Below are 66,267 nucleotides of genomic sequence, written 5' to 3'. Positions count from 1 at the left end.
TCTTTGTTCTGCTGGCTGTTGACTCTTGCTTTGCTTACACAAGAGCATTTTTGCAGCAAATAAGCTGTGTTCACCAGTGACCTTAACGGCTGAATGTTTTTCGCAGAAATCTGCCTTGCAGCCAGCTTAGACAAGTGGGTTTTTTTTCCCCCAGTGCTCCACGATGTTTTGCAAGGCCAGCATGATATTGCAGAGCTCTCACAGCCATGCCCAGAACTTTGATGCATGCAAGGTCATATTTGTTCACATTTTATGTATCTGCCCAATCTACTTTGCCCATGCATGATGTCCTACCTACAGTGGTGTGAAAAACTATTTGCCCCCTTCCTGATTTCTTATTCTTTTGCATGTTTGTCACACAAAATGTTTTCTGATCATCAAACACATTTAACCATCAGTCAAATATAACACAAGTAAACACAAAATGCAGTTTTAAATGATGGTTTTTATTTTTTAGGGAGAAAAAAAATCCAAACCTACATGGCCCTGTGTGAAAAAGTAATTGCCCCCTTTTTAAAAAATAACCTAACTGTGGTGTATCACACCTGAGTTCAATTTCTGTATCCACCCCCAGGCCTGATTACTGCCACACCTGTTTCAATCAAGAAATCACTTCAATAGGAGCTGCCTGACACAGAGAAGTAGACCAAAAGCACCTCAAAAGCTAGACATCATGCCAAGATCCAAAGAAATTCAGGAACAAATGAGAACAGAAGTAATTGAGATCTATCAGTCTGGTAAAGGTTATAAAGCCATTTCTAAAGCTTTGGGACTCCAGCGAACCACAGTGAGAGCCATTATCCACAAATGGCAAAAACATGTAACAGTGGTGAACCTTCCCAGGAGTGGCCGACCGACCAAAATTACCCCAAGAGCGCAGAGCCGACTCATCCGAGAGGTCACAAAAGACCCCAGGACAACGTCTAAAGAACTGCAGGCCTCACTTGCCTCAATTAAGGTCAGTGTTCACGACTCCACCATAAGAAAGAGACTGGGCAAAAACGGCCTGCATGGCAGATTTCCAAGACGCAAACCACTGTTAAGCAAAAAGAACATTAGGGCTCGTCTCAATTTTGCAAAGAAACATCTCAATGATTGCCAAGACTTTTGGGAAAATACCTTGTGGACTGATGAGACAAAAGTTAAACTTTTTGGAAGGCAAATGTCCCGTTACATCTGGCGTAAAAGGAACACAGCATTTCAGAAAAAGAACATCATACCAACAGTAAAATATGGTGGTGGTAGTGTGATGGTCTGGGGTTGTTTTGCTGCTTCAGGACCTGGAAGGCTTGCTGTGATAGATGGAACCATGAATTCTACTGTCTACCAAAAAATCCTGAAGGAGAATGTCCAGCCATCTGTTCGTCAACTCAAGCTGAAGCGATCTTGAGTGCTGCAACAGGACAATGACCCAAAACACACCAGCAAATCCACCTCTGAATGGCTGAAGAAAAACAAAATGAAGACTTTGGAGTGGCCTAGTCAAAGTCCTGACCTGAATCCAATTGAGATGCTATGGCATGACCTTAAAAAGGCGGTTCATGCTAGAAAACCCTCAAATAAAGCTGAATTACAACAATTCTGCAAAGATGAGTGGGCCAAAATTCCTCCAGAGCGCTGTAAAAGACTCATTGCGAGTTATCGCAAACGCTTGATTGAAGTTATTGCTGCTAAGGGTGACCCAACCAGTTATTAGGTTCAGGGGGGCAATTACTTTTTCACACAGGGCCATGTAGGTTTGGATTTTTTTCTCCCTAAATAATAAAAACCATCATTTAAAAACTGCATTTTGTGTTTACTTGTGTTATATTTGACTAATGGTTAAATGTGTTTGATGATCAGAAATATTTTGTGTGACAAACATGCAAAAGAATAAGAAATCAGGAAGGGGGCAAATAGTTTTTCACACCACTGTACTTAGTAATTAGTATTTTCTCCACATGCGTTTAAAAAAACAACTTGCAATATTTTAGTTTAAGGGGTACATTAGTTGGCCATAATGAGAATATTATGAGTATTGCTGGCAAATATACAGCACTCAATCCTGTGCGCTCGTTCATTTGCAGGCACACCATGTGGCTAGATTCATATGCTGGCCGAATACATGCACAATTAGCCATGCTGCACATTGATGTTTAAAAAAAAACCTCAGTGGAGTCAGAAAACACATGAGACCCTGTGAAATAATGATAGAGAAATATTTCTTATTGACTTCAAGCAATTTCAAACAACAAGCCAGTCCCATGCCATCATTTTGTGCCCTGAAGACTGAAACTCTGTGTTTGCTGTCTTTATTGTTCAGTCTGCATGTTTGGCTGTGTGCGGCACTGTGGTGCCATGGGTAGCACCGCTAACTCACAGCTCAGGTCACATTTTTGGAGCTGATAGTCAGTCCAGCATATTTAGCCCTTAGGGACACTTAAATGACCATTGTACCATCATAATCACTCCAAACTAGTTCTTCTTTCCCCACTGATGTCAATGCATTTCTCTCAATTCAGCAAAGTTCCCAAACATTTCCACGGTTTCACCAAAATCATGGCAAAGCAAACACCATCACTACTGACTCACTATCCTTCTCATCACCCAGTCCGCATTGTTTTGCCAAAATCTTTGGCTTGTCATTGTTCACCTGGTAGTATACAGTGCCACTGAAGTAATTTAAACAACACCACATGTATACACATACACAGTATAAAATTCTATAGGCACAATCTGGGCAAGTAACACAAACTGAAAATAAATACTGAATGGGCCCAATTATGCAGGTCTTTCATTCCTGGCTCACCCATTTACCCACGCATAAGGAAGCCTTAATCTGTAGAAGACAGTCTCCTACATATTGTTATAGCATATATAATAAAGTAGCTGATAAATGTCTGCATTCATTTACCCATGTGTACATATAGCTCTTGCGCCTCACAAAAGGAAGGGTTATAAATTAAGAACATTAAAAGAGGACAAGCAAAAGCTGTTCTTAAGAGCAGAGTACTTCTCCCATTCACCCATCAATACAAGCACACTTTCCTGACCTCTGTAGTGGGGCAACTGATAAGGCAGAGTGAGTTTCGAAATAGTTGAGGTGTCCACTAGGACAAATCCCATTTTAATTCAAAACAAAAAAAGAACTTAATGGTGCTACAATAAACAATCGGCTAACAGCCTCTTATTACCCTCTAGTGGAATTCCTAAAAAGGGCTGGACTGGAGTCATCCCTGACAGTCATGCTCTCAGGTCCTAATGAGATGCCACCTTCCTGGGATGTCTCCCCTTTATCTCAGCCTGACCAGAAGTTAGCTGGGGTTCACCTGCTCTGTTGCTCTCAATGGGCAGCTTTTCAGCACTGTGAGGGACGAAGGAGACAAGACTGTTAGTAGCAGCAGCCCCACTGGAATCACATACCTTACGAGAACCTGAAAGGCGACCTTCTGACGTGACATGTGTGACACCTCTTTGATCTTACTTTTGCATTTCCCAAAGCAATCCAGCCAGGGTCGCTCATAACTAACATGAGATGTGTGTCTGTTCCTTTGTGCAAATCAGTGTAAACTGCACATGGCCAGGCTTGTATTCTCAAAAGCAAGAGAACCCTCTTCACTGCCACTCCCTTCACAGCCAAAAAACATGTCAGCTATAGAGAAAGTCCAGAAGCAAATTACTGGGCTGATTCCATCACTGCAAGGCATAGATTTCAGGAAAGGTTGAAAGATATGAATCTTTTTAGTTTAAATGAAGAAATGATGGAAGTGTTTCAAATTCTGAAGGGTAATAGATAAAGGGAGTGGTCAAATGTGACTTTAAAAACACAGGGACACAGATGGAAGTTTGTTAAGGGTAAACCTCTTACTAATTTCAGGGACTATTTCTTCACAGGGTAACCTGAAATAATTTACCAAGGAGTGTGGTAGGAAGAACTTTTGAGACTTTTCAAATATAAAATTGATGATATTTTGCAGAAGTTATTGGAAGTTGGTGGGCTGGTTTGGGTTGAATAGCCTGTTCTTTATATCCCATATCCCAACTAGGAAATGCAGTTTAAGGGACTGACACCCAGAGCTTGATCGCACTTAAGCCATTTGGTCAAGTGAATTAAATAAGTACATTTAGATGGCAATCAGTTCACCACAGAACTGTGTTTTCCATCCAGATTTGGGCTACATTTGGCCTAATGTGTGCTTTGTTATTATATTTTACCTAACCTGTCAAGTGAGATTTACAGCACTAGAAAGTTCCATGTTGGTCAAGTATGCAAATAAGAATTTCATTGTGCTCCATACACATAACAATAAATGTGAACTGAATTGATGTTTACATTACATTTTTTTGTTAAATCCGAACCTTAGATTTCTCAACAAGCCAATACCATTGGTCACATGAATTAAGGTCACAATACAAAAACAACACTTAATGCTATGCGCTGCCTGTGGTGTGACATGTACAATTATGGAAACTAAAAGACATGCAGATTATGCAATGTAGCTAGCCCTCAAAGAAACAGAATGAAGAACAACAAACCAGTTACTTTTTTTTAATAAGGTGTCCTGCGTTGCTCTTGTTGGGAATATGGGAAAGGGAACTAAGGGTGTTTGAGTGAATAAAGGTAATTAGTACATTTCACAGTTTCATGTTGGTAGACATTTATTCAAGTCCATAATATGGAAGAGGCAAGTGTGCTTTTAGGCTCTGATGACAATATAGAGATAAGATTCTTAGCAATTGTAAATCAAATTGAATGATTTTTTGAACATTAGCAAATATTGTACTGTTCTCAAGCTTCCAGCACTGATTCTTTACATTTATATCAATTTATTTAGCAAATGCTTTTGTCCCAAGCGAATTAGAGATGAAGTCAACAAAATCGAGTTACCATCATTTAAGGGTGTGTTTTGAAGTAAGTTTTGTAAGACTAGCGTACAAAAATAGATCAAAACAAGTACAGAGTGCTCTGAACATTACAGGTAGGCAGCCATTAAGACAATTCAAGTACAGAACCTGTTAACCTTACCTTAGCTGTGAAAGACCGTCACATCAAGATCGCCAGTAATTATGGAGTAGGAGCAATCTCTGTGTCTACACCTACACTGCAGGCACTTTCAGTAATCCACCTACAACACTGCCCCATCACAACATTCATAAATTATGGTTCTTTTCTTTCTCGGTGTGTAACTTTCATCAATACATCTATTTTTGGAACCAGCTTGATGAAGCACATTGTGAGAAAGGGAAAGGCATTTCATCACAGACCATAATGCTGTATTACATTGCATGTATGTGGAGGAAATCTCACTTAACATGGGAGCAATGTGGTAATGCAGACAAGCCAGAGAGTTTTCATACATTTCTAAAGGATGAGAGATGAAATAATTGAATAAAAAAGAGCACAGAATTGCTGCAGAAGATTGTTCAACTTCTTGAAAGTGGAGAACATTAAAACAGAAAAAACAGAAAACAAGTTTGAGTGTGTGTGTGGGGACGTGGAAAGTTCCATTTTAAATCACTAACGAAAACAAAGTTATTAAGTTACTCCTATCGCAATAGATACTTTGTGATAAGTATTTTTTCCATCAGTATAATCTTACTGCTACTACTGTAATCCTTTAACACTGCTCTACCAAATACATTCCTTAGTCAATCTTTTATACTGAGTGAATAGTTTTCAAAACATTCAGTTATTAGTAAGTAATTCACAGTGGCGTAGCTAGGGGCAGGCAGAGGGGGCAGTCCACCCCAGGTGGCACATTTTTGGGGGCAGCATTATTGGCCAAAAGGCTCAGTACAATTCGTGTGTAAGCAGCAGGGTTTCGGAAAAATATCACTCATGAATAAAATGAAAAGGCACCTACAGCCTAGCTGCGATCAACAGAAACAGTCTCACCGGCCTACATACTCAGACCAACGCTTAGAAGCAGAAACATCTACATCATGCCAGACCAACCAGCACAAGCAAGATGCCTTAGAACAACAAAGACAATATATGACAAACCACAGAGCGACATTACCTGAAGATCAGCAGCAGCAAGTCTTATACCTAGACAGTAAATGAAAAACAAATTACACACACAACCTTTCTGAAGAGCAGAGGCAAGCTGCCAGACAGCAAGAAAAAGTTACAACGGAAAAACTACAGGGATTCCATAACACTGACAACAAGAAACAAGATATTCCCATTATATTACGGTGTAGGCAATTCACTGTTTGTTTAGCATATCACCAAGTCACAGTGACATACGTTTAATAACGTCTGAGTTTATTTGCCAGGCCCTGTTTTTACCCATGGCCAGTTGTACACTACATTTTCCACAGTTATATCGAAAATGGTTAAACGGTTAAATGTACAGGTACTTGCGGGTTACACACAGTGGAATATTTTTGCTGACAATAATGTAATTGCGTTTTCCAACAATTATTATAGACGTCGGTATACTGCATTATTTGACGGCCACACTTCCCAAATACTGACTTACATGTGCCCTGCACTTCCCTTCTTCCCTTTTTTTAAACTGTTCATGTTACACTTTGTATTGTAAATATTCATGAATTTGTAAATGACTATAATAACATCCCATACTAATCATGTGACTATTGTAATACAGAGTCCTCTCACAAGTCACTACTTATTAAGACAATCTCCTTTCTTACTGAAACATGTGATGTTCTTCTCTCGCTCATCATCATTTTATTAACGCTTTTATTCTTGCGAAATTTTCACAAGCTCGATTTGCTAGTAAGATAATGACATCATACATAATGATCTTATCTCACAGGCTCTAAAATTCTAAGAATGATGAGCACTGTGCTGCTCTGACAGCTTTAAAAAAGCAGAAGAAAAAATCTGCCAGGTTATTTACTACATAGTCAAGAGCCTGGTAAGTTCCCTTCATATGCTATATATAAACTCATATTTTCTATAATATATATATATATATATATATATATATATATATATATATATATATATATATATAGAGAGAGAGAGAGAGAGAGAGAGAGAGAGAGATGTGTGTACATGTATATTTATATAGAGATTATGAAAGCTTTCTATACAGTCTCAGTGCAGTGATTGGAGTGGAGTTCAGCTATGTAATAAAGAAAATATTGCACTCTATTTTTGTAAGAATTCTGAAATAGTACCGTGATAAAATTTGCATGTCATTATACTATGTATAACTAATGCACATGAACTTGACATCTTGACATTGATGGTAAAGCTGCAGTTAACCATAGAGGTTTACCCAAGGCAGTAATAAACATTCACCAATATGGCATCAAACATTTACAGTGAGCAATGTTAAATTAGTTTTGTTCTTAAACCCTGCAATAAATTAATGCAAAATTATTTCATCATTTTGTATATTATATATCTGCATTTTTAATTTATATTTATATATATTTTTTTTTTTAGACTATATTGGTAATAGATATCTCTATTTTTTAATCCTAAAACGACGCTGCGTGGGGGCTTGTTTTGCTTTGGACGTGCTCTGTCTCTGGGTATGTCAGAGGACTTGGACTGTGTGAAGTGTGTTCTAGCCTCACTTGGGGAGGCAAAAAGGGAGAGTGGGGGTTAAGGGGGGGAGAGAAAGAGAGCAGGCTTGATCTATACCTAATCTATCCTCCTAATCGAAAGACAACCAAACTGTGATTGCATTCACTACACTTTTGGCACGCAGACTTATTCTGATAAACTGAAAGAACCCAAACTCTCCTCTTTTAAGTCAGTGGGAAACTGATGTGTTATACTATTTGAAATTGGAAAAAATCAAATACTCAGTTAGAGGTTCCATACAGACTTTTTTCAAAACATGGCAGGATCTAATCAGTAATATTTTAAAATAAGCTCATAAAGTACAGAGAATTTATTAATTTAGGTATGTTTACCGGTCTTAAATTTCATGCCGTTTGGCTTACTCTCTCTCTCAGGGGTGGGGATCGATTTGTTCTTAACTCAATTTTTCTTTTTTGTAAAAACTTGATTGATTTGTATAGATTGCAATAAAATTAATAAAAAGAAAAAAGAAAAAAAAAAAGCATGTAGTGCACACAGATCCTGTGCTCTCAACACATATAAAGCGTATAAGGACAATACGGAGAATAGACACCCAAAGGCACTGGAGTGAAAAAAAAGGCAGATAAGAGATTATGAAACCAGTAAAATTCGAAAGTATTGCAGCGTCCCAGCCAGGTTGCGGCCATTTTGGTTTTAAGTGACTCTTCGGTCCAATTGAGGGAGGGCAGAGTACAGCACGGAAGACTGATAGCGGGGTATTGATTGATGTGGTAAAGGAGGGCGAGACGCGGAGGATGAGGGATTGGAGAGGGTGCTAGAAAGTTGTGTTTGGGTTTACGAAGTCAGTGATTGTTCAAGTAAAACTTTTGTGACACTTTATCATGTCAGTCGCTACAGTATCAAAGAAAAGATTGCATTTGCACCGCAAAATAAAAGGTGATTAATCATCAGAACAAGGTGTAATTGAAAAAAGAGCACAACAAATCGAGGTCAGAAATAAAAGGCAAAGAGTAGACAACAAAGTCTTTTCGCATTTGCATCGTTCTTATGCACAAAACGTGGATTTACACAATAATAGACCATACGCTATGAGAATCTGTGGTGCCCCAACAGTTAAAGCAACGATAAGTTGAATTTCAAAGAATACACAATTCAGTGAGGTGTATATTTATGATCATGGAGAAGCGATGAAAATTTTAACATCCAAAAAGAAAGGTAATGTATATATTCTGTGAATAACATTACACACCAAAGAAGATCGTGATAAAATAAATCACAGCGACAAACATTAGAAAAAGTCAGATTATTTATTAGGGAAACAGAAACAATATTCACTCACGGGCAGTTATACGTTGTGTTGTCACAATGTGTCTCCAAAAATATTGTTTTTAATGAAGCTTTAAAGTAAAAGTGCCAATAATGAAATTGTAACAATTCCAAAGAAAAAAAAATAAAAATTGTATATCCAATTTACTAACCACAGGGGTTGGCGAGCAGGGGGCAAAGCCCCCTAGTCTGCAAAATAAAATTGCTGTATTTCAACATATCCATGTTGCATTTATCAATTCATGCACGTATTTAAAATTTTAAGTGTACCAAGGCCATTGCCCTTTAATCAGAATTAAGACGGCTTTCTAAGGAGTAATAGTATAAAAGGAGTCCTTTCTTAATAGTACGTTTGCTACTGGTGTCATGAAAAGTGAGTCCAAAAGCTGCGATGTACTCGCAGACCTGCGGCATTAGAAGTGGGCTGTTAGACATAAATATATCTAAATCATCTAGAATTTCAACCACCCATTGTTTAGATATTAAGTGAAATTACTCGTTCGGACAGTGTTATGTTTGTATTAGATTATAAGACGGTCAAGTCAGGAAAGATTTGCATATTAAGGAGCAAATGTGCATAAAGAAGCCTTTTGCGGTGAAACAGAAGGACAGTCAGACATAGCCTGGGTCAGTAATGTGAAGACGCAATAACCGAAAAAGGACTACAGCCAAAATTCAAACTAGAAGTCACAATTCAAACATCCACCTTAATAAAAAGACAAGTGTCTCTGTATCTGTGTGCCCATCCAGTTTCCAGTGTTATGAAGAAAAATGTAGAAATTGGCAAAACATGTAGAAGGAGGGTAAAAAAAATCAAAAATGATAACAAAGATACCAAAGAAGGGTTTGAAAAAAAGAAAATGTATTCTTATTGGCTTATTCTGTTGTCCAATGTTATACACCAGCAACAGCAGCGTCGTATACACTTTCTTGCCCCTGTTTGGGCCACATGAGTGAAACTTATAGTTGTAATGCCCATGACTAGTGACTTTGCATGGTGGGCAATGAATGAATGAGAATAACCATAAATCAATGCGCACATCGGGAAACCAAAGCCTCAACACGACTACCAGGCCAATGCAGTAGCAACCATAGCCACATTTTCCCAGCAAATTGCCATGACCATAAGAGGGGTCAGCTTGACAAGCTACAGCGAGAAGAAGAGGTGAAAACAGACGAGGGAGGAAAAGGCTGCCATGGGGGAAAGGGATTGGGTGTGTATTATTATACCAAACCGAATGGATAGCCCATGTATCAAATACAAAACATTAGGTCTTGGTTGATTTCTTAGATTTCAGCTTGTCTTAGATGTGTAGCACAGCTAGTAAAAAGATATTCTGCTTGAGAGTAAAATAAATGAGAAAAAAACAAAAAAAGGTATCAGGAGAATGAATGTGTTCAAAAATATAAAACAGGACAGATCAAAAAGACTGAGATATCAAGTCAAAACATTAAGAAAAATTGCAACCAAATCTCAGGAGTAAACAGATCTACAGCCAGAAATACAACGGAAAAAAGTCAATTCAGATTGGTTAACTTATAGCCATAGTCTTGGACAACCAAGAAATACACAATGCTGACCTTAACAACAAAGCAGTAGTAACATCACGTGTCACACAATTCTGCTTATCCCCACATGGCAACATGTAGCAACCATAAAACATTTTCCCACAAAATAACGACAGCCATAGAAAATAAAATGATGCAACAAGAAAGCATGAAAATAAATAAACTCCTTCAACACAAAAACAAACGTAAAAAAACAGTGATACAAAAAATATATTCTGCAACCTAAGCTCATAAAAAGAAATAACAAAAATTGAGAAAAAAAAACTGAAACAAAATGAGATCATAACACAATAGTTTTAAACCATGATTAACTTCTCTAAGCAAGTTTATTTAATTGGAGTCCTTAAAGTTTGGACACTTGCATGATGTGAGTGACCATCTCATGTCATGGCCAGCATGCTTTCACGGGTCACATAGTATGCCTAAGAGCCCTGCAGCTGTACCACAAGAGGAGGGAAAAAACTAGTAGTGGTTTGAAATGGTGTAGTTATTTAAACAGGCAAAAGTCTGAGCGAAAATACGTTAATCAAACCAAAAATCAGTTGAAAATGCCAAGAAGAAAATTTTGTCTAGCAAGCAACCAAACCCTAGATAAACAAAGTGCTAAGTGTTTGAAAAATCATCAGTCTCGGATTAGGAAGGGTTAATGTGGATGGCCTTATATCCTGTTGCTTTAATAACATCATGTGCCACACAACTCTGGTGTCAGGGTCTCTTATTTTAAATATCATTTGCTTCTGTTGGGGGATTTTATGCCCCAAGTTACCCATATTGATCATTTGTTTTGGAAATATAATTAAAGTTTTACTTTAGATTTCTACCATTATATTGCTGCCATTCAGATGATGCTATTGTTAATTCCTTTTGCTAGAACTGTCCTGGAGCGGGCATGTCCTTCGAGGCCATGGCCTGTCAATTGTGATTTACAATCAAGTCAAACTTAACAAAACTAAATTCAGTTCAACCTCCCCAATGAGAAAGGCCAACAGCCAGAGTAAAACTTTGAGAGTAGTAAAGAGAAAAAGAAGTCTTTTTCTTCAATATAAATGCTTATTCTAAAATGTTATTGATCAGGTTCTGTCAGGTTTTAAAAAAGTTTTGAACAGATCCTCTAAGTGAGAATTTGATTTTTTCCACCTTCGAATAGTATAAAACATCAGTTACCCACTGATTTAACAGAGGTGCTTAGTGGATTAGGAGGGATTGTGACACCAAGGCTATTCATCTTGATAGTGTTAATTCTCTTTGCTAATGTAAGATGGAGAGTAGACCATCTATGCATGTCTTCTTTCAGTTTTTACATGCAGACAGCAAAATTTTGTTGGAGAAGAGCTTTATATTTACTTGTGACTTTTACCCCTAGATATTTAAAGTGATCTGCAATGATTAAAAGGGAAGGTGTCCAATCTACTGCTGTTTGCTAGAGAATTCACTGGAAAAAGCACATTTTTGTTCAAATTCATAAATTCATTTTGAGCCCAGATATCTTTTGAAATTATACTTGTGCCGTTAGGGCTGCAGTCACAGAATTTTGTGGGTCTGATATATATATATATATATATATATATATATATATATATATATATATATATATATATGTATATATATATATGTACTGTATGTGTATATATATGTGCTGTATGTATATATATATATGTACTGTATGTATATATATGTAATGTATATATATATATATATATATATATATATATATATATATATATATATATATATATATATATATATATAGTTCCATATCATCTGCATATAATGACATTTTCTGATGATGTCCTTCTCTGAATATCATACTTCACGAATTCATGATCCCAATTTTTCAAACCTTCTACTTGACCCAACATAAAAGGAAACCATGCAATCTTCCTCAGGGAGTCAGAGTCTGGAGGGAAAGAAGGCAACACTGACTGTATTTGTGTTGGCTGTGCTGAGGGTTTGGGGCTTGGTGGCACCACCCCGCAAACCCCTCCCAACCCCGATTATGTTAAATACACTAATAATTTCTTGGTGCCAATCCTGAGCCCTAGAATCATCTGATAGAAGAATCCTCCATCAGATTGGGCAGCCCAGAACTAGGCTGCATTGTATTCCTGAGGTGGCAAAGATAGATTGGCCGTCTAGCTCTTTAAAGTTCTGTTTTGTGTATTTTATTTACCCCATTTCTGACACCCATTGCACACCCAAACTACCTAGAAAGGTGTCTCTCTCTGAGATGTCTTTCCCAAGAGTTCTTCCATTTTTTCCCCTATAAAGGTAGTTTTTGTTAGGGAGTTTATTTCTTGTCTTCTTAGGTAGACAAGGCTGGGGTGTGTCAAAACACAGGGCCTGTTAAAGCCCATTGCGGTACCCGTTGTGTGATTTTGGCCTATACAAGAAATAAATTGTTGTTGTTGCTGCTGCTACATGAGATAAGGTTAAACAAGTGACCACACAATACACTGTCTAGAAAAAGATGATGGATTTAGAGCTTCTGTAATCATACTTTCACTGTAAATCCAGAGCTCCGGAGGTGTAAGTAACTCTTGGATCTCTTGAAGACTTTCTTAACTTGAAGTACTGTATGTGAATGTCAGGCAACCCCTGAGTGCAGAAATATGGTATTCCCCTTTGATATCACTGTTATGAAATCAGGAAATATCCAGTTCTGACATTCTCTCACTTAGACTCCAGGGGGTCTCACACATGACTCTTATTGTCTGGTGGATTACTAATGCAGCCGCGTACCTTGGTGAAAGATTGTGCACTCATTAGAGTGTGCAAATGATTTTGAAAGGCATTAAAGGAGTTGGGGTAGCACAAATGGTAAAAAGTAACATTTAAAAAATGTTGAAATCCCGCTACTTTACTTGTCCAGCAATTAAAATCCTTGAATATGAAGACAATGCTAAAATGAGATCTGAGCACACAATTGAGGTGTATCAGATCCAGATCAGTCCAATATGGTGTCAAAGATGGCACTGTACATGTCATAATTTAGCCTTTGATATACAGTACTTCAATTAAAAAGAAATGGCTACTTACTACTTATTTTTCATCTATCTATCTATCTATCTATCTATCTATCTATCTATCTATCTATCTATCTATCTATCTATCTATCTATCTTAACCAGTCTCAGTTTTGTTTCTTTCTTTTTCTTGTGTGTCTGTTATAGCTATATGACAGAATTAATTAATTCTTTTTAATGATGTGCATTACATTATTAATTAATTGATTTTGGTTATAATCCAAGCATTACCAACACATCTTTTTCATCTGTTTAGGACCATGGAAATCTTGCTGCTCATCTGCCTCATTTCTTTTGTGCTTCCATCTAAAGTGATGTCTTCAGGTAAGGATGTAACACCTTTTTTGGAAAATGAGAACAAAATACTACTTAACATATAATCATGATAAAGCATAGAGGAATTCAAGAAAATGCTCTTTAACATGAAACTAAATAGTTACCCTGAATGACAAGTTGCCCTCTTACATTGCTCCCTTTGTTTTTGATGTGTGGTCTACAGCATTGAACTTTAAACTTCTTTAATGCTCTGTGTCACTCCAAGCAAGTAGGCTGATTTCGCTGTAAGTGTGTCAAATGTATCTACAACTTGTACATAATTGTGTAATATTTCTGTATTTTAGTTCTGGACACAAAGCATAGTTTTGTTATACAGTATTTCAATACTTATAAATGACAGTCTCAGTCATCTACAACTTAGTAGTTATGAACTACAAATGATAGCCACTTCAGTCTTTTTATTAGGATGGATCATTGAGGAAATAAGAAGGTGTTAACTGGGCACCAACTTCTTGCTTCAGTGATATGAAAATGAGGGGCAGTTTTTAAATGGAAATGACTCGAATAATGTGGCTATAGGTGCCATGAATCTGGGGGACTGTGTTGCATTAGGAATTTTAATTTACTTAATCAAAATTGTTTGGTCAACTGGAAAATCTCTATAATGCCTGACTATCCTTATCAAACGTTACTGTAATCCAGAGCCGTGGAGGCAGCCTGTTTTAGCTTTATGAGGCACACAATGGGAATAATTCTTAGATGGTCAATTCCAGTCCACACACAACCCCCGCCAGTTTAGAGTCACCAAATTACCTAAACACACATTCTTTGCGTGTGGGAGACAAACTTGAGTACCTGAAGAAAAACAACATGCAGACATGGAGAGAACATGAAAACTCAAAGCAGGCCATGACCAGCCTGGGATTTGAATCCAGTCTCTTGTAAGGCAACAGCACAAACCACTGTGCCACCTTCCTGCTCAATGAATCTATGATGTTCAGGGGAAAATAAAATTCATTACAAATAAACAGAACATAACTAATTACACAGTTTTGCATTCCCTTTGGGCCAATATTTGGTGGAAGCACATTTGTCAGGAGTCAAAAGCAATAAAATATGCTTAAATCATCAGAATACCAATTCCCCCTGAAGGCCAGAGTAGCTACAGGTTTTGATTCCATCATTCTGGCAGTCTGGGACAAAACCACTCCTTAAAGTGCTCCCCTTTTGGCTTGAATCTTCTAACAGGTATTCACTGAGAAGTGTCTTGAGATCACTTGCTCATTTTAATGTCTTTAGTGTGATGCAAACCATTTAAGAATATAAGGAGTAAGACAGATAAGATGAGGCCATTCAGTCCATCAAGCTTGCTATGTTTAGCTTTAGCTAATAGCTAAGCCGTCCCAATATCTCATCCAGATTCTCTTTAAAGTTGGTAAGGTTTCTGCTTTAGTAATATGACTTGATAGTTTGTTCCAGATCCCCACAAATCTTTGCATAAAGAAAAACTTTCTGGTTCCAGTCCTAAATAAACTTCATCCTAAATTTCCACTGATATCATTGAGAACGTGGTTCACCCTTAAGCTGAAAGTATTCTGCTGGATCTACCTTATCAATGCCTTTGAGAATCTGAAGACCTGGATTAGGTCCCCACGCAGTCTGCTCTGCTCAAGACTAAACAGGTTTCATTCTCGGAATGTGTCAGAGTAGGACATGTCCTAAGTTCTGCAATACACCTGGCTGCTCTTCTCTGTACAGCTTCAAGTGCTGCAACCTCTGTCTTGCATATTCAAAGAGGCGTAATTTTGGGAGGAGTTGGGGCGTTACATAAAGCGCGTGCACGAGCGTAACTTTTCACGATGATCGGGATTTATGTAGCAGAAGAATGTGGAAGTTGGAGTACGCACAGATTCCTGCATCTGGATTTTTCTGTGCGTAAGCACATTTCGGCTTTTGTGCTTACGCCATGTTATAGTGCGAGTTCTACGCACGCCGTTATACATGAGGCCCCAGGTCTGACAAACACAGTAACACACTAACATGAGGAAACATTTTTGGAAAAGAAACTGTGGCAAAACTGCTTGGCAAGATGAACGTATTTGTTCAGATCATTGAAGAGAAAGAGAAAAACCACAATCCATAAAGAGAAAGTTGTAGGACGATCTCAAATCAATTGCTTACACATGGGAAAAGAAAGGGAAAAGGTTTTTGGAGAGGTTAAATATAACATTTTGAGAAATGTAAGCAGGTGGTTTCACATGTTGTTCTCTCATTTTCAATAGCTGTAATAGGACTAGAAGTCCTGACAGGATTTATCTGAAACCTTCATCATGCTGACTGTGCCTACAGGAAACAGGCAGACTCAGTTGTGAGTTTTCTAAAAAGTACAAGATTATGTGATATCTTATCTCATTTGATGAAAAGTGTGTATGAGAATATGCCACTTACATGAATATGTGATTATGAATTATTTAACACAATGGTTATATACATGGGCTATGTCAGCATGCACAACGAGCCTTGAGCTTGGGAAAGGTGCTATAAATAAAATGTATTATTATTATTATTATTACCTGCAAAATGTCAAATTTAGGTAAAATTTAATTGAACTATAAAAGTCATTATTATTATTATTTTCAGAGGTGGGTAGAGTAGCCAAAAATTGTACTGAAGTAAGAGTAGCATTACTTCAAAATAATATTACTCAAGTAGAAGTAAAAAGTAGTCATCCAAAAATTACTCGAGTAAGAGTAAAATAGTATTTGGTGAAAAGACTACTCAAGTACTGAGTAACTGTCTGATCATAATAAATTATTTATTTTTTAGAAATGTTGTAATAAGACAGACAAAAAAATATTAAATAATGGGCAAAATCTGCTATTTCCAAATAATAAAATAAAGATGCACAAATAACACAAAGTTCCAAATCTCAGTTTTTCAGAACAAAGCTTTTGAAGTTAATACCTACAGTAGGTCACATGTATGTCTGAACAGTGCAAACTACTTACAGTGCCAAGATATACTGTACACTGACAATATAGTACTGTATAGTCACTTGCTCTTCAAATAGCATAGCTAATGGAAAATAACAGAACAGGGCAGCTTGTGCACATACAAGAAGTCTCACTTTACCATAACTGTCTGTGTCTGTGCATGTTTAGTTAAAATGTGTTTGTTCTTCCCTCAGTGAAGTGATGGTTAAGCTTCAGCAGGAGTTGGCTCTCATTTTTCATGTACAGTGGAACCTTGGATTGCGAGTAACTTGGTTTGCGAGTGTTTGCAAGACAATATAAATTTTTAATAATTTTGATTTGATAAACGAGCAAGGTCTCGCAATACGAGTAGTCCATACACGCTTTGTCTGCCGAGCGTCACGTGATCACAACTGAGCTGACGGTTCTTCTCTCTCTTGCTGCAGGATTGTGGGCAATTGTCAGTCGGCGTGCCTCACTCATATAGCCAACATCCGTACAAGCGTATTCTGTTTACTACAGCATTGTGACCACGTGTGTGTACTTTGACGTGTGAGTCCCTGTCTTCCCAAAAAATGAAGCTGAGTCTCAATTCTTTAGCAACACCATCTTTATTCAGCTTGAAACAGGAACAGCGTGGTTATTTATTGTAGCGGGATCTGTCACTCTACTATACACAGACACAGCAGTTAGGCAGGGTCATGCCCAGGTTAGTGGCCAAGTAATACTGTGCCCTGCGCATTTATAATGTTCCTTGTTCCTTGTATCACCCATCAACAACAGGTGCTTATAGCATGACCGCGATCTTTTCAGATTTTCTTTTACGGTGAACTGCTACAGCGCTGGGTGCCTGCGGTTGCTTCAGGACGCTCTTCCGCGTGTCGTTCCGTTGGGTGAAATCCCAGAAGAGTTTAGAAACTCACTCACACCAGCCATGATTCTTTTCAATGGTAAAGTGCAGGTTAATTTGTTTTATGTATTTTTACTTTATATTTGTTGTGTTATGGTTGTGGAATGAATCATCTGAGTTTCCATTATTTCTTATGGGGAAATTCGCTTTGATATACGAGTGCTTTGGAATGCAAGCACATTTCCGGAACGAACTATGCTCGCAAACCGAGGTTCCACTTGTACTGTATTCTTTCTTTCCCTGTCCCCTGTCTGTGAGGAGTTTGTGCCGCTATGCTGCCACAGTTTGTGTGTGGTCATGTGACTGCAAGGCTATGTCTGATTTGTGAAATGGAGCCATGTGATTATTGTTGTTACACCTGATTGGTGAAATGGAGTCTCGTGATTATTGTTGCTACATTTGATTGGTGAAGCAGTCATGCAGTAGATCCACTGGCGGCTAATTAGCATATCTAATAGAAAAAAAGTAACAATCTGAGTGTTGCCCAATGTAGCGGAGTAAGAGTAGCGTTTCTTCTTCACAAATGTACTCAAGTAAAAGTAAAAAGTGTGGTGCAAATTAGAAGTAAATTTAGAAATACATTTTTTTTTTTAAGTTACTGAAGTAAATGTAACTCATTACTACCCACTTCTGATTATTATTATTAAATATTATTCAGATATATTATTTACATTTTCACATTTAGACTGTTGTTTGTTGTTGACGATATCATGTTCACACTGTTTATGCTGTTATTGGCATCATATTCACTTCTTGTGAAATTGTGCATCCCAGAAGTGTCGTCACAGGGCCTGGAATTGATGTCCACATAGACGTTTTGAGAACAACAGATATTTCATCCAAATTGTTTATTGCCTCCTGGAGCTCCAGTGTAAGGCAGCAGAGCAAACTAATATCAGTCATTGCCTGTTTGCACATTCTCCTGAATTCTGTAGTCTGGCTTCCCTCCAACATTCCATAAGGTTTCACTTTATGTTGATTGATAAGTTTAAGTTGTTTGAACATTAGCATGGTTTTGCCAAACAACAGGCCATTCAGCCCAACAAAGCTTTGTAATGCTGTTTGTCTAATTGTGTTAAGTTTTGAAAGCCCCCAAACTCCTACTGTCTAGAACACTGCTTGATAATTTATGTCATGTGTCTATGGTTCTCTGCCTGAAGAAAAACTTTCTAATGTTTGTACAAAATCTGTTTTAACAAGCTTCCATCTATGTCCCTGTGTTCTTCTTTACAGTAATAAATGAGACCAACTGTGCTGATTTGTTTCATTATTTGAAATCTTTACTCATCAAGTTATTTTTTTTTATATCCAGTCGTGTTTTCACACAACATAACCATTGCAACACCAGACTTCAGAACTATAAGATACAGTAACAATTCTGAAATCTGATGCTTTAATATATTTAGGCGATAAAATATCTGTTAGCTCTTTACAGGATGAAGATCAGTAACAAGAGGGGAATGTTCATTTCTGCTTCCCCCTCATCCGTAGTTCGAGTCCTGTTCTCAGTTCCCAAAGTAACTCCCATGGAGCTTTAGTTTGCTGTTTATGATGTGTGTTGATCAATCTGGAAGCAACTGGTTTACATCATTTTAGCAAAAAACATGTGTTTCCAACTTTTTTAGCGTACAACTGCATAACTGACTTGTGGATTATGCAATGTGAGTAACATGAGATGTTTCATTCAATTTTTCCATGGATGTTTTTTACATTGTTTGCTGTTATACAGCATTGGTCTGTATTGGCTTGTATGAGGTGTGACAAAAAATGTGTGTGTATCTGTTTACTAAAGGTTACTGTCACATTCAAAGTAATCTCCTTCTGCAGCTATTAATTTAGTTACATGACTTTGCCACAGAATTCATCCATCCATCCATCCATTTTCTAACCCGATGGATGTCAGAAATGTCTGAAAATCTTTGTCCTTTCTTTTTTATTTTGGGAAGAGCCAGAAATCACAAGGGGCTAAATCAGGTAAGGACAATGAACAATCCAATTTGGAAATGGATTCCTTAGCCAGGAAGTCATGAACACTGAGCACATCACAGTTTAGGGCACTGTCATGATGGATGATCCACTTCTGGCATCGCCATTCACATCTTCTTGCCTCTCCTCTAACCTCTTATGCCACTCAAAGACACTTGACGTCGTCATAGCATCCTCACCATGTGCCACTTTTACCAGCTACAATGGTTCTTTTAGCACAGGCAACGTTGCACGCCCATTCCTAGAATTACATTGTCACACCTCATATTGTACCATAAACTTTTTTCTCTCCATTCTGCATGAATTTTCTCTCCTTTCTGCATCCGTCTTGGCCACCACTACGAATTAAACAAAGTAACATATATACTGTATATATATATATAGGTGAAGTATTCCTTTAATGTGTTCTCATACTTTCTTATAATTGCACAATGTAACTGTGCTAGAGGTTCACAAAATGCGTCATCCTTTATTGAAAATGACTGAAATTCAAGATTTCTTATATTTAAATTAAAAGGCACTTCTAGAAATTGCCAGACATGAAAGATGGCAGAAAAAAAAAACTTAAAATAAAATTAACAGCCTTACACAGATGTTATCTTTCTTCCAAATATCAAACCTTAAATGTCTATACTGACAGACATGTTATGTGACATAAAGAATAATTTAAAAAAATAAACTAAACTTTAGGAAGACAGTAAAGGCTGGCATCTTTTAATTATGTTCATTTAACTATCTTGACTGTAATGACTTTGTTCTCGTTTTTTGTTTTCTTATTTTTGGTTAATTTCTGTTTCTTTAATATATTTTATTATTTTTAAAAACTGAATTAAATAGGTATATTAAAATACTGCATCTTTTTTCTACTTCACAACCCCTCTCCTCTGTCCATCAAGAAAGAAAGAAAGAAAGATGACTTACTCTCACAATACCATTCAAACATATTGAAGTTTCTAGAATGTTACTGATGGTTCAGCACGCTCACTTTCTGATTTTTGTGATTGCACTTTATTGAGCTCAAATGATACAACAAGTGAAATGATTTTAACACAAAAGAACAAAACACGAGAGGTGTCCCTGTATTAAGAACCAATGTGGTACAGAACTCACAAGATGTGCAAAATAAGTAATTAGCTTCTCTCATGTTATACTTGAAATATTTATAACAGCCCCTAGTTTTGTCTTCTTAAGCAGTTTTCATCCAACATTCGGTCATATGCCCAACATGATTATTTACCTAGATCTGTTCTTGTAGTATGTCAGATGTTTGTCTTGCCTAGTGAAAATAAACTTTTCTTTTCCTGTGGTGCGCTGTGCCCAGTTGTCTCCATTATAAAGTGCCAGTGCGGACAAGATATTTTTAAAATTTATGGAAAATGCTTTACTTTACATCACAATTTTACATGGCAATTGCATACATACCACATTTGTGAAGAATGTAGCAGGACAAGTGATGAGGCAGGGTGAGTCCAAAAATAGTTAGGGTGCCAGCCAGGCAAACCCAGTTTAACTTGAAAACAAAAAAAGTCAAAAATGAAAACACATGCTCGATGGTGCTAAGAAAAGTGCTGGCTTGAAGCCTTTGTGGACTTGGCCCGGACACAGACAGGCAGACATGTTGTTTCTCAACCACCACACGTTTATTTACAATATTTACAATTATTAAATTGGTCACACAGACCCAGTTCAGTGCACAAAACACCCCAACACACTCAGTCCTGGCCACAAATGCCTTCTTCGGGCCGCCTCCACACCTCCTCTGTGCTTCGTCCTGCCTCCTCCCGACTCCAGCGCTGAATGAATGGAGACGGCCCCTTTTATGCAGTCCCCTGATGAGCACCAGGTGTTCCTGGCATTCCTCGCTTGGCCACGCCCTAGCGTGGCGGAAGTGCCGGCTGTCCTCCCGGCAGCTCTCCGGGTGTCTCCCAAAGTCTTCCCCCCAGCACTTCCTGGTGTGGCGGAAGTGCTGGGGCAACAGGTCCCCAAGGCATTGGGGCGCCTCCTGGCAGTGACCATGGGCCCCTACAGGGTAGGGCTTCCATGCCCTCAACCCGTGGCCCCCAGAACAACCAGGAAGGCGGCCCCCACGTGATCTAGGGTTGGCTTTGACCCTTTTCTGGTCCCTCAAGGCGTCCCGGCCGGGTCGTTGCCCCTGGCATCCCTTCTAAGCTGCTCAGACTTTTAATCCGGAGTTGTCCATCTTAGTCGAACTGTCAGGTCCAAATATAAAGGACAGACCAGAAGGAGTGAAGTTTCCCTGGCTCTGTTGCTCTTGTGGGGCAGTTTCTTAAGGCTGTGAGGTAAAAAATGGCTGTTTGCGACAGTGTCCCCTATCATCTGGGGCTGTTACTGCATACCTCATGTGAGCCTAGAAGGCGAGCCTCTGGTGTGCATGTGTAACTAGAAATAACCTCAGCTTGAAAAATACTGAACATATCCTTTAAGCAAACAAATTCAAAAACACTAATCCAGAATTAAAATTAAAAATGAAATAAGAAGTCAGCAAAACTAGAAGGAATAAAATAATATTGCAATACTTACATTAATCTAATAAACAACTTTTAATGATCCACTTTCTAGGTGTCTTGCTCTGGCCTCCAGATAAAAGCAGAAGGAAGACCCAGCAGCAATGATATCAGGGTGGCCCTGCCTCCTGGGGCTCCACCCACAAAGTGCAAGGAATGGATTCACAAAGACACAGTATATAAATTGTATCACAATGAGAAAGACATAACAATGTGAAAAATAATATTTCAAAAACAACAATAAAACAGAATACACTAGAATACAGATGCAAAGATAGCAATAGTATGTTAGCAGTGAAGTGTAAGGTATCACAGCAGATTGTTCATTAAGCAGTGACGACTTATTAATTATAATTATTATTAACAGTGCTGTAAGGATTCTTGTGTTTTCAAGGCTAATATGGGTTAAAATCTGAGTAATCAATGTAGACCTCATGTTCTCATTTGATATACAGTATGGGCTATCCATTTGGTCTGGTATAGTAATATGCACTCAATCCCTTTCCCTCACAGCAGCCTGCTCCTCTTTGGATAGATCCACCTGTTTTTTCACTTCCTCTAAGTGGCCTGCTTTTGTATCTCTAGCCAAGTCACATCAGGCTTAGGTTTCACAATGTGCACATCAATTTATGGTTGTTTTCACACTTCCATTGCCCACCATACATAATTGTCAGTCATTGCCATTACAGCTATAAACCTCATACATGTGGTCTGAGCCAGTGCAAGTAAGTTGCTACCAAGCTGCTATTACTGGCGTATAATGTCAGACCTGGTAAGCCCAAACGTGTTGTGAGGGTCTGCTGGGAACGGCTGGCAGAGTCCCCTGTCAGAAGTAGCTTCAACTCCCACCTCCGGCAGAACTTCAACCACGTCCCGAGGGAGGTGGGGGACATTGAGTCCGAATGGGCCATGTTCCGTGCCTCTATTGTTGAGGCGGCTGACCGGAGCTGTGGCCGCAAGGTGGTCAGTGCCTGTCGTGGCGGCAATCCCCGAACCCGTTGGTGGACACCGGCAGTGAGGGATGCCATCAAGCTGAAGAAGGAGTCCTATAGGACTTTTTTGTCCTGTGGGTCTCTGGAGGCAGCTGATAGGTACCGGCAGGCCAAGCGAACGCTGGCCGATTGTTGCTGAGGCAAAAACTCGGGCATGGGAGGAGTTTGGAGAGGCCATGGAGAACGACTTTCGGACGGCTTCGAGGAGATTCTGGTCCACCGTCCGGCGTCTCAGGAGGGGGAAGCAGTGCAGTGTCAACACCGTATATGGTGGGGATGGTGCGCTGCTGACCTCGACTCGGGACGTTGTGGGTCGGTGGGAGGAATACTTCGAAGACCTCCTCAATCCCACTAACATGCCTTCCAATGAGGAAGCAGAGCCTGGGGACTCTGAGGTGGGCTCTCCCATCTCTGGGACTGAAGTCACCGAGGTGGTCAAAAAACTCCTTGGTGGCAGGGCCCCGGGGGTGGATGAGATACGCCCGGAGTTCCTTAAGGCTCTGGATGTTGTAGGACTGTCTTGGTTGACACATCTCTTCAACATCGCCGGCAGTAAGTCGAGCCCGTTTCTAGTGAGAGTTGGACTCCGCCAGGGCTGCCCTTTGTCACCGATTCTGTTCATAACTTTTATGGACAGAATTTCTAGGAGCAGCCAGGGTGTTAAGAGGGTCCGGTTTGGTGGACTCAGGATTGGGTCACTGCTTTTTGCAGATGATGTTGTCCTGTTTGCTTCATCAGGCCGTGATCTTCAGCTCTCTGGATCGGTTCGCAGCTGAGTGTGAAGCGGCTGGGATGAGAATCAGCACCTCCAAATCCGAGAGCATGGTCCTCAGCCGGAAAAGGGTGGAGTGCCCTTTCAGGGTTGGGGGAGAGATCCTGCCCCAAGTGGAGGAGTTCAAGTATCTCGGGTCTTGTTCACGAGTGAGGGAAGAATGGAGCGTGAGATCGACAGGCGGATCGGTGCGGCATCCGCAGTGATGCGGGCTCTGCATCGGTCTGTCGTGGTGAAAAAGGAGCTGAGCCGTAAGGCAAAGCTCTCAATTTACCAGTCGAGCTACGCTCCTACCCTCACCTATGGTCATGAGCTATGGGTAGTGACCGAAAGAACGAGATCGCGAATACAAGCGGCTGAAATGAGTTTCCTCCGCAGGGTGTCTGGGCTTTCCCTTAAAGATAGGGTGAGAAGCTCAGTCATCCGGGAGGGGCTCAGAGTAGAGCCACTGCTCCTCCGCATCGAGAGGAGTCAGATGAGGTGGCTCGGGCATCTGATCAGGATGCCTCCTGGACGCCTCCCTGGTGAGGTGTTCCGGCACGTCCAACCGGTAGGAGGCCCCGGGGAAGACCCAGGACACGCTGGAGGGACTATGTCTTCCAGCTGGCCTGGGAACGCCTTGGGATTCTCCCGGAAGAGCTGGAAGAAGTGGCCGGGGAGAGGGAAGTCTGGGCCTCTCTGCTTAAGCTGCTGCCCCCGCGACCCGACCTCGGATAAGTGGAAGAGGATGGATGGATGGATAATGTCAGACAACTGAATATGCCTTATTTGGTATTTCTATTATCATTTTCATTTTTTTTTACCCTATTCTACATTCTGCCTATTTTTAAAATTTTCTTCCTAACCTTAGCAACTGGACTGACACACAGACACCTGGACACTTATCCTTTTATTAAGGTGGATAAGCTGAATCTGCCTGTCCTGCAGTTGCTCTCTGTTGGACATATTCAATGTTAATGTTTGTAGAGCAGAATCTATTGGGGTGTGTTTTATAATGCATGTAGTAATGAAATGCATTGCATTTTTCATTTCAATAGATGGTGCATCTCAAATATTAACACTGCTTTTATGAATCCTATACGAAATGGCATATAACAGAGACAGAGCAACCAGACAAGCATAGACACACACATACACACACACAGTCACTTGAACTTTTATTAAGATGGATGTCTAAGCAGAAAACATTCCTAAAATATATGACTGAAAAAGGCACTTGAAGACATTGCTCTCAAATAGAATTTTGACCCAAGTACATTATGAATGGTTTTATTTGAGTAAGTCGAGGGAGATGTTTGAGTTGAATTTTTGCATGTTCTGCAAATGTTAATAAGAATTTATTTGATCAAGTGCTGCCTTGTCTTAATTTGAAATCCCATTGAAAGGTCTTGTTCCCAACATTATCTCAGGTAGGGTAAGGTTCTTACAAACAAAGTAATCCAATGCAAATTACTAATCACTTTTCTTGAATTGTAATGAGATTACTCATTACTGTTGTAGAAATGCTAATCTTATTACAAATTGCTTTTCTGTTACTCTATAAACCTATTCAAATATGGATCATTTGGAAAGCACAAGGAGGACCCCCGCATGCCCTTTCAGTACTTTAATAAGGAGGAAAAAAATTACAGTAAACATGAACTGAGCGGTTAAACAAGTAAACTTCATGACTTACATTAGCACTGTACCATTTCAAACATATAAACCAGCAAGCAGAGGTATCCATTCGGAAAAATAATTCTTAATAAAAAATAAATCTTAATAATTAAACATAAATCAGACTTAACCACTCCAACACTTCCAAACATGGAGTTTGTAAACAGTACCATTTTTGGTAGTGTGATGGCCCGCAGAGAAGAGCACTTATTGATGTGGTGGAGCGAGCTACGTTCAGTGTTTATTGTGTAACACCGTCAATGTGTCTGCATCTCTATGTCTGCAAAGAGGAATGTGGAAATACTTTTGCAATATCTCACATAAAAAGCAACTTATGTAAAAATTCAGTTAACTTCCTTCTCCATTTTCGTGGGAACGTCAAAAAGGGCTTTTTTTGATTAAATATCAAAGACTTTTTTGTCTCAATAAATCTAATTCCTTATGAACTCTTTGATCAAGAGCCTGTATATCACAAGGAACAAAAATATTAACGCAGCCTGTGGTTCAGTTCACTCAGTCTCCCTTAAATTAGAATTAAATTCTCATTGTTAATCATATTCTTTCGATATGTTGCAAAACTGAAAACTTATTATATTTCAAACAAAAATTTATAATTTTTGTTTCTCAATAAAGACAATGTCAACCTCAACAAAATTCTGAATTAGAATATCAGAACAATCTAGACAAGAACAGGCCACTCAGCCCAACAAAGCCTACCATTCCTATCCACTTAATTCTAAAAAACATCGAGTTTTGAAAGTCTCTAAAGTCTTACTGTCTACCACATTACTTGGTATCTTATTTCAAGTGTCTGTGATTCTCTGTGTAAACTTAAACTGTAAAGGCTCAGCTCTTTTAATCTTTCCTCATAATTCAACCCCTGTAGTCCTGGAATCAGCCTAGTCGCTCTTCTCTGGACCTTTTCTAGTGCTGCTATGTCCTTTTTGTAGCCTGGAGACCAAAACTGCACACAGTACTCAGGATGAGGCCACACCAGTGCATTATAAAGGTTGAGCATAACCTCCTCGGACTTGTACTCCACACATCAGGGTGCTATATAACCTAACATTCTGTTAGCCTTCTTAATGGCTTCTGGAAGTTGATAGCGCAGAGTCCACTATGACTCTTAAATCCTTCTCATTAGGCATACTTTCAATATCCAGACCTTCCATTGTGTATTCAAACCTAACATTTTTACTTCTTACATGTAAAACTATACATTTACTTACATTAAATTTCATCTGCTACAAATCTGCCCAAGACTGTATGCTATCCAAGTTCCTCTTTAAAGATTCAATGAAATTGAGATTATCTGCTAATCCACCTATCTTGGCATCATCTGAAACCTTAACCAGTTTGTTACTTATATTCCTATCTAAATCATTTATATATACTAAAATAGCAGTTGCCCTAGAACTGACCCCTGTGGAACACCACAATTAACATCGGCCAATTCTGATAAGGTTTCATGTACCATACACCTCTGCTTCCTGTGTCTGTGCCAATTTTGCACTCAGCTACAAACATTACCCTGAACTTCCACTTCTTTTAGTTTGATGCCAGACCTCTCATGTGGCACCTTATCAAATGCTTTCTGAAAGTCCAGATAAATAACATCATAAGCTCCACTTTGATCATATTGTTTTGTTGCTTCCTCATAGAATTTCAGCATGTTAGTAAAACATGACCTCCCTCTTCTGAACCCATGCTGATTGTTCAGTAAAACTCCTGTTGTTTCTATTTGTTGCACAACCTTATCCTTAATAATTCCTTCCATTAATTTACCTGTGATGCATGTTAAGCTTACTGGCCTATAGTTGCTTGGATCTGCCTGGTTACCCTTTTTGTATAACGGGATAATATTTTCCATTTTCCAGTCCTTCAGACTTTCCCCAGTGCGCAGTGACTTCCTTAAAATATGCAACAAGGGTTTATATAACTAAAGTGAACTATTGTTTAATGTTGTAAAATAACACACATCTCCAGTACAGCATAAAACTCAATGTGTTCTGCCCTTGTGTGATAACAGTGTACATGAGCAGTGCAACTTGTATCTTTGAAAGTTAGGTGAGATATAACATTTCCTCTTCATGACATTTCCAATAGTCACATGTTGCCTGCTTAAAATATTATATGTAATACAAATAACACAATTCCATTTAGGCCAGTAAGTGTAATGTGATTACAAGAATTTAAAGTGTAATGCTTTACCTTACCTTGTTACTGGGAAATATAGTCAGATTACAGTAACTTGTTCCTTTGTACTGAGTGATCCCAAGACTGTCTTACGGTGTGGATTGCCCAGAGTTGCGCTCTTCTGAAAATGCTGGAATAGCTTCTAGATATTGCATAAGTTTTTATCACATCTATAAAATAGAATTGATATTAAGGGAATTTTAAGAAGTCTGTAGCTGGCATATAATAAAAGAAATGTGTTAATGAAAGGTTATATTAAAGACACAGTTGTTTAAATTATATAAATATTCTGTCAATAGATGAAGGGTTCTAATATGTTCTAATGTGCAATATTGGTAATACATATTGTGCACTTAAGCGATGTTGGAATAATCTTACAGTCTTGGAAGTTCCAATTGAAGGTAACAGCTCAGCCTTGAAGCGTCTCCTGGATTGACTTTCTAAGAGAATGTTGAATCAGTGGATTTCCATTATTTGGCAGCAGCTTAGCTGTACAGAGCAAAGCGTACAGTGTAGATACAGGGCAGGATTTCCTTTTCAAGGCAAGAAGCAGAAATTCTCTTTTTCCTGAATATTTCATAATCTCATAATATGTGTATTTGCAGCCCAGTAACACTCTAGAACTGAAAGTTAACTATGACTATTCCTTTTCTGCTTTAGATCTCTGATATATATTTTTTTTGTCCTGTGGCCTCTTCCAGTTTTTAAGCACTGTTATTTTGAACGTTTCAATATGATTTTATTACTCACATCTATAAGATCTCCAATATATTCAGGGCTTACTTTGCCTTTTTTGCAGAAAACCAATGTTATGTCTTTTCCTTTCAACAGGTAACTACAACATTTATAAAGTAAACACAATTGAAGAAGAGGCTTGTGTTTTAAATTGTAAAGCTTGTAATGGTGTCCATTATGTAAAGTGGTCCAGAAACAGCAGCCTGATCCAAGAATTATCATCAAAAGAAGAGGAAAGAATACATTATAATTCAACCATATTGTGGTTCCTTCCCGCTGTTTTGAATGACTCTGCAGTGTACATTTGTATTTGGTAAAGTGTGCTATAAATTATTTTTGCAAACTGAACTTAATGTAAATTACTTAATTTAATGCAACCACACAACTTGAATACAGAATTGATAAAGTGTATAAGGATAAAATAATAACTGTGCTGACCTAGTAGCTTAACTTGTATCACCGATATATTAACTGAGGCAGTAATGAAAGTAAAGAGAGAGGTTATCTGGGTCTGCAGAAGAATCACTGAGGGTGTCACTCCCTTTCCCAGGCCGCATCAGCTATTCAAAACTGGGGCATTAACACAGGTTATTGGAATTAAACGCAGTGAGTTCTGCCACTCAGCTAAATAAAGCCTGCAGTTGATCTAGTCCTTAGCTTGTGGCTGTACTTCCCTGCACGATGGCAGACGTTTCAATCACCTTCACTTACCAGTTACATTATCCCATGAACATTTGTTAAGCTAGAGTTAGCATTAGTTTAGACTTATATATATGGAAGCAACACCAGATTACAGTCAAGCTTATGATAATACAGTATTTAACTTGACTTTTAAAACAATTTTTATTCATCACCACACCCCATGAGAAAACTGTGTAAATATATCAGACTGAGCTACACATTGAGCAATTTGGAGCACAAAGCTAAACTATGAAGTTCCAGCTGTCATTTCCCTGTTCATGACCAGACAGTGTAGAGATGTTCACCTTTCCTAGCTGACCCTCTCAAAAAGTGCTGTTATTATGAGTTACAGAGATTTAAGGCTAGATGGGTATTAATAAAAAAAATTCTCAATTCAGAAGCAATATCTTCTCTAAATTGCACCTAGTGGACAAATAAAATGCAATATATTTGTTAAATTAGGGATTTTCAGATTCTTTAAAGCATGAGATTACACTTACTTGGATCAAGTGTCTTCATGAACTGTCATGCCTGACAGAAAAAGTGTTCATTTATAACATAAAGAAGCATTTTGACTTGATAAAGAGGTTGTTATCTATGTTGGTTAATTTTCTAGTGCCTCATTGAAATGTTTTAGTATGGTTACATATAATGTAACTGTCAATGATGATTCCTGTTTCCCTCTTGCTTTGTCTAAAGATCAGTTTGATTCCTGGTTTTTGATCCTTGCATGTTTCTGGTTTTATGTTTTTTACCAGTCATTTGTAAAAAAAAAAAAAATACCTCTAACTGTCTTTTAGATCAATCACTTTCTACAGCAGAGTTAAAATTATATTGCTGACACAATGGAGAGAGAAACTCATTAAATATACAAGTTGTTAAACAACACACATTCTAACCTTTGGTTTCTGCTAAGTGACTAATCAATGTCATTTACTGCCATACAGGGTCAAAAGCCAGTTTTAATTTTTTCCAAATATAATAGTTTTGTCTATCCATTTATAGTATTTATTGTATTGTACTTGTGTTGTTAATTTACATTTTCTGCAAGTACACCTTGGTTGTAGACAATTCCTTAACAAAGTAATATTCAATCACATATTAATTTAATTTCAATTATTTGTTGAAATTGGGTCTCTCTAGACAAGGGTATTTATTTATCATTTAATATGTAAACCAGGAAAGAGTTCAAAGACATGCAGTTAAGGTAGATTGGCCCCTAATATATGTGTCTGCGTGTGTGTACGTGTGTGTGTGTGTTTGCCCTGTCCAATTGCTGCTCCTGCCTTGCCCCCAGTGATTGCTGGGATGGCTGTCCTGAATAAGCCAGTTTAGCAAAATGAATGGATGGATGGAAATTAAACTTCAAGGTTCTTCTATAGTGGTGCAGAATTTATGAAATATGACAAAATGTGTAGCTTAATGCAAAATCATTATTTAACAAACATCTTAAATGTGCAGCTAAATTTAAAAAAGGAAACATATCTAATCAAATGTAAAATTCCTAAATTAATATATGCAAGATTTACATTTTACTAAATAATATCTGTGGGGATAAATTAGACTTCTATCCATGTTTTGGCGAAACCTTCTTTATGATTATAGAGTTGATGGTAAATGACATCCCATCCCAGCAGCAACAGATGCAAGACAGTAATCCAATATGGACGGGAGACCAAGTCATCCTAAATTATGCTCCACAAAGATCCACACTCACTCACACAAGGCCAGGTCTGAGTCTTTGAATAAGCTCATTTTGGACATATAGAAGGAAATCAGAAACAGGCAGAAAATTAGTAATATTTCAGTACAACTGAAGTGAAGTGGAAAAGAAATCCTTCAGATAAAAAGCTAGTGAAGAAATAAGGCGGCTCCTTAAATGGCAACTTAACTTAAATAAAGGAGTGCTATCCTACCTAGACTTGGTTCCTGCCAGGCTTCTAATGTTGCTGGTTTAGGTTGGGGCTCCTTTGATAGGAAGTTTCAGAAAATGAATAATGTGATTCTGTGTAACAGTCACAACAGGTCAAAGGACCAAGAGAGTGAGAGGCACTTCTAGGTGGGCATGCTGTATGTATGCTTTGTTATTCACTGCTCTGGTCTGAGTGTGGCTAACATGCTTTAATCTCATTTTTCCACAGTAGCGAATCTGCAGGATTTGGAAGCGATGAAATTTTAAGGCAAGACATGTTTTTATAAATATACCATTACTGTTTAACATATCTCCCTAGCTGTTATTTTCCCTTTCTATACCATGTAAAACTAATCATAACCAATTTTAGGATCCCATGCTGTTAATGCTGACATTTTGTATTATGGTCTCCATCTACTTACTGATGTAGTAGAATAGAATAGAGCTGGCGCCCTGCCTGGGGTTTGTTTCCTGCCTTACGCCCTGTGTTTGCTGGGATTGGCTCCAGCAGACCCCCATGACCCTGTAGTTGGGATATAGCGGGTTGGATAATGGATGGATGGATAGAACAGAACAGGTAATCCACGAGAGACCATCTTGGAAGAGCTTGGGTTGCCACTGGAAGAGGGATTGGTGGAACCTAATGGGTGCTATCCTGGGGTCTGTTTGTGGATCCCAATGCCCCAGTGGAGAGATAAGGACATTGTGCTGACACAAATGGTGCCATCCACAGTAGTCTATTTAAAGGAATAAGCAAAAATGCAAGCAATTATATATTTATAGAAAACCACAATAGTTAACAATCCCTTAACATAAAGAAAAAATAGAGATACTGTACAGATGACAATGAATTGGTCATTGAGAATGCAAAAAATGTAAAAATTAGATTAGATTAGTTAAACTTCATAAATTATATATATATATATATATATATATATATATATATATATATATATATATATATACCCTCTATAAATGTATACAGTATAATTTATAAATAATAAAATAACATAAAAACAGATATAGATATTAAAATTGAGCAAATGATATGTTAGTTAATATCTATCAATGAGTACAGAAATTCATACACATCCAGAATATTTATAATTACAATTACCGTGCACAAATACAATAACAAAACACAGTCCAATACAAAAATGTAATAATAGATTTTGGTTATTATTTCGTGTTGTATTTATTTTTCTGTCTCTTTTTTTTGTTTTAGATGTGTATGAATTGGTTTACTCACTGATAGACATTAAATAATATATTTCATTAGTACATTGTTGCCATCTTTGTAAATCTGTTGATATGTTTACTATTTTATTAGCAATTTTTTTGCATTGATTCATTTTTATCTGTATCTCTATTTTTCTCTGTTTATACTAATTATTGACTTCTGTGTTTTTCTCTAATTACATCAATGATTTTTTGTTTATTCCTTTAAATTTATTACTGTGATTTAAATCTCCTGCTTATATTCATCTTTACAAACAAGTCTCCTCTGCCCACTGTGTTGGTTTGTGGTTTTCTTCCATGAAGGGTGACCAGTTAAGGAATGAGACATTGTAATGAGGAGGATCCAATCAGGCAAGGGCCACATAATAAGCATGAGCCAATCAGAGTGCAAGCAGAGTCTGCAATTTCAAAAGTCTGTTTTCACCCATCCAAATTACAATACCAAGGCCATGTTTTTAAAAGTCTATGTCTCAAAAATCTCCAATTTCAGGGGTTGGAAGCACTACGGTTGTGTAAACGAAAAGTGAAACCAAACACTAATGTCTGTGTTTTTAAATGGAAATGTAGTAGTGTGAATGGGGCCTCCCTCTTAACAGCTTACAGACCTCTTACAACTTGATTATTAGTCCTATGCATTAAGTCACACACATGAATGCCGGTAACACAGAGTGGCAGATTGTATGTAATTCTTTGGCATAAATAGCTCCCAATATTCATTTTAAGTGCATGACATACTTCTCTCAAGGCTGCCCCCTCTGCTTTGGGTGGATGCCCCCACATTAATTGACCTTCATATGATCCTAACACACACACACACACGCACACATACACATACACACACAAATGGGGCAAATGACCCTCTAACGGTCCCAGTATTTCTGTCCCAGCATAACAGCATGTGTTGTCAGTGCCAGCCTCAGCTCTTCTCCATTTGCTCTGGCTTTGGTGGGTCTTGCCTCTGTCCTATGCTGCTGCTTCTCCCCTGAAATCCCCTTACTCACCATTAAAAAAAACATAGTGCTGTCTCATCAGGAGTGAATAAGGTGCTCCACATGCAAGTGTTTCCTTGCTCTTCAACAAAGAGACAGATGCTTAGATAGAAACAGGTTAAGGGCACATTTCACCCAAATGAACTTAAAAACTCCACCTCATTCTTTTAGACACATTATTTAACACTAGAATTACCAGAGCCTACGAAAAAACTCATAGTTCCGTCCCACCTTAAATCGCTTCTTAAATCCGTTTGCACTTCTCTGGCAGCGTCTTTTGTCTTTTAAATGTGCCGATAAAGACAAGCTGCAAGCAGCCGGCTATTCCATCCCCCCACCGACTTAGAACGTGACAAACTTCTCCCAGCTCATGCCTTGATTGATTATCTGGGAGTGAACAGAACAAGTGAGCTTTTATTCAAAAATATAACTGCAGAAAAAAAAGCCGCATTAGCATGCCACATTGTTCTGTTATATTTGTACCTTTTGTGAAAGTGTTTCTTTGATATTTGGACTTCAGATTTCATACGTTATATAGTTTATGCCTACGTTTTGTCATTTACTACTAGACAATGAAAAACATTTCTGTTTTAAAAATGTGTTTACACAGATTACTGTAGAAATGGAACACACATGAAATGCGTGTGTTCCAAATAACGATCTATTATTTCCACTCTAAAACTCCACTTCACTGCCAGATAATCAATCAAGGCATGAACTTGGAGAAGTTCGTGCACGTTCTAAGTCGGTGGGGGGATGGAATAGTCGATTTGCAGCTTGTCTTTATCGGCACATTTAGAAGACAAAAAACACTGGCGGAGAGGTGCGAACGGATTTAAGATGCAATTTAAGGTGGGACGGATCTACTATTTTTTTCGTAGGGTCTGGTAATTCTAGTGTAAAAAAAAAAAATTGGTGAGCGGTGTGGGTAGAAATTGGTTACTCTTCTCAAGATATCCTTATCTTTGTTTCCCTCGAAGTCAAAGACAATGAACTTTAAAGGTGGGTTTATGGATGAATCTCAACTTACTTGTTCATGTTGGGGCCTTTCAATTAATTCCCTCTTTACTTTTTTGATTTCACAGGAATAATTTTGAATTAACTGTATATAAAAAGGACGTTATGAACGAAGCACTGCAATTTACTCGCAAATTAATTTCACCAACTTCACAAATTACTTGTCCTGGTTTACTGCCTGATGTAAATGTGACCTGGTATAAGGTAATATGTGTCATATTAATGTGTACGCAAAATATGTTGCTCTTATTTCAGATTATAATGTGAAATACTGAAATTTGTGTCTCATTTAACACGCGACACTTAAGGTGACCCTTTATAATTTGTTTCTGCATAAAATGCTCATTTGAATTAGGCAGGCTGAGCATCCTCATTGATAAATAGTTGGACAGTAAAACACACACAAGGAATTTCAAGTAATAACCTACTCTGTGTAAGCTGGTTAAACTGGTGGTGTTCATAGTGGCCAGAAAAAAAATAAGCTTGAAAATGGCAATGTGATCTAGTGACCAAGAGGTTGGACTGGATTTATTTTAGACATGTAACCTGACTTCAGGGTGTTGGGGTTAACTGTTGTACTGTAAAGCCAAGTGGACGGGGCTCACCAGACTCCTTCATGCTGCTGTTAAACTTTAGATTTCACATTTCACAACCAGCACTTTTGATATTTATACAAACATGCTGGATATATTAAGGTCAAAAGTGCAGAAGGTAAACAAGATCAAGGCAAGGGAAATTCTTTATACTCTATAACTGAAACTTTTGAACAAGAATTTGTGAGTTTTAAATTCAATAGCTGAAACTGAAAGTTGAGATCTCAACTCAGTTTAACCTTAAATTTGAACAATTGTTTTGTTAGTACTGGAGGACAAGAAGCTAAATATTTCTAGCTGAGTCATTCTGAGCAGCATTTGTCACTCCTTGCATTAGCCTATTGCTTTGTGTTATGACTGAAAGTATTCATTGGTTTTTCTTTCAGTGGCCAAAGGACACCACAGTTTTGAATGGATATAAGGTAAATAATTTGTTTAATTTAATTTAATATATGGTTAGTTTTGATAGTTATACTACTACTACTACCATTATATGTATTAAGTGTTCACTATCAGAGTTGTTTATTTGTTTGTTTCTGTTTATTAATCTATTCACCTTAAACAAAGGACAAGTGTCTGTGTGTATGTCTTTTTGCCTGTCTTGATTTTATCTCTCTGTCACACCAAAATATGACACATCACCAACAGTTTCAGTAAAATTGAGTAAACAAAGGGTAGATGACAAACTAGAACGTCATAAAGAATTCAAAAACGTTGTGGTACACATACAGAGCAGGTTAAAGATAATGGAAGTATGAAAATTCGAAAGTCACAAAACAAGGATAGTAAAGAACGCATTAGCGCAAGCAAACAGAAATGATTACTCGGTGAAATAACAGAACAGCGAAAAGAGACAGAATATATGGACAAAGGTTATATGACAGAAGTATATAGATATTGTTTGGCTTTAAACTTTAAGTCAGAGACTTGTAGATCGTCTGATTCGTGTTGTCATCAGGGAAAAGTAGTGTTTCTTCCCAATGAAGACGCATATCCTCGAGGATTAAAAGATTTTTTGTTTGGTGAAAGTGAAATCCACATACACGAGATGCGAAGTGGCTGGCATGTTGCCCAGGCCAGTGGGCTGGCGAGCGAAGCCCCGTAGTATATATTGTCAGGGATGCCATGGGCAATGACCCGGCCGGGACGCCGTGAGGGACCGAATGTTGGTCTGCGCCCACCCTGGATCACTTGGGGGCTGCCTTCCTGGTTGCTTTGGGGGCCACGGGTTAAGGGCATGGAAGCCCCACCCTGCAGGGGCCCGTGGTCACCGCCAGGAGGCGTCCCAATGCCTTGGAGACCTGTTCCCTCAGCACTTCTGCCTCACCAGGAAGTGCTGGGGGGAAGATTAGGAAGGACACCCGGAGAGCTGCCGGGAGAACAGCCGGCACTTCCGCCATGCTGGGGCATGGCCAACGAGGGAATACCGGGAGCCACCTGGAGCTCATCTGGGAGACTATAAAAGGGGCCGTCTCCCTTCATTCAGGGCTAGAGTCGGGTGGAAGAGGACGAAGCAAGAGAGGAGAGTGGAGACGGCCCGAAGAAAGGCATTAGAGTGGCCAGGACTGAGTGTTGGGGTGTTTTGTGCACGGAATTGGGTCTGAGTGACCATTTAATTGTATATATTATTGTAAATAAACACGTGTGGTGGTGAGTAACAACATGTCCGCCTGTCTGTGTCCAGGTCGGCTCCACAATATACACACATACATATACACACGCCTTTGCGCAAATTAAAATAAAATCTGGTATGGTCAGAGATTCCTATCTGCTTTCTGCTTCTTTTATGCTTTCGGCACCTTACAGTTGCCTCTACACCATGTAGCAACAATAGCTTCTACCTGGCCCAGGTTATTTAACCCTGAGTATCAAAATGTTTCTTCCAACAGATGGCACATCACAAACATTAACACTGCTTTCATGAATCCCATACCAGTATGCATATAACAGAGACATATGCATTTCATGGTGTACTGCAAATAATAACAGTGAGGTCTACGTTGAATACTTAAATTTTTACCCATCTTCGACAGGTAGCACTATCCTTAAAAATACTTTTTGCCTTTTGCTGCATTAGTTGGAAAAAGCACCTGCAACTGTGGGGAGTTACCTTTTTTATAGGCTCTAATTCTATAGATCATGTAATGCGAGCTCATTATTTTGGTGATTCACCCCTGGCTGATGTAACTAGTCCAAAGTTGACCAATCCAATTACATTTGGAAAACCGGACATTGCTGCAAATTGTACTTTGATGTTTCCCAGTTCAACCTTAGTGTAAGAAGATCTTATATATCTGGATGACAAATGGATAATACCATCCTATACAGCTGGCATAGCGTGACTCAGTGATATCTGTGAAATACCTGATCATCAGCAAGTTCACATTTCCCTTTGTAAAACCAACACCAGTTCAGCACACAGCTCCTAGAGTATAGCTCTTGGAAATGAAAATCAACTTAGAAGTCAGTCGTCATCATCTATAAGTATGCACTCTGTTCTTCTAATTCTTCCATTTGCAATGTTTTCTAACAACGCTAAGGCAGCTATGGTAGTTGGAATAGTTTGGCCATTCTGTGCACTATTAAATTGTTATAGATTGATTACAATCAAGGGAATTAAATTTGTAAACAATATGCAATTAATTTTGTTTGTATTTGGTATAGCCCATGTCATGGATGTTAATCTAAAAAAGAAAGACCACAGAAACAGTAGCACTACTTTGACACCCAGCGCCACCCATTTGCAAAGTCAAGCCTATAAATGCACACGCGTGGTGTGAGGCTAGGGTGAAAATGTGTGTGGCTTTACGCCAAGTATACTTTTTATACATCTCAAAGTGAGCATGAAAACAGACATACACAACATTTTTGTGGATACACAGCATTTTTACATGATGCCCCTGGTCTGCGTCATTTGTTATCAATTTTTTTATATTGTAACATTTTAGTCAATTATATTATGAGTAAAAGGAAAATAAAATTTGGAGACTTTCCGGATTATGTGTTCTTAAAGAGATTTTTATAAACTATCTTCATGGAGAATATTAATCTCAAAAATATGCTGGCATACAAAAACAAGGCTTATTTGATATACACAGTGCCCACTAGAGTTCACAATTTCACTGTGTTTTGCATTTTTACTTGAAGGAGAAATTCTGAAATGTAATCTGGATATTTTTATTTTAAAGCATTAAAACCAACTTTTTTAAAATAACATTGTTTTTTGAGGGGAAGAAATATAACTTCCACACTTTAATATTTATAGAACCATCTTTTGCAGCTATAGCAGGTTTTAGCAGTGCTTGAAGTGGAGTGTGTTACACTGATGTAATAATGTGTAGAATAAGGAGTGTGGCGCAGTAGCTTTGAGCGTCACTGCACAAGTTCTATGGCTTTCCCCATTCCCCACAATCTAAGACTGGCACTGAGGTGCTGCCCAATTCAAGCACTGTGATTGAAGAGTGGGGTACAGACTGCCTTATGATTTTAACGCACAGAGTCTGAGGGCTGCAAGAGCTGGAGGTCAACTTTGATGAGACCCAGTATGCTAGAGTGCCAGTACTCAACAGCAAAATACTGAAAATACCCGTACTCCACCCTGGTGAGTACCGACCTACTACAAGCACTGGATTTCAGTCTTTGGGGTGAGCATGTACCAGCTCTGCACACTGTTCAAGGTTGGTTTCTTGCAGTTAGATGTGCTGCAGTTTGTTCAGGTTTGTCAGATAATGTTTGTGTAGTGTAATTTTCATAAATCACAGCAAATTTCCTGTTGGATTGAAATCAGAATGGGCCATTGTAGAACATCCACTGCTTTGTCTTTGAGCTACTTCTAGGTTACTTTGGTCTTGGGCTTTGGAATATCATCCTATTGAAGGATAAACGTGTGCATTAGCCTTAGGCTGCATCAACACAACTATATTTTCATTTAAAAATTCAGACATTAATATCCATTTGCACCTTCTGAGCACACTAACCTAGCATTTTCAACCCCTGAAAACAGAGAGCACCCAGAGGAAACCCATGGGAACATGGAGAGAGCATGCAAATTCCATTCACAGAGAACCCAAAAAGTGAGCCCTGGCCCCCTTGCTGCAAGGCAGCAGTGCTCCACTGTGCTGCCCAGAAATCTTTGCAGATTTACTAAAATAATAATATATATTATTAAATATATAAATGTAAAGTTCAGAAAGCTTCAGTAGTTTTTAAATGATTAAATACAAAAGTGTTTTATCTACCATGGAAGTCAATCCGCAGTGGTGTTGTTATAAATGTACTAGTAATGAATTTCATCCAGATACTTTATAAAAGTCAAGTCAAGGTTTCACTTTCACAGTAGTTTGTCCCAGATTTTTACAAATGGAGCAGTCGGGTGGAGTTTCTTGATTACAATCTTACTATTAATAAAATAAAGATCTTTGTTTATCATCGCACTAAAAAGTGGCAAACTGCTTTGTGTTGGGAAGAATTTCACTACATGTGACGTGACTACTACTACTGCTGCTACCACAATTTTATAAGCTTATTATGTTCTAAAAGAACACCTAAATAAAATAAATTACACCTACATAAATAAATAATATAAATAAATAAATAAGAATCAAAAATAAAATAAATTACACCTCTTCATATTTAATGGCCATAAACTTGTTTTCAAGGCTTGGATGGAAACAATAAGAAAAACAGAACAATCTGGCCAAAGTACTGTACTATGATTTTCCTTTAAAGGGTAGGGACAGGAAGCAGGAATTTGTCCTGGCAGATGCCATAGGCACAAGAGAGACAGAAACCTCCCCAGAGGACATTCACACCAATGCCCAGCTAAGGCCACCACCCTGCAATCTATTTTACAATACTTTCCTATTCCTTTATCAAGCCAGAAAGCTGTGCCAACTGCTCAGTCATCTTATTTTACTGTGTAACTTGGACTTGTGCGGCAGGAAGGTCATTCAATTTTATTTGATTTTTTTCTTTCAAGACTTTTGAGAAGTTGCCAGAGAAGGGACCAAAGCTTTACTTCCACTACCCTAACCGTTCAAATGAAGCACTTTACACTTGTATCATGAGTGGAGTGCATCATGGGAAACCATTTCAGCTGTCGAGAACAGTACATGCTGTTTTAACAGGTAATTTTAAAAATGTCACAAATTTAAGTTGTACTGTATCCAAGTATATTTAAATTATGAACTAGTCAATGATTTTGTAACTGCTACTGTACCTCACATCTCCAGGTTTTTAGTTTTGGTCATTGTAGGTATTTCAGAAATGTTTCTGTATATATGCTTTGATTTTCTCCCTCATCCTAAAGATTTTTTTTTATTTAATATACTATATTAATCCCTGAGGAGAAATTGTCTTTTTGCTTGACCTGTGATGGGGGAGGTCAGAGTGCAGGGTCAGCCATTGTTCAGCACCCTAGAGCAGATTCCAGGTTAAGTTGTACTTCTTAGCTCGATTAGTTGCGCTAAATTGGCTCGGTGTGAGCATGGCCTATGACTGACTGGCACCCAGTGCCACTGGGATACTCTCCAGCTGTGTGCAACTCTGTACTGATAAAAGCAGCCATAGAAAGCAGAGGCCTGGATAATCCATCTTTCACATTTTTAATAAAGCTGAAAAAGCAAGCATGGTTTGCCTTTGACTGTTAAAATTCATCTATTGTTAAGGATGATGGCATTTTTGATTTTCCAACTTCATTTTAATGGCTTGGTGGGGCCCTGCTTTGTGGAGCTTGCTTGACTACTCTGGTTTCAAACCATTCATGACAAAGGTAGATGTTTTAGTAAGTTTAAATCTGTTACCCTAGTGTGTTTGCTCCTTCAGCATTAAAAGGAATCAACAATTAGCAATGAGCAGCTTTATCCTAATGTCCCTCCACCCTCCCTAAGTCCATAGTAAGCCCTAATACCAGGTGTATTACATTTGTCCTACATTACTTGTAAAGATATTAACATCTGAATTGCTTTATGCTTCTCACATTTGTCTGTTTTTCTTTGACAGCTCCATCTATTTCATTAACCCCAATAATTAAGAGTCCAAACAATGAGACTGTGGAGGTAGATCTCGGTATGTGCCTTTAGATCATCCTTTACAGGGTTGTCGTGCCAGTCACTCAGTACCCGTTATTTCATCTAGACATTATGAGGACATGTGCAGGGTGGCACAGAGTCCAGCACTCATGTCTCACAGGGTTTGACTCCTGGACCTGTCTCAAGTTTCTATGGAGTGTGCATGTCCTCCTTGTATCTGAGGGGGTGTGGAGGATGGGGTTTTCTGGGTACTTCAGTTTAAAGTGTTCATGTTAAGTTAATTGGGGGTTCTAAACTGCTGCTGGGGGGGCCAAGGGGTTCTGAAGTAGACTTACATTTCATCCAGGCTTGGTTCCTGCATTTCACTTCAGTGAGCTCTAGCCAACCATAACCCTTAAACAGAGTTAAAGAGATCCATCACTTTTCCACAAAATTACAGATAATTTTATTCAGATTGTGACAAGTACCATATCATCTCCAGTTTTTTAAGTGCACTGTTGTGACAAGTTCACATAGTTTATTGTAACGTTTCCCTTTTGTATTATCAGGTTCTCCTAAAAACATTGTGTGCACAGTTTTCTTTGGATTTAATTCAAAGGATGTAAGCATTGTACAGTGGAAATTAAATGGGACCAGTTTGAAAAACCATGACGATTATATTTTACATGAGCAGAGGTTGGTATGAATAACAAAAAAGGAAAAATGGCAAATAACCAGTATGACTCACTCATTCATGTTTGTGGAAACTATATATGTTGGGCAGGACTTGTACTTATCCCAGCAGTACTGGGCATGAGGCAGGAAACAGCTCTGTTAGTCTTCTGTAGTGAGGTTGAGGATATGTAAAGTGATACCCTTACAGCTATAGTAGAAGTCAGGAACCCACCTATTTACCTAGGAAGGTCTCTCTATTATATAAAAAAAAATCCTGCGATGAGACAAGACTTTTTGCAGAGATTTTTTCAAGTCCCATGAGTCTTTGGCCATGAGATTTTTTTCAAGTCAACACCCTCCTCTCTACCATATTCAACCATGCACACAGTACTTTCACCTCTCATTCGTGTGAATGCCTTTGTTAGACACAGTTCCTGCTCTCTCAGCTCTTATAAATTTAAACGTTTTTTCTCACTTTAAGTTCCCAATTAAAGAAGACGTATTATGTCCAAATTTTATTGAAGAATTTCAGCATCACTGGTTATCAACAGAAAAAATGAATAAACGGGCAATCCTAGCACCGAGAAACAATGAAGTCAAATGAATTAACACCAAAAATGTTGATCAGTTACACAGCAAATTGGTTAAATGCTTATCAATACACTATGGTACAGATGGCATATTACAAACATTTGTAGTAATACATTTTATTACAGCAAATGTATATGATGCGACATATGTTGGAATGACAAATACAATGCATTTTAGTACTACATGCATTACAAAATACATTCTAATACATTCTCACTGTAAAGGTTAAAGTCGAGGTCTACATTGATTTCTATGATTTCAACCCATCTTAGATGGGTTACACAGCTAGTATTGGAACAAATGGGTTTAGAAGAATCATGGTTGGCTACATTGATGGGTGTAGAGTCTTTTCACTAACATGATGTTGGATATTTAATTCTTTAATGATTATTTGTAATATACTGTAGTTCAATGCTGAAATTACACAACAAGAAAAATTAATCATATTTGTAAAATGGGTAGAGGCAGAAAGAAATAATTAAAGAGACAAAATAAAACTGATTCTGGCAGAAGCATCTCTAATGGGAATTGGGACAGCCAGCTGGAAAAAAATGTACTCTAATACAGATGCAGATATATGATAAAGCAGAGATGAACATTTAATGAAAACTGACTTGGTAAGTAGAGTGGAGCAAGAGATGAGAAAATGGAAGATTTTACCAATTTCCTTTTGCAAGCATTACATACCATTTTAGTAGTGGGTACCTGAAGAATACTTTGCTGCCCATGTTTTAACCATAGATGACTAATGGTGCTGAAAAATGACTAAGCAGAGAGCAAAAGAATAGGTGCAAAACTTTCAAAAATTATGTTACAACTACAGGAAAGATCCACTAATGTACTGTTTTATCTGATTTCTAAAGAAGTGAGGAAGAAAATATGACCATTCACCGGTTAACTTTGACCATCAAGAAAGTGACAGAAAAGCATTTTAATACTTACAAATGTTGTGCTGCGAATAGTGAGAAGTGGGTGCAAAGCTTCATAACCTTAAAACCAAGAGGTAAGTGAACATTTCACTTTAAACATCTTAAAAATGACTTTGTTAGGTTAATTGGTGTGGTAAAAGTAAATAACAGTGGATATGCATTTGAGTCCATCTCTATGTGACAACTACTACCAGAGCGACTGAGAAAAAGGATGGAACTGATAGACAGACAGGTGAATCTCTGGAAACTTGGTAAGTCACAACAATCCTCTTACATGTGAATAACAGCTACATGAACACCTTTACACAAAGTGGTGTCAAAGTGTACCATATTCCTAACCATACCAGGCCTTCAACCCCACTTTATAAATGATATTGGAAGATAAAGGTGGTCAGGTATCCATTATTAGCAAATATTAACATTCTGCATGTTATTTAAGGTAAGCCTTTTTATCTGGATATAAAACAATGAAGAATGACAGAAACATATTGCAAGATTCATTATTTTCAATTCTTAATAGCAAAATTAGTTATAGATAAGGCTGCATTTTGCTTGCCCTTTTTTGTTTTTCTATTCTTCTTTGTCAAAAAATGCTTCTTTTGGTGAGATATGTATAATTGGGGTCCTTACATGTGGATGCATGCTCTTATTCTGGCAGTTTCTTTAAACTGGAGAAAATTATTTCAACTTCTGACAGTCAACTGACAAGTATGCTACTTTTTGTTTTTTTTTTTACAAGAAATTCATGTACATTTAGAAGTTAATGCTTTGTACTGCAGTGCATAGGTGTAAATGCAAAACATCAAATAAAGATATTTAGCAAGTGTTATATGACTACAAATCACACTTGTATTGTACACTTATTTGTTTATTTCTACAATATGAGCTCAGCTCATTTAGCTGAATCAATAACCTAAAGCTTTAATGGACTTAATGGCTACAGCACTCTCATCCATCTACTATACAGGGCTTACTCCCATCTGCATGGACCAGGAAGCCATTTGAAAAGCATGTTTTTTCACATCCCTAGAGGTTTTAACATGACACAGAATAAAGGTAGACCCTAGTGTTGGTAAACGACTACTCAAGTGATGTACCACAGTTTTAATAATAATAATAATAATAATACATTTTATTTATTTGTAGGTGCCTTTCTAAACACTCAAGGACACCAAACAATAGACACAACACAGATTATAAACAAAAGTAAAATACAGAAGTTAAAATCAGACAGAGCAATTGTAATCAAGAGAAAAAGCAGTCTTAAACAAATGAGTTTTAAGTTTAGATTTGAAAAGTGAAAATGATTCAATATTTCTAAGCTCAGATGGTAGTGAGTTCCAAAGCTGTGGTAAGACGGACGAAGGGGAAAGTAAAGTGGATGGAGGAAGAGGATCTGAGGGTGCGGGAGGGAATGGCAACATGGAGGAAGTCGGACCGATATGGGGGGGCAAGGTTGTGGATAGCCTTAAAAGTTAGTAGGAGAATTTTGAATTGAATTCGGAACTGAACTGGAAGCCAATGAAGCTGCTGCAAAATGAGAGTGATATGGTGAATAGAGGGGGTTCTAGTAATGATGTGGGTAGCTGAATTCTGGACCAGTTGAAGCTTCTAAAGAGATTTGCGAGAAAGACCAAAGAAAAGGGAGTTTTAGAGGTATTTATCAGAATGGGTGGTCAACACCACAAGGGTCAAACACAAGAGCTGCCCTAGTTCGTCTCTTGCTCACCCTATACATAAAAATATAATTGAGATGTGCAGTATACCACCTGCGGACATTGAAGAAGAAGTAGACTAGAGGAGGAGTACAGAGGCCTAGTAACTCTGTTGATCTATCTACTGCTCAGCTTCAGCAAAACCAAAACCAAAGAAAAGCTGATTAACTTCAGGAGGAGTGAGGCTGTTCTGGCTCTGGTTTTGATCCAGGGAGTAGAATGTAAAGCAGGTCTGCAAGTATGCAAAGGTGCAGAGAAACGAAACAGAAATCTCAACTTATCTGACATACAGGTATATGAAAAAGACCAGATTCAATTATTGTTCCTTTGGTGTGGATGAAATGTGTCTGCTGGTGTTCTGTCAGTGATGGCTTGTGAGTGTACAATGGCATGTCAGGGCAGTAACATAAGAACAGGAGATGCCAACAGACCTAACAAATTAATCAGAACAGGCGTTCTCGGCACTGGAGGTAGTAAACAGAAAGATGAAGCTTAAACTGCAGGTTGTCATAAACAATGCATTTTGAACGACACCCTGCTCAGCCTGTAGACACCTTTAGCACATAGTTGACTCTACCAAGCTGTTTCAAGGAGCGCTTCCTGAGGTCTTTCTTGCTGATTCCCATTAGATGCTACAACATAACCTTTATGTAGACTACATCTAGACACACATGATGACCAGCTAGATACAAGAAATTTCAAAACTAGGTTTGCTTAATTGTATTACGGTGTTCTAAGCACTTACATGTTTCAAATTGAGATAACGTCGTCATCATAATTTTCATTTTACTTTTTTGTCTAGTTGTTTAAGCCATTATTTCCCAATGCTCGAATGAGGAGGTTTGTCATTAAAGTAGATGTAGCCTTTCAGGATTCAGAGTGATTCACCCAGAGTCTGCTTCGCTTGCTATTAATTGTTATTTTTTGGATTCAGTATGGGCGAAAACTCTTCAGAAAAATGCAAAATAATAGTCAAGCTAGAATAATTGCTTACAGTATTGCCTCAAAGCCACAACAGAAACAATACAACTATAACAATAAACCGCAGTCATGGGACAAATATTAATTTCATACTTAGACTGGGTAAGAATCATCTGGCATGCAATCCTCCTCAAGCTCTGCTTTAAAGCTCTAAGCTCAAAGATGAGAGCAATTCAAATGACCCAAGGTTGGGCAGGTTGGCAGTTATTGTGCCCCACGGAGTCTGGGATCCAGCCATTGTGGGGTTTTCAAGTGCTGTAGTGTGGTAACACTTTCTTTATGGTTAAGATAATATTGCTGAGGTACGATAAACCAATCAGTGTTCAACACAATAGCTTCACATGCTATTTGCAGAAATCTCTGCAAATAGAACATTGTCAGGTTTTCTCTCACAGATTGATACAGCATATTAATGAAAGTATGAATCAAAAATGTTTAATAAAAAGGAAAAGTAAGTAATGTAACATTATAATAACCAGTAACGGCTCACTGCATGATAATGCGCAGTGAATATACTTGACTTGAGCATTCATAGTTTTCATCCTCTTTCTCTGTACATTTAGCATTCGTTTGCTCAGAGGCTGATGTGCTTCCTGCTTCCTGAGCAGCTCTTCTTTTCTCCAACCTGGCGGCCCTCTTCTTCTCTTCTTTTGTCGGCATCTTTTCGCGTTAAAACTAATTAAGTCAGTGTTTGTGTTGCAATTACTTAGAACGTTTTCTTTCATTTTTCACTTAAGCCGGCACTTAAGTCTTCAATCTGCCTCAAGAATGATTTAAGATATGAAGAGGTAGAGGAAGTGATGGCGAAGGTGGTAGGGATGAGAACGGCGTCCGTATGCATGCGCCGCATGGCCACCCTTCTGGGCACTCTTCTGGCCGCTGCTGAGAATTGTTTCTACAATAAAATAAAAATAAAAAGTGGAATAACCTTGGAGGTCAGTCGTCACCCTGAAAGCGGACAGTAGACGTCACGTAGTATATGTGTACCAAATTTCAGGTCAATAGTTCAAACGGTTTGCGAACTAGAGGTGATTTAAAATCCTGGACAGACAAATGAACAGCCACGGTAGCATATTATATACTCAGCAAAAAAAGAAACGTCCTCTGACTTTCAACTGTTTTTACTTTCAGTAAACTTAATGTGTAAATATTTGTATGAACACTAAAAGAGTCAACACCATAAGACATAAACTAAAAATGTTTCACAATGTGTCCTTGAATGAAGGGAGGCTCAAAATCAAAAGTACCAGTCAGTATCTGGTGTGGCCACCAGCTGCTTAAAGTACTGCAGTGCATCTCCTCCTCATGGACTGGACCAGATTTGTCAGTTCTTGCTGTGAGATGTTACCCCACTCTTCCACCAAGGCACCTGCAAGTTCCTGTACATTTCTGGGGGGAATGGCCCTAGCCATCGATCCAAATCGATCCTGCTCCAGGGTACAGGCCTCGGTGTAACGCTCATTCCTTTGACGATAAACACAAATCTGTCCATCACCCCTTGTGAGACAAAACCGTGACTCATCAGTGAAGAGCACTTTTTGGCACTCCTGTCTGGTCCAGCGAAGGTGGGTTTGTGCCCATAGGCGGCGTTGTTGCTGGTGATGTCTGGTAAGGACCTGCCTTACAACAGGCCTACAAGCCCTCAGTCCAGCCTCTCTCAGCCTATTGCGGACAGTCTGAGCACTGATGGAGGGATTGTGTGTTCCTGGTGTGACTCGGGCAGTTGTTGTGGCCATCCTGTACTTGTCACGCAGGTGTGATATTCGGATGTACCGATCCTGTGCAGGTGTTGTTACACGTGGTCTTCCACTGCGAGGATGATCAGCTGTCCTTCCTGTTTCCCTGTAGCGCTGTCTTAGGCGTCTCACAGTGCGGACATGGCAATTTATTGCCCTAGCCACATCAGCAGTCCTCATGCCTCCCTGCAGCATGCCTAATGCACGTTCACGCAGATGAGCAGGGACCCTGGGCATCTTTCTTTGGGTGTTTTTCACAGTCGGTAGACAAGTCTCTTTAGTGTCCTGCCTACTTTCTGTAAGCTGTTAAGGTCTTAACGACCATTCCACAGGTGCATGTTAATTAATTGATTATGGTTAATTGAAAATGCATGGAAAACATTGTTTAAACCCTTTACAATGAAGATCTGTAAAGTTATTTGGATTTTTAAAACATTATTGTTGAAATACACAGTCCTGAAAAAGGGACGTTTCTTTTTTTGCTGAGTATATACTAAGATAACAAGTAGAAATGAATGTATCTTGCATATGAAAGGATTATATTTCATGACCAGGTTATGCATTATGAGTTATGAGTGGCAAACTTGTTGTTCATGATCACTGCTGCCCACACAATGAGAGGCTCCTAATAACAGGCCTCACAGACAACACTTTGTCACCCTGCATTGTTCTACAAACAGGGCAAACATTCATGTCCTGAATAGGCCAAAACAGTCTGCCATTCCACTGAATAAAAGGAGAGTTCCTTCAGGCAGCTTTTTTGTGTTTTTGACGGCAAGCATGACTTGACTAGTCTCTCAAATGTGAGTCCTGTTACACTGGGTCACAGGAAGGGTGGCTTGTTTCTAAGGAATGCATGAGGTTGGGATAATTCGATATGATATTATACTACAATATATTTCAGAGTGATGTGTTTGAATTCATGCATTCAGCACAAGTGTCTTGGTTTTCTTCTTTTCTCATTTTTGCAGGATTTAAAGGAGTATACAGTAGAAGCAATGTTTTTATCAGTACTTGCATTGCTTTAAAATATTCCCATAGGTGGCTCACTGTTTACCGCTGCTTCATTGATTCATGTTCTAAGTGTTCTGCCCACATTTAAGTTGAGCGTTGGGTTTCATTTTACTTTTCACAGTGTTACAGGGAACAGAAAGCATGATATGAAACGTTGAATTTTCAAGCATTGTCATGTGAAAATGAACTTCCTTGGCAGATCAGAAACTAGATTACGTCTTCCCCTCCGCCTGAAAAATACACTTGAAAGCTGATTTATACTTGTAGTGGGGTAACAAGGCAGTGCAGGAACTGTAGGCAAATGGGAGCACAAGGCCCGTTGAAGACCCTGCCAAGCCAGAGGTGACATGTATTGTCAAGAGCCAATTTACTTACTTGCAGTGCCAATGCAAAATCTGGTACTTGTACTGTACATTGTGTGTCTGCAGAGTGTACCAACCATCTTTTAAATATGAGCCCTAGCACAGAAAGGAGAAACATAGAAGGAACTTGTGATATTCCCCTGAGGTGCTAGAGAGCACCTGATCCTAAATGTATTCAGATAGCACCAGGCTGCCCACGAATTGGGACAGTTAAGAAGCTGCCATTCATTCCTAAAATTGTATGGCCAGTAGTTGGTCTACTGCTGCAGGAATACCAGGGGACAATAATTAGAGTTCCATCTTGATGTCTCTGTTCTTAATGTTGACCTGCCCCTGGCCCAGATGTAATTCAGAGCAGTACTGCAAGTGATGCTAGAAGGAGAAATAAAGCCACCTCAGGACCTCAATCTGGTAAACTTGGAGTCAGGAGGATAATCTTTTACAAGAACTCAAATGGTGGGAGAACAAAGGGCCAGGGGTGTAATCGAGGGATGTACAGAAGGTGTGAGAGAAGAGTGCTTGTGTAGTACTGTGGTAGGACATGGGTCTGCTACCCTACTAAATATACACAGGACTGTCCTGCTTAGGTTGGCCCAGGGAGCTATTTAAAACTCAAAAAGAATTATAATACACTTTGTGTGTGCTTAAGCAAATTCGCTAACATGCTTATGCCCCAATTGTAAAATTAAAAATTCTACATGTACTAGTATATTATGTATATTGCACAGTACATGCATATTAGAAATAATATGAAAAATACATATACAGTACTTGTACTCTCTACTTAAAAAATGAGAGTTAATCCTGAATCCTGGTGGCTGTTTGCATGTTCTCCCCATGTTTGCATTGGTGTTCCTCTCACATCCCCAAAAACCTGTAAGTTGTGTTAATTGCTGATTACCAATTGGTCCTTTATGTGTGTTAGAAGACCCTGTGATAGATTGGCATCATCTACATCAGGGGTGGGCAGATTCAGTCCTGGAGGGCCGCAGTGGCTGCAGGTTTTTGTTCCAACCCAATTGCTTAATAAAAAGCACTTATTGCTCAAGTAGCACTTCTGCCTCATTTTAGTTGTCTCGCTCATTAAGATTTTAAACCCTTATTGCTTATTTTAGTCTTAAACAGCTGTAGGTTCGGTTTTTAATGGCTCCTTATTAGCAATAGGATGAAAATGACAAAAGAAACCAGCAGTTCTCCATTGCGTGTTTCCATTGTCACAGATGTACGGGGACACTGCCCGGCCAGGACACCTGGACAGTCCCCAACGGGGACAATACTTCTCCTCGGCCACGAGAGGGCAGCCGCCCGGGTCTATTTGGGGGCCACAGAGACGGAGCTGGGATGCCCGTGAGAGGACGTGGCCACCGCCAGGGGGAGCCCGGTCAGTTGGGGAGTCCTGGATGGCAGCATTTCCGCCACACCAGGAAGTGCTCCCGGAAACAGTTCCAAGAAGACCCGGAGTGCTTCCAGGGGCTTTCCTGACACTTCCGCCACACCAGGAAGTGACGTCAAGGGGAGCACCTGTGGCTCATCCGGGTCCTGATAAAAGGGGCCGCCTCCTTCCAGACAATGAGCCAGAGTTGGGAGGAAGGAGACGAAGCTTGTGAGGAGGAGGAGGAGGAGGTCAAAGAGAAAAAGAGAGAAAGAAAGAGGGAAAGAAGAAGAGAAAGAAGAAGAAGAAAGGAAAGAGTTGGTGAAAGAAGAAGAAAGGAAAGAGTTGGTGAGAGAAGGCATTGTGGTGCAGTAAAGAAAAATAAATAAAGGAGCATGTTTTGTACATCCTGGTGTCGGTCTGTCTGTGTTGGGGGTACGGTTTCCACACCATTTACACCTGTGTGTATTTATCATGCACTATTGGGTTTAATTAAATACTTGGAAGGAAGTATGAGAATGACTTGACATGGCAGAGTTAAAGCACTAACAAGCTATGAAATTAAATAATTGACAAGGATTGGTTTTTAATTAAGCAACTGGGTTGGAACAAAAACCTGCAGCCACTGCGCCCCCCCAGGACTGAATCTGCCCACCCGTGCTCTACAGAGTGTTTTTCCAGCCTTGTACCCAGTGCTTCTAAGTGTGGACGCGGCCCAGGTACTGACAGGCAGACATGTTATTTTTCCACCACCACACGTTTGTTTACAATATCTATTATTTACAAAGTCTTAGTGCACACAAACCCCCAAGTCCTGGCCAACACACAATGCCTTTCTCTGGGCCGCCTCCACTCTCTCTCTTCTTCTGCCTTGTCCTGCCTCCACCCGACTCCAGCCTCAAATGAAGGGAGGCGGCCCCTTTTATTAGCACCCGGATGTGCTCCAGGTGAACTCCGGCAATCACCCACCGACACGCCCCTGTGTGGCGGAAGTGTTGAGGTCCAGGGCTCCAAAGGCATCAGGGCGCCCCCTGGCGGTGACCACGGGCCCCAACAGGGTTGGGCTTCCAAGCCCTCAACCCGAGGCCCCAAGAGCAGCCAGGGTGGCGGCCCCCACGTGATCCCAGATGGGCGCACGCCCACTTCCGGTCCCTCAAGGCGTCCCGGCCAGGTCGTCGCCCCTGGCATCCCTGACATAAGATAAGCTCTTGTGCCACACAACCCTGCACTGCACTAAGTGATTTTTATGTATGTCATTTTGTCATTGAAAGTTAGGTCTAGTTAGACTAAAATGTATGTGCTGTTTAGTGGTAGTGGCTGTTTCATTTAGCTTTACTAATGGTTATGAAGGAAGTAGGCCTCCGTGCATTGATTGAACTTGGACACCATCTACAGCTCAAACTTCTTTGTCCAGCCTGGCTCTAAATGTTATCAAATAGAGGGCTTGTTGTGGGCACTGAGAGCTAGAGACATGCCATGATCTGAAATTAGTAAATTAAGTACATCTGTTTTTTCAATTTGTAAGTCTCAGCTGGGTTTTAAATATCACATTAGGCTCCTAAGTCTTTCTATAGTGCCATATTGCTTTGCCTTTGTCTTGGCACAGAAAGGCTTCAATCTTAAGGAACAAATTCACAAAGACCGTATACCTCTGCTGGAAATAATCCATTATACCTTCAATCTGCTCTCCACAGTGAGAAGAGAAAGCAGAAAAAAAAATGTTCCTAATTTATGGTGCCTTTTTCTTTTCAGCCTAGCATTACAAGCACTTTCACTTGTCTGTTTTTAATAGATCTTATCCTTTTCATCACATTTTCATTTCTAATTAATACTTTCTTTTTTAACAGAGGGGAGCAAGGCTCACTTTGTGGTAACATTTTTTGGGGTTGCCGCATTAGTAATGCTCTGTGCAGCAGTTTTGCTAAAGTATTTCATGATTGACATTGCACTGTTCTTTCGGAGTTCATTTAAATCACGCTCACATCAGCATGGTAAGAACCAAATGTTTTATTTTAACAAAAACAGTAAGTGTCAAATGATGAATGTCATGTAAACATTGCTAGAAGTATAAATTCCAGTAATTTACAAAAAATGCATTGCCTTTCCTTATGTACTACATAAATTAGAAAAGGCTCTCCCAAGCATTTGTTACTTACAGTATGCTTCTGCAACACCTCCAATAAGTCATTTACAGTACATGCTATTGTTATCATAAGCAATATTTAGAAAATGAAGAAGTGATAAAACAATGCTAACCAAGTGTCATATGAGGCTACCACTATACTTACAGTATAGTAATAGAAGGACTGTCCCAGCCCCAGAGATTATTTCCTTATTTAATCAGACATGACTTACAAAGGGTGGCTCTAAAGCCGTCTCACAGAGTAGGGAGGTGAGTGAGTATGGGTAAATCCACATGCTGCCTCGAAGCATTTGCAGGGAAACATCTATCAGAAGTGAAAACAGACAAACATACTCTGGTTCTACCACCTTGGATTGGGATTAAGGAGTGGCTGACTCAGAATGTAGATGCATTACATTACTAAAATAAATCTTAAATAACGGCTATTTTTTTTTTACTTTTTTTTTTTAGCAACAGCCAATGTAAATATGTTAATAATCAATGAATATATTCTTCCTGCCCTAAACAACTCTCGTTGCCCCTCACTGATCCATAAAACAGAGTAGACTAATCATTCTGGCCTGGCATCAAGGGGCTGTGTCTGCCATATCATACTGCTAGGTCAATAAATACATTCTTTTATAACAAAGAAATGCTGTTTTGTATTTTAAAAATAATATTTATATTTTAGTGTTAATGTAGGGTTATGTCAGCATGCATCAGCAAAGAAAAAAAAGTTAAAACTTATTTCCACCCTGAACAAAAAAGATGACAGTGTCATTGTCATAGCACTGACACGAGAAACCATTAAACTGCATGACAGGCCCTAGTGAGGTGGTGTACAGAAAGAAAAGGAGAGAACTCAGTACCAATCCTTGAGGGACCTCTATGTTTGCTTGATGCACCCTTGACATCACATCTCACCAGGGGACTCATGTATAAATGGTATGTAAACAAAAAATGTTGTGCACACCCACTTCCACGCTCATATCACGATGTATAAAAACTGAACATGGTGTAAAACCACACACATTCTCACACCAGCCTTCCCCTTTGTGTACGCACTTTTCTGGTCAGTTGTGCAAACTGGCAGCACCCAGCATTAAAACAGTACCGCTGTCTCTGTGTAGTCCCCCTTTTTTCAGATTCGCATCAGCAACACATAATTCACAGAATACACCAAAATTAATTGCATATTGTTCACAAGTTTAATTCACTTGATTGTAATCATTCTGTAACAATATTATTGTGCACACAATGAACAAACAATTCCAAATACTATAGCTGCTTTAGCACTGTTACTCAGTGCACCACTCAGAGTATTTTAACCCATTTTATGTGTGTGGTATCATAGCTGTACAGCAGCTGATAGAAAAATTAACTCTACTTACAATGATATAATAATGATTACAGTATGTTCTAAGATTTCTCATGAAGACAGAAGTTTCAAGATAAACTTGGGATACCTGCTAATCCTGGCACTAGAGAGTGTCAATGTGTAGCATGTTCATTAGCACATGCAAGTACGAATTTCACTGTACTCTTTACAAAAGACCTTCATGGCCCTATAAGCTTATAAAGCTTTGGTTTATACAAAGTTTTGGAAAATTACTGAGCATACCACCATCTTTCATAGTAGCAGTGCAATGACATCACACAATGGGGACCTTGCCACTAAGAACGTGTTTGTTGTTTCACATAATTTGGCAGCATTCAAACAAAATGGTGCTACTCATAGAAAATAGGTAAACAATATGGAGATGTAAGGTCACAGAAATACCAATAAAAATATAAATTACGCTAATAACATTCAAACTTAAAGAAAACAATAACAGCATAGTTTCAGAACATTTTGTTCAAACAAGATGTTAAAAGAATCCAATTTAACTGATTTATAGTTAGTAGCAGACATTATAATTTGTTTCTTTTGTCCTGAAAATTAGTCATAAGAACATTCAATAAACACAAAATGTCAGCTCCCTTGAAAAACATAGTTCAGAAGATGGTGACTAAAATAATGAAAAAAAAATGATAATAAAAAAATAAGAATTTATACCATTTCTCCCAATAATACTATTTTTTATTGATGGAGATTAAAATCATATTGTTAAGCCAAGTTGTAGTAAAGACATAAACAAAATTTGACATTCCCAGACATTTCAAAGCTGATTTGTGAAATTGATATATATTTAAATAAAATAGCTTTCTTGACATCAAATACTGAAGCATGAAATCATGCATGTGCACCAGAAAAAAAAATTGTGTTCTGGCAAAGTAAGAGAATACTGAAGCAGTCTGATAATGTCATCAAAATAGAAAATATAAATAACTACGTGAATAAGAGAGATCTTTAATATATCCATCCATCTTGAAACTCAATCATACCTAGCTGATTTACAGTCAGCTCAAGACAGAGCACTGGCAGACAAATCCACTCAGACATTTTCAACATATAGCTGTTGTGGAAGCGGAGAACAAAAGAAAAGTTGGGGTCAGCCCGTTTACTGCTGATGTCTAGAAAACCAAACAAATATGAGCACACAGTGCCGCAACGGACAACAAATGTAAAAGCTGCCTCTTCAGCCTCAACAGCTTCTCAGAATACTTAGCTCTACTGAGCAAGTCTGGGTTTGGGAGCTTGTTCATACAGGATGTAGTTCCTCCATCTAAGCCGCCATCTTTCTGGAGCTCTCACATTTATTTATACTGTCCTGACAAGAAGGGGCGTAGCTTAATTAAGGGGGATGTTACTCTGGAGCCCTCCATGGACTTTGAAGAAAATCTCAAAAAATATGTAAGGAAAAGCTAAATACAGTAAAATGTAATATGGAATCATTGATGATAGGAAAAGATACTTAATAAACACTTGTATATAATAATCATAAAAGTATAAGCAAAAGAATGTTTATATCTCTGCATGTTTCTAATTATGTATTTCATATCTATTTTTGTTTATCATTTCAGATGGAAAAATATATGATGCTTATATAACTTATGCTGCTGAAAATCTACAAGAATCTTTCAAGAAAATAGTTAACAGATTTGTGCATGAAGATTTGATAAATGTCTTAGAGAAGACATATGGCTATAAACTTTTCATTTCTGGAAGGGATGATCTACCAGGAAATGGTAAATTTAACAATCTGAGCCGTATAATATATGTGCTCTCACTAAAATTCATTTTAGAATTTGACATACGGGAATGCATACATTTTTATGCCACATCAGTTAAGAACTGTCCTGTATCTGATCATTACACAAATCATAAAGAAAATATGTTTTAATCTCAACAGTGGTTGAACGAGGTACACAGAAAAAAACACAGTAAAAAAGAAACCTTTTTAATGGATTTTAAAAGTGCAGTCTGTATTCTGAAAAAGAACAAGCCTAAGGAGAATATACTGGACAAACAACCAAGAAAACAGATTGAATTTATCCTGCTCCCATTGTTAAGAATGAGGAGCTAGAAAATGAGCACCAGATGACAGTAAAAGAAAAATAGAATTAGAAGAAAATTTTATAAAGGAGCAAAAAGGGAATTAAATATTCTTGTTAATTTATTCATTCAGCTAACCATTTTAATACAGAGTTACAAAGGAACAGGAACCAACAATGGACAAGATGCCCTCTCATATTTAGAAGACACTCACGCACACATCAGGCCAGCTGGAGTATTAGGTTAGGTAAACTTTATTATCCTCGAGGGAAATTTGTTTGCAGCAAAAATGTACAAAACATAATGCATTGTTACACACAGTGCAAGTGCTAGGTATTTTTGCAGCAACTGTTCAGTAGCTAACCCATGCGGCTGGGTTTCCACCCCCCTTATGATCTGCACCCTAGGCGGTTGCTTAATTTGCCTTAATGGTGGCAGCAACCATGGTTACACAGATACAATAAAATAAACCATGACACAACAAGTGACAACGGGTCGTTATCAAAAGGACACACACCCAAGATTAGGACTGCGAGAAGCTGAACCCAGGACTTTGGAGCTGAGGTGCTGCAGGGCAAACTACTGCACTCAGTTCAACTTCCCAGTTATTTTCTGGGTTTCCTTGTATTCCATGTTTCTTAACACAGCTACAGTGATTCAATGACAGTGATTTGCCTAAATTTAAAGAGCATCCTGTTTGTTCATGTACTAGGATTTACCTATATATGATTGTGTCTCTGCAGTTGACTTTTTGTTGTATCCACATCCACATTTCCCAGTTAACATGCCTTGTCTAGAAAAGCCCTGAAGCTGACACAAAGCGCAGTGCTTAACTGGTATTATTGTGTGCTATTATTTAGTAAGTGAAGGCCAAATGTACCTGGTAGTGGGTCGCATTTCATGTGACTTGATTTTATTCATTTGCACCATTTCTCAATTCTTAACACAAAAGTGTAATATAATGTATCCTCACTCTATCAGTAAGATTATTAACATATCATTTACCTTAGCATGTATCAAAATTGACCAAAAACTGAATGTTTTCCATTGTTATTGACAGATAAAGCAGAAGATATTGGAAGAAACCTACAGATCAGCAGACGCCTCCTTATTATTTTAACGCCTTCAGATTGTACAAATGTCTATGATCAGCAAGTGGGATTGTTTAATGCTCTTCTTAAGGACAGTATGAAGGTAATACTAATTGAGATGGAAGGGTTGAGCAGCTATGGAGAGCTCCCTGAATCTCTGATCCACATTATCCAAAAAAGGAAACCTTTAAAGTGGAAGAAAAAACAATCAGCAAACTCAAGGTTCTGGAAACATCTTAGATACCAAATGCCCTAAACCCAAAACAAGGGCGGGAGATTTCAAAATGAGTCTGTAAATTGTGCAAGCTTTTGAAATGTAATGTAATTTGTTTTCATTTTTTAGATGGCTTAGGAAGAATTCTTTTTACACATACACATACACACATACTTCATAGCCCTTTGATTCTGATCTGAGCTAGTTTCTCTGTGGAGTATATATATGTTCGTTTTATGTTTGTATGGGGTCCTCCACCACTTCCTAAAGATTTGTTGTCCAGGTTCAAAGGCTCCATTATACTTTTGTGTTTCTATATATGTGTGCCATTGATAGACTTCCATGCCTTTCAGGGTTGTCCTTACAGCTGTCAGGGCAGAAATAATTGTTGACTTCAGGTCACCTACAGAAGAAGAAATGAGCTTGCAAATGGATGGAGGCATGGACAGCAGACACACTTGTCTTCATACAGGTTTTGGCAGAAAGATTTTCAATCAGCACTCTGTGTTCTTAGTTTGTCAGCATACATTTTTCTTGTCATTACATGACCAGTTGGAATGTTTTTAGAATCTGCATATTACGCTTTTGCTTCAGAAGTTATATTTTAATAGTATTCAACATGTAAGCTTTTTACAGTGCAATAAATCATCCAGCAGATGACAACAGTGTAAGCTAACTGTCCTACAGAAAATGTCTGTGAGCTCAGCTGGTCACTATGTTTGAAGGATTATTTTGTGGAGGGGCTGCAAGTGCATTATAGTTATGTTATAGTTTGGCCAGCTTTCCTAGCTTTATTTTCTCATCTTTTTATTTGCAGATTTTATTTTTTGTTTCTTATGAATTCTTTTAGATTTATTAAATAGTAAATGTTTCTATTTTTAAATTTATATTGTACTATGTTCTAATTAGTATTATCTTGTTTCTTAATTTTATATCATCTTCTGCAGTTAATTTCTTTAGTTATTGTCCTTCTCATTTGCCTATGTGAGCATATTAGCTCTTGACTATGTTGTTCAGCTCATTTTGAATATCTCTTGATGTTCTTGCAATCCTTTCTTTTGTATTGTATGAATCTTTAGTTCATAATGTTTTACTGTATAGATTATAGTTTTCATTGTGCTTTGAGCCAGGGGTTTTTAGACTTCTGAGCCTTCTTATTTCCTTCTGCTTTTTGAGTGCGCAGGCAGAAAACCTGCTTTTTGAATTTCAGGGCATTGTCTATTTCAGATTCCAGGTCTACTATAGATTTCCAGGTCTGATTTTTGAGCTTCGTGAACCCAAAATAATAACAGACTATAATATAACTGTCTGGATGGGATATTCACTACTCCAGGACCTCCATGCAAGTGTAGGTTTTCTCTGGTCTTGCCTATCCTGATGTGTTGCTTAGTATTGATAGTTTAGATGGAATCAGGTAAAATGGAAGGGCAAGAAATAAAGGAGTGTGTTGGACTTTCCTTTCCCACTCTAGTACTGTGCTTGGTTGCCTTTATGAAAACCACTTAGAAGCTCAGTGCATTTTGATAAGTGGGCCTAGAAAATGAATGGAGGAATTAGTGTACTATATTACTCTTGTGCTCCATTACTTTTGTCACACCCCTGATAAAGGCTAAACATATGAAAAATCTTTAACCTTATATTTTCCACTTTTTTAGAATGTAAATAACCTTTACTTATTTTTTCATAGTAACTTAACAAACTTAACATTCTCAAACTTCCATTTGATCCGGTTCAGAGTTAATGGAAGTCAAAGCCTATCCCAGGCACCTTATATTTGTATGTATGCTATATATATACACATAAGAACAGATAATCATGAATGTAATCATGTAATGTTTAATAGGAATAAAAAGCATCATCAACCATTATACTCTAAAATTGTTTCTTTTTAATATGCATGTGAGAGTGGAGAGATGTAGCCATGCTAAGAATATCTGAAGAACCAAAGAACTATTGCACTGAAGTCTAATATACTGTATATCAGTAAGTGAACTGGTAAATGGAAAGCTAAACTAATCAGTAAATGAAGTGGTAAACTGAAGGCTGTGTTAATCAGTATGTCATCTGCTTCTGAGTTACTGTTTCAATTATACAACTGTCAACAAATCGAAAATAGGACAATTTGCTGAATTGCTTAACCCAGCATACAGTATATATCAAAAGAGCATATCCTTCTGTTTGGCTTCATTATTTAACACTTGATACATTTATTACAATAAACTTCCCTTATTACATAAAAATGTTTTTTTTAATTTCTCATTTTATTTCTGAATTGTTTTTATATATATCTGTCCTGCTCATAGTGTCTGAAAAGCAACCAATACAATATGAGATTACAAATACTGTGTAATAAAAACAAAAACAAATGAAAATGTTAGTTACTGTTAGCATGGTCAGTGCAGAAGGTTCTTCAGTTTGGAGTGGACCTTACAAAGTTTGAACTGCAGCTCATCCAAAGAACTAAAGACGGGTGTCACAGAATCTCAGCCTTTTCTCAAGGTTACGTAATAACAAGTAGAGAGAATATGCTTTGGGGTCAGTGTAAACACAAGAGTTTTGGACAATTATTCAGTCATGATAGGCGCACTTCTGGGCTGTGTTGGGAAATAATTGTTGCTGTGTGTTACTTGTTTTAAGTTCTCTGCCCAGTAAATCCTTTCTAATTCTGTTCCTCATTTTGTTTTGTAATATGTTTCCAAATGCATTTGTTATTTTTAATGTTATTTCACTAAATTCCTTTTGTTCCAGTAAGTATTTTTTCTATGAGGCATCACCAATTTTGTATTTTTGTTTGTATTGGTACTGCCATTTTATGCTTCTAGTATGCAAGGGCACCACCACTTTGCGTGTCTGGTTGCCATGATGCTACATAACTACTACACATGTAATGCATGTGTCACGTGACCTGTGACATCATGGTGATTAAGATGCTTTTGCTCCTCCTCGTGCATCTCACACTCACACTTCCTCTTTCGTTGCATTACCAGAGCCAAACTGACCCATCACACCAAAGCCAAACTGACCCATCAGACCAAAGCCAAACTGATCAATCAGATTGCTCTGAAGGACTGGACACACACAGACCTTAGCATTTTATTATAGAGTAGATAACCTGCAGTGATACAATGTTACAGAAACTCACGGACTGTGTTAGTGTGGCTTATGAAGGAAACAAAGCATTGTATTTGGCATTTTGTAGAACTGGGATGCTAGTCATTCATATTACATTAGATAATATGCAGCAATTGTACTAATTTTTATAGTCACAGTTCAGCACATTATTTGTGTCTATGTAAAAACAGTTTGCCATAAGCAGCTTATATATTAGTGTTGTACTGCACATATCCATTTTGCAGGTTTTTGCCTTATTTCTCCAGAATGTCTCCTCCATTACAAAATAATAATAATAATATTTCTTTACATTTACAGTATATAGTGTTTTTCTCTCTACTCAAAGCACTTTACATAGTGAGTGGGGGGCCACTTCAGCCATCACTAATGTGCAGCATCTATCAGGATGACGCCAGCACACTCACCGCACGTCAGCTGTTAGGTGGTAAAGAAGTGAGAGACAGTTAACCAGTTAGTGGTAGGTGATGATTACGGGGCCAGAATGACTAGGCTGTGGTAAGTAATTTAGCCAGGACATCAAGAAACACCCTACTCTTTATGAAGGATGCCCAGGAGTCTTTTATGACCATAGAGAGTCAGGACCTCGATTTTATGTCTCATCCAAAGGATGGCACCATTTTTACAGTACAGTGTCCCTGTCACTGCACTGGGGCATTGGGATCCATATTCAGACCTCAGGGTAATTGTCTTCTGCTGGCCTCGGAAATTTCAGCAATCAGCAGCAATCCAAGCTTTTCCTGGTTGGTCTCCCATCCAGGTTCAATCCAGAACCTAACATCCAAGGCCAAGGCAGTCATTATGGAAATTATGCAGCATCTGCTCCCTTAAAAATGACTTTGTCTTTTTCAAAGATGCAGTACTACAGAAACAGTATAGTCAACAACAAATTGTATATACCAGATGAAGTACTATGCAAGTTATTAAAAATTCTTTTTGAATCTTGCCTATTAAACTGTGTGTAACTAGCTTTTAGCTGTTGAGGTCTAGTGGATAAGATGCTGATTGGCATAATTAAAGTGTATAGTATACAGTATGGCTGTCATAGTTTTGCCAACGCTTAATCCCCAGCTTTAGTTTTGTTCATTTTTCTCTGTTTAATTTATTCTTCTTTGGTAAATAATTTTGTTCCATTTATATATTACATTAAGTATTCTCTTTCTGGTTAATCATTTTTCAATACTCTTTCAAAAATGTCCTGCTCATTTCACCAAAACTTAGTCATTGATCAATTGCACAATTTAAGTTGAAGCCAGTAAGACACATATATGGGAAACCAAGACACTCAGACGAAAGTTACTTGATGTACAAACATCTCTCAAGACTGACGTTTTAAGCAGCTGCATTTCTAAAACATGCTTGGCCTGCTTAGCGTTTTCACAGTACTCACTCTATTTGACTTTTCTATACATCATATTGGTGTTTAAGCAAGCAAGTAAAAAGCAGGGCCAGGCCACTACATGTAAAAGCAAGTTTAGCCATCTTTTCATTTTATGTAGAAATAATGTTAGATTAATTACAAATACCATATATTTGATAATTACAAATACCATATATTTGCCCCCTTTGGGACTTGCTAAAGTCTCACTAATCTGGAATCAATTGGAGAGAAGGGATGCCCACTTTTATCCTTCTGTGTGTCACTAAACCTCTTTATAAAGAATCTGTTTATCCAATCTCTCCTTCTGGTAGCTCAGAGAACAAATGTTTCCCTCCCTACTGGGCTAAAAAGGAGTAAAAGAACTCTGGTTAGCCAATTATGGGGAAATGAATCAAACAGAAATGATCATGACTTATAAGACAGTCACATAAATAAACAAATAAACCAGAATAAATCATTAGAACAGTATACCCATATACATCTACTTAATTAAATAGCAGCATATAAGTACAGAAATAATAGAAAATAAAATAAAAAATAACAAAGTACAATTAAAGTCTCCTTTCATTTCTTTTCTTTGACTGACTGAAGAAAAGTATATCCATGGAAAAAGAGCTTCAACCCAGGTACTTTGTGCACTGTGCAGGGTCATCGCCTGAGGAGAATTTACCAGCACTGTGCACCTGGGAGTGCTTCATCATTTATCCTTACTGCAGAAGTTTATCATAGGAAGACATAAGATTGCAATTTGCTTCCACAACTTGGCGATCAAAATTTGCATAGTCATTTGGTGAATGACAAATGATAGAAGAAAGGTAACCAGGTAACAGAATACAAGTACAAAGCTCAAAAGTGAAATGTCAACTATTATGCTTGCCTTGGTCAAGAATGTTTCCCAATATCTTAATTGTAACTGATGCAAGTCCCAAGCATGCTGGTCATGTCCCATATTTGCTGTTACTTTCTCAGAAAGTACTTTGAGTTGATTCATTGCCATAGTAAAAGATCCCTCAAGTGAGGTATTATTGGGTATGCATGTACAACATTGATTTATGAACATGTGACATGCACCACCTTTTTCTGCCAACATCCAGTTTAACACCTGTCTATTCTGCATTGTCACACAACTAGTGGCGCCCAGCTGTTCTCTTAATGCCTTCAATGCCTTTTCAGTATAGTTATGGTGATTATGTGAAATGCTTAATTTTAATAATATTGCTCTGATGTTAAAGTAGGCCTCATAGCATGCCCTTGAGATTTTCTCTCAAGACTTACTTGATCCGCAGACAGGGTGGCTTCTCAATTGGTCTGAGTTTATTTCAGGAAGGTTTTCTTTTTTCCCCTCTCTTCCTGGGAAGCACCTAAAAATCAGTACTGGAACTTGAATATTGAACATTGCAAAAAATGGAGATGTACTGTAGAGTTCATTCAGTTAAAGGCTTCATTTTTCTCCTCTGAAGAAAAAACATTTTTCCCAGCAGTAGGATGCATGTACTCAGTTAGGTTCTGGTTTCTGCATTTTGCTGAAGGTAAATCATCTGCTGATAAAAGACTAAAAACTTGTTCTCATTACTAAACAAGATAACAATATTTCATCAAAAAGTGTTTGAACTAATCCAACGGAAGAGTGTAGAGTGCACCATATTTTGCATCAGTCATCCCTTTAGTAATTAATTAGGTATTAGGCCTAAAACTGAGTTTTGTTGGGGGTAGCCCTAAGTGACATTAAAAGTAATGACAGCGTTTCAAGCAACTTGTTTCAAATGATGCCTTTGGTGAGTTCTACCAGACCTGCACTCTGTGGTTAGTAGGCACAGTGAAGCTTAATTTGTAATCCTTTAGTAAGGCATTATAAAAGTACAAAATGAGCTCTTTTGTTTGAAGAAATGTGAACTGAAATCCCAAAGATTTCTTTTAAACTGTATCTTTCTTCTGCAGCTGCATGATTTCTCTAAAATAACCCTTTGGCATGTTTGTTGGCTCATGTGCAAAATTAATTAAGCATGGGTTGAGCTGCAGGGATACCTCGAGACAGGATTGTCTCGAGGCACAAATCTGGGGAAGGTTACAGAAACATTTCTGCTGCTTTGAAGGTCCCAAAGAGCACAGTGGCCTCATCCGTAAGTGGAAGAAGTTCGAAACCACCAAGGCTCTTCCTTGAGCTGGCCGGCCATCTAAACTGAGCGATCGGGGGAGAAGGGCCTTAGTCAGGGAGGTGACCAAGAACCTGATGGTCACTCTGTCAGACCTCCAGAGGTCCTCTGTGGAGAGAGGAGAACCTTCCAGAAGGACAACCATCTCTGCAGGAATTCACCAATCAGGCATGTATGGTAGAGTGGCCAGACGGAAGGCACTCCTTAGTAAAAGGCACATGGCAGCCCACCTGGAGTTTGCCAAAAGGCACCTGAAGGACTCTCAGACCATAAGAAACAAAATTCTCTGGTCTGATGTGACAAAGATTGAACTCTTTGGTGTGAATGCCAGGCGTCACGTTTGGAGGAAACCAGGCACCGCTCATCACCAGGCCAATACCATCCCTACAGTGAAGCACGGTGGTGGCAGCATCATGCTGTGGGGATGTTTTTCAGCGGCAGGAAGTGGGAGACTAGTCAGGATAAAGGGAAAGATGACTGCAGCAATGTACAGAGACATCCTGGATGAAAACCTGCTCCAGAGCGATCTTGGTCTCAGACTGGGGCGACGGTTCATCTTTCAGCAGGACAACGACCCAAAGCACACAGCCAAGATATCAAAGGAGTGGCTTCAGGACAACTCTGTGAATGTCCTTGAGTGGCCCAGCCAGAGCCCAGACTTGAATCCGATTGAACATCTCTGGAGAGATCTTAAAATGGCTGTGCATCGGCACTTCCCATCCAACCTGATGGAGCTTGAGAGGTGCTGCAAAGATGAATGGGCGAAACTGGCCAAGGATAGGTGTGCCAAGCTTGTGGCATCATATTCAAAAAGACTTGAGGCTGTAATTGCTGCCAAAGGTGCATCGACAAAGTATTGAGCAAAGGCTGTGAATACTTATGTACATGTGATTTATCAGTTTTTTTATTTTTAATAAATTTGCAAAAACCTCAAGTAAACTCTTTTCACGTTGTCATTATGGGGTGTTGTGTGTAAAATTCTGAGGAAAAAAATTAATTGAATCCATTTTTGAATAAGGTTGTAACATAACAAAATGTGGAAAAAGTGATGCGTTGTGAATACTTTCCGGATGCACTGTAAATAGTCTTAACACATACTGCATGAATCAATATATATATATATTATATACTAGCAAAATACCCGCAGCTTCGCAGCGTCGAAGTACTGCCTTCAAATTTTTATTAAGAAGGTAAGTAAACCTTTTTAAACTGAGGGAAAATATACCAATAATTATTTGTTAAGGATCTCTTTGTATTTTTTCCCTCAGTTTAAAAAGGTTTTCTTTTCTTCTTAATAAAAATTTAAAAGCAGTACTTCGTCGCTGCGAAGCACGGGGATTTTTCTATATACAGTATATATATATATATATATATATGTAGATATGTATATATGTGTATATATATGTTGATATGTATATATGTGTGTGTATATATGTTGATATGTGTATATATGTAGATCTGTATATATATGTGTCTGTGTATATATATATATATATATATATTGTGACGGACAGCCAGGTCCCATGCCCGGCCAGGACGCCTCTGCTACATACGTCCCGGGGGAGCCATCATGGACATTGCAGTACCTTCCCCGGGACACTTGGGGGCAGTCTCCCTGGCCGTGGATCCCTCCTCAATTTCCCCCGTGGCTCCATGGGACATGGAGTCCACCACAGCAGCCCGGTTGGGAGATGGGGTGGCCGCTAGGGGGTGCTGCAGAGAACCAGCCACCACATTGGACGGTTTATCAGCCCCACCCGGAGGTGCAATTAAGACCAGCTGGTCAGGCACCTGGAACACTTCCGGGTGGGGTATAAAAGGGCCTGCCTCCCAGCAATCAGGGCCAGAATCGGAAGGAAGAGGACGAGGTTGCCTGGGAGGAGTGGTGGAGCAGGAAAAGTTTGGTTTGTGTGGGTTTTTGTGCTTGGACTGTGTTGGGCCTGTGGGACACGGGGAAGACGTGTGCCCACGGCTGAAGAATTAAAAATCAAAAAACACTTGAGTGTGAACACGTGTGTCTGTGTAGTCTGTGCCGGGTCGGGCGCTATATAGCGCCTTTTCACAATATATATATATGTGTGTATGTATGTATGTGTATATACTGTATATATGTATATGTGTGTGTGTTTGTATGAGTGTATATGTATGTGTATATATATGTTGATATGTGTATATATATGTATATATATGTGGATGTGTATATGTATATATATATATATACAGTAGATATGTGTTTATGTAGATATATATATATTGTCACACACGTGCGCATGGGAGGCAGCTAAAGGGCTTGAGTGAAGGCAGTTCTGAGGCATGCCGGGATGTGGCAGAGTGCACTGACTCTTTTTCTCCCTTTCCTGTAGACCATTCCCGGGAGATTCCACTTGGCTCTTTTGACGTCACTTACAGTACCGAGCCAATTGAAGTAGACCTTACCAGCTCCGGCCCCTCTGATGTCACGTCCGGGCTTGATTCAATGGTTG

General features: G+C 38.6%; 1 protein-coding gene across 2 annotated transcripts; it reads left to right on the top strand.

The window, feature by feature from the left end:
* The first annotated feature begins 6,844 nt into the window (after positions 1 to 6,844).
* il1rl1 (interleukin 1 receptor-like 1) lies at positions 6,845 to 57,932 on the top strand. 2 transcript variants are annotated; one of them, XM_039743953.1, is made up of 13 exons: positions 6,845 to 6,866; positions 13,681 to 13,748; positions 28,541 to 28,757; positions 31,267 to 31,305; positions 34,351 to 34,486; positions 35,262 to 35,297; positions 39,854 to 40,001; positions 40,876 to 40,941; positions 41,453 to 41,579; positions 43,013 to 43,152; positions 52,106 to 52,249; positions 55,345 to 55,509; positions 56,877 to 57,932. In XM_039743953.1, exons 2-13 carry the CDS (start codon positions 13,685 to 13,687, stop codon positions 57,161 to 57,163), a joined length of 1,569 nt encoding a protein of 522 aa, XP_039599887.1. In that variant the 5' UTR covers positions 6,845 to 6,866; positions 13,681 to 13,684; the 3' UTR covers positions 57,164 to 57,932. The 2 variants fall into 2 exon arrangements, with proteins under 2 accessions (XP_039599887.1, XP_039599888.1); XM_039743954.1 differs by lacking the exon at positions 52,106 to 52,249.
* Positions 57,933 to 66,267: the final 8,335 nt, after the last annotated feature.

This window comes from Polypterus senegalus, chromosome 2 (genome assembly GCF_016835505.1).
Source record: "Polypterus senegalus isolate Bchr_013 chromosome 2, ASM1683550v1, whole genome shotgun sequence".
NCBI lineage: Eukaryota > Metazoa > Chordata > Cladistia > Polypteriformes > Polypteridae > Polypterus > Polypterus senegalus.
The sequence above is the reverse complement of the archived record's forward strand: the minus strand, read 5'-3'. Positions and strand labels throughout refer to the sequence as shown.

Excerpts from the sequence above, each read along its gene's own strand:
- il1rl1 (XM_039743953.1), top strand. The coding sequence starts at position 13,685 with ATGGAAATCTTGCTGCTCATCTGCCTCATTTCTTTTGTGCTTCCATCT. Across the intron at positions 13,749-28,540 it reads ATCTAAAGTGATGTCTTCAG|GTAACTACAACATTTATAAA; the intron begins GTAAGGATGTAA and ends TCCTTTCAACAG. Across the intron at positions 35,298-39,853 it reads CAGTTTTGAATGGATATAAG|ACTTTTGAGAAGTTGCCAGA; the intron begins GTAAATAATTTG and ends TTTTCTTTCAAG.